Source organism: Mus caroli, unplaced genomic scaffold (genome assembly GCF_978045245.1).
Source record: "Mus caroli unplaced genomic scaffold, Mus_caroli_1 scaffold_2, whole genome shotgun sequence".
Classification (NCBI taxonomy): domain Eukaryota; kingdom Metazoa; phylum Chordata; class Mammalia; order Rodentia; family Muridae; genus Mus; species Mus caroli.
In genome coordinates, this window is record NW_028227257.1 from 154,294,153 (window position 1) to 154,356,820 (window position 62,668).

General features: G+C 48.1%; 3 protein-coding genes, 1 long non-coding RNA gene and 2 other non-coding genes across 9 annotated transcripts; 4 read left to right on the forward strand and 2 right to left on the reverse strand.

The window, feature by feature from the left end:
* Nucleotides 1-4,982: 4,982 nt before the first annotated feature.
* LOC110290465 (vomeronasal secretory protein 2) lies at nucleotides 4,983-8,673 on the forward strand. Its single transcript, XM_021157013.2, has 7 exons — nucleotides 4,983-5,204; nucleotides 5,647-5,777; nucleotides 6,014-6,084; nucleotides 6,914-7,024; nucleotides 7,704-7,805; nucleotides 8,007-8,033; nucleotides 8,457-8,673. The coding sequence occupies exons 1-7, from the start codon at nucleotides 5,112-5,114 to the stop codon at nucleotides 8,477-8,479; spliced, it is 558 nt and encodes a 185-aa protein (XP_021012672.1). The 5' UTR covers nucleotides 4,983-5,111; the 3' UTR covers nucleotides 8,480-8,673.
* Nucleotides 8,674-23,240: 14,567 nt separating this feature from the next.
* Nucleotides 23,241-27,212, reverse strand: LOC147005960 (major allergen Can f 1-like). 3 transcript variants are annotated; one of them, XM_085830966.1, is made up of 6 exons: nucleotides 26,968-27,212; nucleotides 25,877-26,010; nucleotides 25,489-25,559; nucleotides 25,301-25,408; nucleotides 23,537-23,638; nucleotides 23,241-23,430 (listed from the first exon to the last, which is right to left on the reverse strand). In XM_085830966.1, the coding sequence occupies exons 1-6, from the start codon at nucleotides 27,055-27,057 to the stop codon at nucleotides 23,372-23,374; spliced, it is 564 nt and encodes a 187-aa protein (XP_085687092.1). In that variant the 5' UTR covers nucleotides 27,058-27,212; the 3' UTR covers nucleotides 23,241-23,371. The 3 variants fall into 3 exon arrangements, with proteins under 3 accessions (XP_085687092.1, XP_085687102.1, XP_085687098.1); XM_085830976.1 differs by lacking the exon at nucleotides 26,968-27,212 and adding an exon at nucleotides 26,871-26,943; XM_085830972.1 differs by lacking the exon at nucleotides 25,301-25,408.
* Nucleotides 27,213-30,056: 2,844 nt separating this feature from the next.
* Nucleotides 30,057-32,950, forward strand: LOC110290087 (uncharacterized). The gene is made up of 4 exons (XR_002377397.3): nucleotides 30,057-30,255; nucleotides 30,672-30,725; nucleotides 32,030-32,091; nucleotides 32,493-32,950. It is a non-coding gene; the product is annotated as an uncharacterized LOC110290087 (long non-coding RNA).
* LOC115030493 (small nucleolar RNA SNORA17) lies at nucleotides 30,795-30,926 on the forward strand. Its single transcript, XR_003836087.1, has one exon. It is a non-coding gene; the product is annotated as a small nucleolar RNA SNORA17 (small nucleolar RNA).
* On the forward strand, nucleotides 32,140-32,278 carry LOC115030469 (small nucleolar RNA SNORA43). Its single transcript, XR_003836065.1, has one exon. It is a non-coding gene; the product is annotated as a small nucleolar RNA SNORA43 (small nucleolar RNA).
* An 833-nt stretch (nucleotides 32,951-33,783) lies between the features above and the next one.
* Nucleotides 33,784-41,561, reverse strand: Dipk1b (divergent protein kinase domain 1B). 2 transcript variants are annotated; one of them, XM_085835092.1, is made up of 5 exons: nucleotides 41,331-41,561; nucleotides 37,508-37,642; nucleotides 35,369-35,431; nucleotides 35,103-35,279; nucleotides 33,784-34,740 (listed from the first exon to the last, which is right to left on the reverse strand). In XM_085835092.1, exons 1-5 carry the CDS (start codon nucleotides 41,391-41,393, stop codon nucleotides 33,928-33,930), a joined length of 1,251 nt encoding a protein of 416 aa, XP_085691218.1. In that variant the 5' UTR covers nucleotides 41,394-41,561; the 3' UTR covers nucleotides 33,784-33,927. The 2 variants fall into 2 exon arrangements, with proteins under 2 accessions (XP_085691218.1, XP_021011210.1); XM_021155551.3 differs by having other exon boundaries at nucleotides 35,369-35,476; nucleotides 41,331-41,560.
* Nucleotides 41,562-62,668: the final 21,107 nt, after the last annotated feature.

Genomic DNA, 62,668 nt, shown 5'->3' on the forward strand with positions numbered 1-62,668 from the left:
TGTGATTGAGGTGTGATGGGCTGTAGCACAGGGTCTGCTACTGGGCACATATCTATCATCAATTTCTTATCTGCTTCTTTGTAACAAATTTCCAGTGGGCCCTTATGACTCTTTTATTGTATTGGGTCAATTGGGTGTGCAGTCTTTTTTTTTTTTTAAGATTTTTATTTATTTATTATATGTAAGTACACTGTAGCTGTCTTCAGACACACCAGAAGAGGGCATCAGATCTCATTTCGGATGGTTGTGAGTCACCATGTGGTTGCTGGGATTTGAACTCTAGACCTTCGGAAGAGTAGTCGGGTGCTCTTACCCACTGAGCCATCTCACCAGCCCAGGTGTGCAGTCTTGTGCTTCCTCAGAGTCTAGGAAAGGAAAGAGAGATGAAGAGCTGGGAAAGTATCACAAGAAGACCCTGAATACTCCAGGTTCTCCTGGTGCTGTTCCTGGATGAAGTCAGGAGGGTCTTGGAGGCAGAATGAGGAGTGGACTGAGTAATCACACAGAAGAAGAAGTTATGTTTGAAAGCATAGATTGCATTACTCTGCTATTGGGGATAAGACAACTAACCCATCTCTAGGACTCAGACTGAGGCATGAGCACCTATCAGCTTTTACTTGATAAAGTACTTCATTAGAGGCATGCAACAGTGAGCAAACATGCACAGCTCAGTCTTGGGGTACACCTTCTTTAAAACCCAAGGAGATGTGTGCTCCCATTTGGCGAACTCATGTGTCTGGAGTCTGGTGGTTATGATACAATCTGACATGTTTTAGTTTCATTGTTGATTGTCACACAGAAATCTCTTAACAGTTTGTGTCTCAGATCTGCTGGTAGATAAAGGATGTTAACTGTGCAAACAAGATTATTTCCTGTCATTTATTCATTATGGCTACATAATGGCTTAATGTAGGTCAAGTTAGTTACTATAAAATGGATTGATTCTTGTCTAGGCCAATTGTAAAAGTTAATGTTCCCTGCAACATGGAGGAACTTGGAGCTTTCCTGCCTGTTGTCCACAAATGAACCTTGAGCTGACTTGAACTTTCTACCAGACAACTCATTCTATAACTGTCCAGCTAATCCTCACTCAAACATCAACAGTACAAGCTACATTCTTTACCATGTTTCAGGACGAGAGGTACTGATTTCATCCTCACTGCACTCTGAAATTCCATGTGCTTGATCTTTCCCATCAGCATCCCCAAAGGAATAATCTTGATATCCTCATACAGCTCTTGTAGTACTTCTTTCATCTGCAGCTGAAATACCTTCCTAATATCCAACAAAACAGCTCTAAGGCCTGAGACCCATATGCTCTGGCTTCTTGCTGTAGTGACTCCACTCGTCAGAACCATTTTCTTCTGTCAGTTTCCTTATTAGAAGTGTGACACAATACAAATCATAAACAATACGTTGGAGGAATTATGGAATCTGGATCATATATCAGATGATATGGTTCTTTATATAAGCTGACATAGGTGAATCCGCTCTGACTGTGGGTACTGAAGATTGACACCATCAGACGGATCAGGATGTAGAGTTCTGTGGCAGACCTAGACGTGTATTCCTCTGGTATTCATCATCTTTCACTGTGGCCACTGGCAAATGTTCTAGTATTCTCAACACAGTGACTTCAGCTTAGGTCCTAGAAGACACAAGAGCAAACTTGATCTCCTGCTTGCAATGAGAACCACTCATTTCCCAAGACTTGATTTTCCTTCTGCATTTGTAATGGAGGATTGCTATTCCATAGTATCACTCTTAGTGTCCTATAGGTCATTCTCTGGTTGGAGACTCACAATCTGTGAGGTTGCATTAAATATTTGTGGTGAATATAGAGCTGAACAGAGCAGACATCATTAGCCTGCTTTGTGATGGTAGAGATTGAATTGTTCCTCGTTTCCGCTAACTTTCATGTCAGGATGTCCATGTAAGATATGACCACAGAGGTACTCTTTAGAGATCTCTGTCTCTTTCTTGTGCAAATAGAGTCCTGCATGTGATCTGAGAGCCCCAGTGTATAGAGCAAACTCTGCAGTGCAGATTCAGAAACCAGGACCTGCTACCTTCCACACTTGGATGCAGAACTTCTTTTGCCAAGAGTGGTCCGATCCCAGTGTCCAGACTCCCCCCATGACTTCTTTCAATAAAGCTGGTTCCTATTCTGAGCACATGTGTGACAATCTAATGGGTCCCAGTTTTGTGTTAATTAGTTGAAGGCAGATGATCCAAGCTGAGCACGATCTTAGAAAAGGAAAGAGGTATTTTGTAACTCACAGGTCTCCATAGAGAAGCATCTCAGGACATCAAATGTCACAGCACACTCCAAGCTGAGCATATGTAGTGTGCAACGTGTCACTGTACCTTCACAAGTTTGCCTTAGTCTTTCAACTGTGTTCATTTCAGCAAAACATGTTTGCTCCAGTAAAACACCATCCAACACAAGTGACTTTCCAAAGAATCCTTAAGTTTCCACTTCAGAGTCCCGATTCAGTTGACACTCTCTATTCTATAGCATGTTATGGGCCCAGAAGTCTGTAGGCAGCCTAGGCAGAAGTTCATATAATATTTGTGGAAGGATGGTAGTACCTGCCTCCTGTCTCAGCTTCAGATTTAATGACATCTCCACCTCTTCCTGGGTAGGGGAATGGGCACATGGTAGAATATTGTGAGAAAAGTACAAATTAGAACCAAACAATTCACATATATATAAGTGAATATACCATGGCTACACTCATTGCCCTGTGTGCTAACTTTAAAATTTGGGAAAATAAGTACAAAATAATACAGTTAAAGTCACATCCTCACTGTGTTAATACATCCACCTCTCATTTCATTCACAGTAAGCATAAAGTCCTTAGATTGGCCCACAGCTTATTGCTGTTTCTTCTATCCTTTCTCTACCTGGTAAATGACATCTTCCTCTCCCTTCCCTCCCCTCCAGTCTGTTTTTGGCTCAGCCAGGATCATTTTGGCTCTTCCAGTCTCTACTGAATGTTCGTCCCTTCTAAAGTCCTCTGCTTCTTCATCTCTTTTGGTTCATTTCCTTCACTTCCTTCAATTATATTTCAATGTCCCCTTTGTGTAGCTGTCTTGGGCAATAACATTGAACCTCCCAATTCTTTGTTCACTTAGTTGTTCCCCAAATGGTTCCGTTTGGGCTTCCTAAGACTTGTGCCACACTTGTAATAATATATAATTAAGAAATCATGAATGGAACACACAGTAGACTGAGGAGGGTGATAGGAATACAGAGGCTTCTCATCAGACTGTACATGAGAGTCATGATTTGTCAATAACCTATGGCTATTCTGTCCCACTGATTTTTTTTGGAGAGGGTGGGGAGACGAAGTTAGGATGGAATTACATAGAGCACTGGTGTAAATGCTTTCATCAGTGATCCACACACTGGTATATATGTTATTTAATTTCAATCAACAAAGCAACAAACAGAAAAGTCTTTGTCATTCCAGACATGGAGACTCCACCTTCTCATTATTCTTTGCTTCTAAAGAGCACAGGCTCCGCCCTTTCTCCTTTTGAGATGGCAGGCTTCTTGCTCAGTAGCACCTTGCATCCTGGTGTCAAAACCTAGGTCATATGAGCTTGTCAGCAAGAGCCAAGACTTATCAGAGATTGCTCATTAATATTGTTTATTATGTGGAGCTGTTGGTCCTGGGTCCACAAAGGCACAAAGACACGATTGTAGGTCCAGCACCTGTCTCCAGAGCCTGGACCAGTTGTGTCTGAGATCAAGACATTGAGGCACAAGAAATGCAGATTGAGGAGGAAGGAGGCAGAGTTCCTGTTGGGGAGGGAGCTGGCCTGAGTCAGTAGAGAGGGCAGACAAGGCAGCTCATCCATGAAGTCTGGATACAGGAGGGCTCTGGCCTCCTTGTGTCCATCTTGCTCTTTTTATTAAAAAGAATGAGACTTGTGATCACCTTGTTGGGCTGTCAGTTTTCAGACATATGTGAGGGTAAACCTAGGTCATTCAGTATAGAAGAGAGCTCAATTATGCATAATATGCTGGGACTCTATCAGTTCCTAAAGGAGGTCCTCAGAAGCCCAACAGAGCAAAGGCTCCAATATCCTTTGACAAATTGATATCCCAGAGTTCACAGAGGTGTAACACTCTTTTTTTTTTTTTTTTTTTTTTTTTGGTTTTTCTAAACAGGGTTTCTCTGTATAGCCCTGGCTGTCCTGGAACTCACTTTGTAGACCAGGCTGGCCTCGAACTCAGAAATCCACCTGCCTCTGCCTCCCGAGTGCTGGGATTAAAGGCATGCGCCACCAAGCCTGGCCGAGGTGTAACACTCTTACATGTCTCTTAGTGAACACACAATCATTATTCCCTGAATCGTGGCAAGAGCTTTTCCAATATCGGGATAAAACTGTGACACATAGGCATCATGGCCCTTCTCCTCAAGAACCTAAAATGTAGCAGAGGAGGTACCTTTTGGGTAGAGCTAAAGAAGTGAGACACCTGAGAATAACAAGTGCTCTAAGAGACCACTGGCAGCCCTGGCTGCATAATGCAGCAGTTCAGGTGATCGTTGGCCTGAGTGTGGCTTGGAGCTTTTAGAGGTGCTACTTCAGTTGACCCCAAGCCATTTCACAATGACCATGTACATGTCTATTTTGGGCCTTCCAGACATGAGAAATAGTGATTTGGGATCCCAAAACAGAGTGTGGGCTGTGGAAATCAGCAGGACTATGCATGGTGAAGAAGCCAAATTCCTTCTTGAGTGGCAGAGAAGGTAGCTGGGGAAGCTAAGACTGTGTTAAGGACTGATGATGGTGAATGGATAAAGGCAGCCCTCCTTTTCTGGCCCACAATGCAGACTGTGTTCCCATCCCAAACCTGAATCGTTCAATCTCTCTGGACTCCTTCACGAGATGGTGATGACATTGAAGATCTTTTGTCTTGAGGTGGCAATGAATGGCCAAGAAGTCCTAAAAACAACAATATTCACCCCTATGACAAATGGCCAAGAGGGGTGTGGCCAGTGTCATTTTTGTCCATAAAGGGCATCCTCTGAGGAGCCAACACAGTGTCATTGTGTCATGCTTGCTGCCTGCTTTGTCTGAGAGCATACAACCTGACCATGAAGAGCCTGCTCCTGACTGTCACACTGTCTAGTCTGGTGGCAACTCTACAGGCCTATGATGATCTTCCCTTCATCTCAGAAGAAGATAAAGTGAGGCACGGAGGGGTGGCAAACAGGTGCACGTGGAAGGTTTGACTGTTGGACAAGGCCTGAGTACCAGAGCTAGTAATCCTGAGGGTTTCAGTCCTCTGAGTCTGAGCAGAGAATGCTGTTCTCCAGCATACAGGGCCTCCTGGTCCTCAGACTTGGACCAGGGAAAAGTTCATGAACAGTGACATCCAGAACCATAAAGTGTCACTTGAAAAGACCTCTGTGTGTTTGTTCCTGGAATCCTAACTGTTTTCAGCCTTTGGAGACAGTCAGATTCCATTTAAACTGGACAACCATATGTAATTCTAATCTAATTGTATGAAGCATGGTGTTGGACCTCAACAACTCAGGGGAACATTTTATGCTTAGGGATATATGTACAGGCAAAGTAATTAAGACTTGGGTATGAGAAAGTGTGGGCTTAGGACTCTGTCTACTCCAGCTCTCAGGTGTCTGGTTCATAAAGGCCATAGTGAGTCAAAGAAGAGAAGCGGAGGGGGAAACACTGGTTGCATTTCCTATTAAATTTACATGCCCAGAAGAAGGAACCTTGGAGCTCAGGCACACTCTCGCGTGAGTATCCCACACGAATCTTTTCATCCTTCTTGCCTCTCCTCTGTATTTTGAATATTGATGACAGAAAAGCCCATTCCTTTGAGGGGCTATAGTCTTCACGTGCTGAAGCTTAGGAGGGGGTAATATGGGATTTCAGAGGGCATTGTGCTAAGGTTGAGGAACCAGGTGTACAACCAGAATGGAGCACAGATGTATTCAGAAAGAGACTGCACATCACTTTTCCTGTTTTCCAGATCTAAGGGAGAGTGCATTAATTTAGGAATTCGTATGCAGAGAACAGAGGAGCCTGGTCAATACAGTGCCTGTGAGTCCATGTTTCATTTTCTCCTCCTTTTCTTGTCATAAACCACTCTAATCAATACTGCTTAGGGCGGAGTGGGTTTTATTTAGCTCCCAGTTCAAAGCACAGTCCACAGTGGTGGAATATTCCAGGCAGCTGGAGCAGGAAGTATCTATTCATATTACACAGTCAGAAGCGATTAGTGAATCTATTCCTGCTAGTGCTCAGATTGTTTTCAGAATTTTACAAAGTCCAGGATCTGCTGCCCACACAATGCCCACAATTAAGATGAATCTTACACAATAAATTAACATAATCAATATCATACACACTATTATAGTCAACTGAATAATTCCAATGTGATTCTAGATGATGTGGATTTATTAGTCAACATGGTACCCCTGGATGCAGGTGACTATAGGTTGCAAGGCAAGATGCTTGGTTGTAGTGCTCCTGGCCCGCCTGCTTCTCAGGAAGGTCTACCCTGTAACTCCCAGGTGTTTTCAGAAATCAGTTAAGCTCAGAGAAGAGACCATGCTTCCCTCTAGATATTACTGTCCACTGCCCAATATGGATTCTGAAGCTTAGAATTTAGGAAACACGTCAGGGTAGCTGCTAAAGGGCTAGTCAGCCACAGCCTTCATCTTCCCTGGCACCTACTGTCATGTCTTCATAGCTGGGGATAACAGCTTTCCATGAGGAACCTCTGTATTGTGATGATGTCATGGAAAGTCTTGGAGCTGGCTATGGTTGCTCATGGGTTATCGTTGAAACCTTCTAGATTGTTCCTCCGTGTGGGATGAATGTTCTCTTTTAAAAAGACACTACAGATCTATTTCTCTTTAATCTACAGTTTGGGGTCATACTCTCTTCTATATATATGATCTTCCAGTGAAGGACCACTACATCTTATACAGTGAAAGCCATCCGTTTCAGAAAATATCCCAATTTGGATATCTCATAGGTGAGGAACATCAGAGATCAAACTTGCCCATGTGCTCTATGATCATTAGCTATTTGAACGCTCAGCAACTGCATCCAGGCACTGGGAAGTCTAAATCCTCTGCCGTGTCCTTTCGCAATTGTGGATAAGGTGCCATGTGATCACTATAAATGCTTTGAAATGGTAAGCCATGGTCTGTGAAGAATTTCCAGTGCCATGATCAGATGTGACCTTGAGCACTGAGAAATAGGACAGAATTTTTATTGATTTACTCAATATCTTGTCTTGAAGGTCTCAGGTTTTGTGGCAGGAAGTTCTCATTGAAAGGCTGTGTCCTAACAGAAACCTTTTATGGGCAATGCTGCCCTCATTGCAGGGACAGGAAACAGACTAATTACCTTGAAACGCCGTTTCCTGTTGGTTAGACTGTAACGTTTCTTGGGTGCTTACGATATCACCTATAGGTTTGGTCATAACTGTGTGGCCCTATATGTTAGTTATACCCACTTCCTGTTGACAAGCTCCCCAACCACCATCCATTTTGTACCTCCACATTCACTCTAAAGTCTCCTTCCCCTTGTTCCCATAATGCTTCAGGTTGAAAACTCTGGTTCTATGAAGTCTTCTTGTCTTTATGTCAGTGGACTCTAATAGGGCTCTGTAGTCATACTCTTTCTGCTTATCTGGCCTCTGTTCACAGGAAAGTATCCAGAAGAAAACCAGGATACCTTGGAAGTATTTAAGGAATTCATACAGCATAAAGGATTTCTCCAAGAAAACATCCATGTGCCTGAGCAGAGGGGTAAGAGGATGCTCTGTTCAACTTGTCCTCATGGCCCCTTATTTCCCCCATGGTACAGGGAATCTTGTGTAACCATGTGTCTTCCTTTACAAGCAGGATATTTTTTGTGATCTTAATCATTGAGCCATTCAAGCTGTAGGTGCAGTCTGGATCTTCAACCTGGACACTCTTCTATTTGATTTTTTTTTCTTGTTTTTACAGAACGGTGTATTCCCAAACATAACAGTGGTAAGTGACCCTCTGAAGAAACCCTGAGAGAACTCAGATTCCTCTGTTCCATGGTGAATGTTTTTATCTGTTGTTGACCCATCTCTCAACATCCCACTCAGGAAGAAATGTGCTTAGCCAGGAAGCAGTGACCACTCCAGGAGGAGCCCTCAAGTGGAATTCTTAGATACTTGGGAATTCCATCATTTATTTTCCTTGAGTTCTGCCTATACAGTGGTCTATTTTCATGCCTTAGGTACCCACAAAACTGATTAGAGATCTAAAATGTCAAGGAAGTTAGGATACTTCTGTGACCCATGTATTCTCAGGATGAAATTCCCAAAGGCTCAATGAATGGAAAATGTTTGATAGGCATGCATCTCCAACAGCTATTGCCGTGATAGGGGGAGGGATCTCTCAACTGTGTACCTCTCTCTGTCACAGCCCACCAGGACCACAAATGCTGAGGCCGACTTGCCAGTAGGACCTGGCCATGACCTTAGTGGACTGCTCTTCTTCCTGGACATTTCTCTGAGCTGCATTTCCCCAACCTGTGTTCTACTCCTTAAATTGCACCACCCTCTGGACTTCCTAACCTCCTGATTTACCTTTTAACCCTTGCTCTGAGACCCATCTGAATCCAATAAAAAAATTAGCAGTTTTTTCTGAGTTCAGCTTGTATGTGGCAGGCATTCTTAGTTCAAAAGGTTAAGGAGATATTAGGATTAGCAGATATGAGACACCCATTAGCTTGGTACCCAATATTCCTCGAAAGCTATGTGAGCTCTAAAATTGGTGGCTCACGTGATGTTTGGCCAATACCAACTAGCTCCAGAAAATGTCTGACACTGGATGAGGATAATTTGGGTAACCAATCAGTTGAGTAAGACTGGATGATGGTGTCAGGATTGCAGATATATTCAGGTCCTAACAGAGATATTGCTGCATTCGGGAACTTCATGGAAACATGGGAGTGACCTAGCTCTGAATCACCTAGGAGCAATGACAAGCACAGAGGGGGAAAGATTGCTAGACCTTCCTCATCATGCTCCATCAAGGCAAACCTACATGCAGCACTCAGGGCATTTTTACTCACCTTGGCTTTTCTGTAATTGGTCAGTATCTGAGGTCTGTGTTGAAACTGCCCCTGGTACATACTGGGAGCACAATGATTCAGGGCTGGGCCAGTACTTTGAATGATCAAGATAGACCCGGAAAATGGCTATTTCGGTGGAACATGGATTCCTGGAGGCTAAGTTGCGACCCCAGTTTTTTCCTGAGAAGCTGCAATGTTTCTTATATATCCATTGGCAATACACATTCAGCCCGACTCCCGCCCTTACCTTTTGCTTTTTCTACGCCTCTGACCACTGGACCTGGTCACCTGGAAGTGGAATCAACCCCTCGGGTATCTGCGGGAGCCTGATGCAGCAGAGCAATTTGTAGAGAAACCATAGCCAGAAAACAAGAAAACTGATGGACACTGTGTGTGTCTCTAGTATAGAAGACCCAAGTGTATTACAGAATGGCCAAAGACCTCCATGGAAGAATATAAGAAAGAAGTGAATGTATTTTACTGAACTTGGGATAAAAAGTGAATTTCATAGTATCAAAGCATAGGGTGAAGACTTTTACATACAAAGTACATATGACTACACTGCAGTAGATACCACACTTTTAAAGTTAGTGTTTGTGCCCGGTAGAGTAATCCACACATTTAATCTAAGCATTTGGGAAACGAGTCAGGAAGATCTCTGCGATTTTGAGACTAGTCTGGTCTACCAGGGGAGTTCCCGGAAAGCCAGGACTATCTATGGAGACTGTATCTCAAAACAAACAACCCAAAATATAACACTTGTCGAATACAGGAGATTTTTCATTGGGTAATTGTTTCCATGAATTTCACTGCATGTTTTCATCCCACATATTTTGTACTTTAGTCTGTTTTACATGCATAGTTTTGTCACCCAGGTCTTTCTCTGACGCATAAGCATATCATCCCCTCAATTTGGCCTACAGTGGTGCCTCCAGATTATCCTCTGGAACTTGTGCTATGTTGTATGACTTTCCTGGAGATAATGCCAGTGTGTATTCATTCTAGACTGTGTAAAGACAATAAACACAGAATCCGTTTCACCCATGTTTAGCCAGCTGGTTCCTAGAATTTACTAGGACGGTGTGAGAAGATCATTTGAGAGTGTGCGTGACTCAAGAGGCTGTATTATCAAAAGCACCTTGGACACTGGTGATGCCTCATTCAAGCTGAGTAGTTTGGTCTCCCTCTACCAATTCTGTGCAGCTCCACCAAAGAGTCTGCTCTTTCCTTGCATCTTTAACTGTTTATATAATCTTGGTGATAGCGAAGGGTTGTGAATCATTTAAATTTGTGCATATTGAGGACCTCCTGCAATTCTCTCCATAATGGAATATTTCAACCCAAAAGAAACAGATACACAGCACTCAGCCAAATCTATTAGCTCCTACATTGTTTTTCTGCTGTCTTCTCTGAAATTCACAAGGCCTTGGTAGGAGGTGGAATAGAAGACACATTCTCTTTTATAGTAACAGTTACATATTCGAAATAATTTGGTCATCTATCAGTAACCAGTACCAACGCAAGGGGGAAAAAAAATCACTTAATGACTGAAGCTGAGCATAGCAGTAATCTATTTGCATAAACACAAATGATTAGAAAATCTTTTTACAGAAAAAAATAATTATTTTTGACAAAATAAGAGCAATAATCACACCCCTGAGATTTTGATCTTTGGAGCCAGAAGTGTTCTCCCTTGCTCACTGAACTGAACAAGAGCTCCCTTCTGTAAAGTAATTTCTTTCAATTTGCCAGTCACAGCACGGCCACTACAGTACCACCAGAGAAATCTTGCCTGACCTATTAGTAATGAAGCACAAGTTGTATATAGTAACGCAGGGCAGCAGGTGACAATTCTCCTCTGTCTGCATACACAGCACCTGTGTGGTACATAAGGGGACTCTCTGCAATGTCCCTCCAGCCTGATTTCTCCAGGCTTGCAGCCCCAGCATTCAAGGTCTTCGGCAATAGAGTCTTACTCTCTACTGCTAATATGTGACCATCTCCAGTGGATAGAGCCTTTATGGTCGGTGAGGCATCTGTGATCTCTCCACAGACTTGTAGCAAGCAGAACTGGAATTCTTGGATAACTTTTTTTAAATTTTTTTTATTGGTTACTTTATTTATTTACATTTCAAATGTTATACGTTTCCCCTCTGCAAGCCCCCTATCCCCTCCCCCTCCCCCTGATTCTATGGGGGTGCTCCAACACCCACCCACTCCTTCCTCACGGCCCTAGGATTTTTCCTACACTGGGGTATCTAGCCTTCACAGGACCAAGAGCCTCCCCTCCTATTTTTTAGCTCCTAAGATTCTGTTTTTCTGACCAATTCTTATTTCAGTAAAGGCCCAGCGGGAGACAGACTTCTCCCATGGCTGTGTTGCCCACAGGGTGGAGGCATGTCATCTACATCCATTTCCTGCCTGGGAAGGAGTCTGCCATTGCCTACTTCAGGGGCAACATGAACTATCAGTACTACCAGATGGTGATGCTCATGGGTGAGCTCCACTCTTTGTCTTTTAGCATGGACTCCTGGGGACAGACATGGACCAGGCCCATGTTTTTCTCTCTGGTTTGTTTCATTCTGCTCCTGGGGAGCCTCTCCTGCACTTCCTGAAGTCACCAGGAGGGGGATGTGTAAGCACTTGGCCTCTTTTACCTTCAGTTCTCACATGACCAATCCTAGTGTCAGAAATTCCCACATACTCCTGACCCACCCAGCCCCTGGCTACTCTGTCCCCCATGAGCCAGCCTTTTGTATGGTCCTGCTCTGAACAGGTTCCCATTGTGGCCCATTTATCACTGTGGACATTGGGCAGCACGAGCAGTCGTCATGGTAGGAGGGGTTGCAGCATTCAGAGGGTGGATGGAGACGGGAAGATGACCCAGCACACTGCTGGGCATAGGATGTCCCCCAAGGAAAGTCCTCTTTTCCAAGGTCAGCAGGGTCAGGTGGAGACATCATGAGGAGACCTCTCCCTGCCACCACTGTCAACACACTGAGGACAAGGTGTCCTTCCCTCAGCCCTCACACACTTCTCTGTCACTTCTCTGTCAGCCGTGGCTGCAGCAGCCACAGATCTAAAACCCCCATGTCTATGGTAGAGAGCAGGCTGCGCAGGGATGGAGGAGCAGACTGACAAGGAGAGAGCGTCCCTCTGTGGCCTCTGCTTCTGTCCTGACTCGGCCTCCCTCACCTGACTGTGACCTGGAATCACGGGAGGCCGAGAAACTGTTCTCAGTGTTGTTTTATCGCAGCCACACAACACAAACAGTGACAGAAAGCAGACTGAGACCTTCTGTCAGGCTCTGTGTGACTCCTGTCATGCTGCATGCTCTGTGCCCACACCGTGTGTGTGTGTGTGTGTGTGTGTGTGTGTGTGTGTCCCAGCAATTCATGCCTGTGAGGCAGATACTCAACCACTGCTCTCCCCCTGTCCCCGAGCAGGTCAATCCTGTCATATTTGGTTTGTCTATCTCTGCAGACACCTTGTGTGTGGGGTCAATCTGATTGGCCATCGTGTATTTGATCAGAACATATGATGGACGGCAAGCAGGCCTGATAAAGCTCTCTATAGACACAGTCAAGTCTCCATCATTCTGGTCCATGACCAGAAACGTGCGCTCACGAAGATTCCCCCACCCCCACCCCGCCTCTGCCCGGAGTTAGACGTCTGTGTCACGGCACCGGGGACCCCTCAGTGAGAAAGAGAGACCTTGGCGTGTTTTAAAATCGTCTCACTGGGAATTGTCTATCTCACAGATTCACTCTGCACCCTTGAGGTTTCGCCTGCACGGATGTAAACGTGCACTGCACACACACAGGGCTCCGAGAGGCCAGAGGAGGGCATCTGACAGCCTGGGGACCGGAGTCACCCACAGTCGTGAGCTGACGCCACATGGGGCCTGGGCATCAGACCAATGTGCAAGCAGCCGAGTGCTCGCTGTGAGCCATGACCTCCCCAGTCCTCCTCCTCGTGTGCAGAGCACGCGTGTTCCCTTCAGGACGGGTCCTCGTGCGTCTCAGATGTGGTTTTTTTATGAGATTTATTCTTCTATCTCGTGTCTGTGTGAGCTCACTATAGCTGCACAGACGAGTGTGAGCCTGCTTGGTGGCTGGGGATTGAGTGACAGGACCTCTGTGTGCTCCGGCCCCACCTCAGACATTTAGAGTTTTGGGGGGTGTCAGGGTGTACTGGCTGGTTTGGAGTGTCAACTTGACACAGGCTGGAGTTATCACAGAAAAAGGAGCTTCAGTTGGGGAAATGCCTCCACGAGATCCAGCTGTAAGACATTTTCTCAATTAATGATCAAGGGGGAAAGGCCCCTTGTGGGTGGGACCATCTCTGGGCTGGTAGTCTTGGTTCTATAAGAGAGCAGGCTGAGCAAGCCAGGGAAAGCAAGCCAGTAAACAGCATCCCTCCATGGCCTCTGCATCAGCTCCTGCTCCCTGACCTGCTTGAGTTCCAGTCCTGACTTCCTTTGGTGATGAACAACAGTATGGAAGTGTAAGCTGAATAAACTCTTTCCTCCCCAACTTGCTTTCCCCCACCCACGGAAATAGCACACAGGGCGGTCAGGCGGCTCACTGCCCTCTGTGAAGGGAGCCAAGGGCGCCCTCTGCTGGCCTGTGGGTGTCATGGCGGCGGCAGGAGGCGCACTGCCGTTTCCCAGGGACCACCACTGGCGGTCTAGGCTTCGGCTGAGACCTGGAAGACGGAGTGGGGGTCTCACCTAAGTGAGCGTGAGGCAGGGGCATGCCCACGATGGGCAGAGGGAGAGGCAGAGAGGGGCGGACATTTAATATTTTTATTGTTTTATTTTATGACTATTTATATAGATTATAAGACGTCACGCGGGGAAACTGAGGCAGAGGCGTGACCGCGAGTCAGGGATCTGAGGCGGGGACTGAGCGTGCAGGGGGGGGGGGGCGGGGGGGAAAGCTGGGGGAAGCCCACGAGCGGCTGGATACCGTGAGGCAAGGGGATGACAGGGGCAGGGGGATGCCCAGGATCTAAGGGAGGCTACGAGACGGCGGGGGGGGGGGGGGGGGGGGGCAGCGCGGACCTGAAGCCTCTGCCTTTTTTATTAAGGGAAAAAAAGAAAGGAAAAAAAAAAAAACCGGAAAAAAAGCTTCAGACGCTGTCTCTGTGAGTCACGGGCCGGGGGACGGGAAATCCAGTCTCCCATTGGAAGCTTGCCATCAACATAGTTTATATTATTTGAAGGTATTGTGAAAGGTATTGTTTTCCTGACTTTTCTTGTTTAAATCCATTTGTCATTTGTATATAGGAAGGCTATCAGTGTTTTTGCATGAATTTTGTATTGAGCTATTTTGTTGGGAAATTTTTTTCAGTTGTGTAAGTTCCCTGGTGGAATTTTTCAGGATATGTATATGTATATAGAGTCATATCCTTTGCAAAGAAGAGCTTGACTTCTTCCTTGGTAATCTAAGGTTTACCCTTTTGATCTCCTTGAGCTGTTTTACTGTTCTTGGTAAGAACTCAAGTACTGCCCTTGAAATCGACATGGAGAGATTGAACAGCCTGGTTGCCTTAATTATATTTAGGATTGTCTCTTGTATACTTTATCTCTACGGGAATTTTATGGTGAAATGGTGTTGGATTTTGTTAAAGACCTTTGTGCAAATAATAAAATGATCATTTTTTTTCCAGTTTGTTTTCTGTGGTAGATTTTATTTCCTGGGTTTTGTATGTTCAGGTGTCCCTTCATCTCTGAGACAAATCCTGCTTGATTATGACTGGTGATGTCCTGATGTGTTCTTGAATTGTCTTTGCAAGTACTTTGATGAGTGTTTCTGCAAGCATGTTCATAGGGAACGTGGTACATAATTCTCCTTTTTAGTTGCATCTTTATGTGGTTTGGGTATCAGGATAACTGTGGCCTCATAAAATAAATTGTTCCTTCTCTTTCTTTTGGAAAATTTTATGGAGTACTGATTTTAACTGTTCTTTAAAAGTCATCGAAAAAGACTCCATCTGGATGGGAGATTTTTTTTTTTAAAGAATAAGTTACTCTGTCAGAAATTTAAGGTATTTCATTACAGTGAAGAAAGTGCAGCTGGAATTGAAATTTTAACTTCAACAGAATTCTCCTTTTCCTTTCCCTTTCCCTTTCCCTTTCCCTTTTCCTTTTCCTTTCCTTTCCTTTTTTCCCCCATTTATTTATTTATTTATTTATTTATTTATTTATTTATTTATTTTTGGTTTTTTGAGACAGGGTTTCTCTGTGTATCCCTGGCTGTCCTGGAATTCACTCTGTAGAAAATCATGCTATTTGCATGGAAGATTTTATTTTAAATAATCATTTTCTTTGACTGAATCTTTCCACTCTCTTACCTTGTTTTCAAACCTGATACTCTGTTTCTTTCCATATCTCTTTGTATTTTTTATATCTTGTTTCATCTCAGTTTGAATTTTTTCTTCAGTGCTTTTACCTACTTACGTCCAGTCAGTTTTCTTACCCTGCATCGTCCCTACTTCCTTCAGCTGTGTGCTCATGGTTTTGTGCCCATCAGTCATTTTGCTTGTAATTATGTTCTTCATGACTCTGAGGCCTGAATTTTTTTAAAGATTTCTTTATTATTATATCTAAGTACATTGTAGCTGTCTTCAGACACCCAGATCTCATTATGAATGGTTGTGAGCCACCATGTGGTTGCTGGGATTTGAACTCAGGACCTTTGGAAGAGCAGTCGGTGCTCTTAACCGCTGAGCCATCTCTCCAGCCCGAGGTCTGAATTTTTAATGTCACTTAAGTTGTCCTTTTTAGGGGATACTGCCATTGTTATGATTTGATTACAGTACATTTTGTCTTATTTTTAGTATTTTGGGTTGGGAATGGAAACAAAAGAAATCAGAATTTAGAAATTTGGTTGTCTTTTGTTGTGTGGCTTGTATTCCAAGCTTAGAATTTCAGCTGCCTATCTTTTATCTGAGGGGTTCAGAACTCACAATGAGGCTCAGCTCTCAGGTGCAGCAGCGTCCTACTCCATTCGTTTCAGGTGTAGGCTGGGAGCAAGTGTGAGGAAATGCTGTGTAGAGTGGCCAGAAAGCTGGAGCTGTATGGCAGGAAGCCTGATAATGAGTGGGAAGGACTTTTTTCTCTGTGGGGCAGGGTTAATCTCAGGTACCAGGAGACTGATAGGGAAAAGAAAAAAGCTGGGTGGACTCTACAAAAGTAATTGAGAAAGAGAAAGCGCCTGGCTTCAACGTGTTTAGAGGATCCACGTGACTATAACCACTTGTTGGGTCAAGGAGAAGTGCTAGATCCAGGCCTGAGTGACAAGAAAATCCACCATTCCAACCTGGTCCCTAATCAGGTACTGGCTACCTGGACCTGATATTCTTCTTGTGTTATTAGTATAAGATTTGTCTAAAGAAATGGAGAAAGCTAGGCAGTGGTAGCACACTTGGGAGGCAGAAGCAAGCAGATTTTCTACAGAGTGAATTCCAGGACAGCCAGGGATACACAGAGAAACCCTGTCTCAAAAAACCAAAAATAAATAAATAAATAAATAAATAAATAAATAAATAAATGGGGGAAAAAGGAAAGGAAAGGAAAAGGAAAAGGGAAAGGGAAAGGGAAAGGGAAAGGAAAAGGAAAAGGAGAATTCTGTGCTGACTCCGTCTATTCCTCAGACACTGTTAGATCAAATGTCACCATGACTAATGCCTTTTCTACGTTTATAACTTAAAGGTCGAATTGTTTAGTTGTTTCTAAGAGCTTGTCTTGTTTGTTTGTTTGGTTTGTTTTTCAAGACAGGGTTTCTCTGTGTATCCCTGGCTGTCCTGGAACTCACTCTGTAGACCAGGTTGGCCTCGAACTCAGAAATCAGCCTGCCTCTGCCTCCCAAGTGCTGGGATTAAAGGCGTGCGCCACCACTGCCTGGCTAAGACCTTGTCTTTTTCTCCAGTTCTCTTTCTCTTTCTCTCTCTCTTTCTCTTTCTCTCTCTCTCTCTCTCTCTCTCTCTCTCTCTCTCTCTCTCTCTCTCTCTCTCTCCCCGTGTGTGTGTGTGTGTGTGTGTGTGTGTGTGTGTGTGTGTGTGTGTGTGACTTTCCACCACTCTATAAGGTATTACTGATGTCATTGGCATATATTACAATGTTCCCTATTCAGCTCTAGTTCTCTTAATTGGGGATTCACTTTTTTAGTCTGGAGTAGGGGGAAAATTCTTCCTCAGATATTTTGTCTCTTCACAGAACCAAATCTGTGACCTTGACTCATTGGAATGTCTTTGAGTCTCTACTTCATGAACTTCTACACAAACGTACTAATACCTTTCTATATTCTGTTTCCCATTGACTGACTTTCTCTTATGCTAGAAGCCCTCAGCCACATTATTATGGACGTGTGTCTATTAGAACCAGTGCTTGTTATTGTCAATTTTTTTGTGTCACTGTGTCTTTTATGAGCTGGTACTCAGGGTCATACTTTAAGAAAGTAATCTATGAATTCTCTCACTGTTCATTGAGTAAAGTTTCCACAGTAGCTAATTAAGGAACAATAAACCAAGAGCCATAGAGTTGATCCAACATTTAAGACTACTTGTTGTTCTTGCAGTGTCCAGGATGAGTTCACATTCATGTGACTTAACAGTCTTCCGTAACTCAGATTCTAGAAGATGTAGTGGCCTCTTATGGCCACTGAGGGTCCTGCATGTAAAAAACTCACTCTTACCTGAGTCACATGGTAAAGTGGGTATGTTCATATAACACCAACAGGTGGCCTGGGAAAGTCACCATTGAATGAGGTGGGGCTCAGTGGCAGAGCAGGCATGGAGGCAACTCTGAAACTTCGAAGGGCAGTGGAGCTGGAGTGATGGGGAAGAAGGCAGTAACAGGGCCAAGGGTATAATTAGTTCTTTGGTACACCTCATCAGAACTCAGTCTAAAATTCTGCTGTGGCTATCTTAAGTCTGTCAGAAGTTTTATGATCGTGTGAACTGGGTTTATCCTGATGTTTTCATGCCTGTTATGATTTTGAGGATAGTCACAGGAGCATCGTGTGCTAGAGGATTTGTCTGAAAACATGGTTCTCTTGGGCATTGTGACAACTGCAAAGATCCTGGACTTTAACTCCACCCATTGTTTCTAACTCTGCTCTTTGGATTTGCCTGCTCAAGGGAGTGGCCACTCCCCCTGATGATGTGGCATCCCCAGAGAGCTTTTTAGATAATCGTCACATAAGTAGCCACTGTAGACTTGATTGAATAGGGAAGCTTTAAAGGTATGGCTGTGAACATTAACCTTTACTAAGGAAATGTTATCTGCAGTTAATTTTCTGGGATTTATATGCATTCTAGGATGCAAATACCACATCAGAATATTGAGAAATGTTGTTTCTTATGGTTAGTTCTTTATATTGCACCTAGAGACTGGAATAGTGAGTGCATATGCACGCTCTGAGATGATATCAGGTCACACTAGGTTTTACTTTTATTAGATATACTATAGGTTGGGGCAAAATTCTCACCTGTTAATCAACTAAGAGCCCTGGATGGTAAAGAGAGAGGAGACTGTAGCAAGGGATCCAGATATGCTGGGAGGATTGAAACAAGGGGTGAGATGGGCCTCAAGTGATAATAGAAAGAGAACATGAATTTCATTTTGTCAGGATGTGGCTCACAACACAGTGTCCTTAGCTATGAGACATAAAATAAAGACATTTAAAAATCCCAAGATGCAAAAAAAAAAAAAGATGCTTTGCTGGCTGCTGCTGTAAGCAGCAAAGGCCTTTCATCCCAGCCCTTGGGAGGCAGAGGCAGGAGTCAGGCTGTGCTCGCAGTAGAAAACAGGCTTCCTTTTTTCTTTCTTTCTTTCTTTCTTTCTTCTTTCTTTCTTTCTTTCTTTCTTCCTTCCTTCCTTCCTTCCTTCCTTCTTCCTTCCTTCCTTCCTTCCTTTCCTCTTTTCTTTCTTTCTTCCTTTCTTTCTTTCTTTCTTTCTTTCTTTCTTTCTTTCTTTCTTTCTTTTTTTTGGGATGAAGCCTGGCCCTGGTCCTGCCTGCCTGTGTGCTCACGCTGAGCACAACAGGGAAGGTAGATCTGTGTGTGTGTGTGTGTGTGTGTGTGTGTGTGTGTGTGTGTGACTCCTGTCATGCTGCATGCTATGGGCCCATGCCATGTTGTGTGTGTGTGTGTGTGTGTGTGTGTGTGTGTGTGCATTTGGAGACCAGAGGTCAACATCAGGAGTTTTCCTCAATTACCCACACACACACCTTATTTTTTTTTTAAGATTTATTTTATGTATGTGAGTATACCATTGCTCTCTTCAGACACACCAAAAGAGGGCATCAGATCCCATTACAGATGGTTGTGAGCCACCATGTTGCTGCTGGGAGTTGAACTCAGGACCTCCAGAAGAGCAGTCAATGTTCTTAACCACTGAGCCATCTCCCCAGTCCCCCACTTTATTTTTCTTAAGACAAGAACCTGGAACTCACCAACTGGTCTAGACTGGCTATCCAGAAAGCCCCAGGCATCCATCTATTTCCACCTCTTCAGTACTGTGATTATATGCCTGAGCCACTAAGTTCTGATTTGTGTTTAGAGGAAGAGCTGGAGAGTAAAGGAGAGGTAGAGGTGGTAGTGGTGGTGGTAGTAGTGGTAGAACAGGCAGTGGTGATGGTGGTGGTGGTGGTGGTGGACCCATCGCACACATTTTATTTAACTGTCCAGTGGGCTCTTACAACCTCTTCCACCCCCCAGTGATGGGAGAATGGATGCATGCTGGGGTCCAGCTCCAGCAGAGTTCAGGTCCCAAAGAGGAAGTGTGGAGACAGCATGGGAAGGAGACAGCATGGGAAGGGAAGCATGCTCTGAGGGTGAAATGGAATAGCTGTGTTTGTTGAAAATTACTCTATGATTGCATAATAGCTTAGCCACAGGTAATACTGAAAGCAGATTTAATGATTCCAAGAAATATATGATCTTTTCATAAATTGTCTTTAATATATTTTAACCCTATTTCTCAATATCCAGAATGAAAGATGTAATCAACTTTATTATAGCATTTTTCTTTGAAGCAAAAACAATAGGTTCAGCAAGCATCTAAGTTCCTATTGTTTTCCAGAGTTCATCAATCCCACAAGGTCCCCCTTTACATTTCCTCCTGCATGATTTCAGTCTTTGTGGTCAGGAGGTGCCAGACATTGAATACTGAGAAACGAACCATTAGGAGCAAATTTCATTCTTCAAGGGGCATGATGCAGCATTTGTACCATGTAATACAATAAACACCAGGCTGTTTCCTACTTGTGTTCCTGTGTGGCTTAGTCTGACAGTATGGACCTGTTCTGCTTATATTATCCCCAAAGGGAGGGTCCTGATCACTATCTTCTTCCATTATACCTTATCCTAATTCCTTCAATGCCTGCTCCTGCATATGGCAGAAAGAGACCGAGTCAGTCTAACTTCTTAACAGAATCTGCTTCTCATAGGACATACCAGATCTTGCTGTTCATCCCCTACATCATGTACCCAGGCAATCAAACCATGGGCATTACTCTAAACTTGCCAATTGAATGTTAGCCCTCACTGCCCAGGCCTCAGACTCTGGGTCTGGGCCTGTTGTTTCTCTCAATTGTGTGCTTTCATCCTTGGGACAGGGTGTACTTGAAGACTTCCTGGCACCATCTTTCAGTTGGTAAATCTTTAACTTCTCTATTGTTGGTGCAAACAGGAGGAGGGCATTCTTGTGTAGGTGTAGGCAGAGTTGTCACACTGTACAGTTCCATGTTGGTGGGGACATTTTACAAAGAATTACTTTGTTTAGAGAGACTGCCATTGTACACTTTCATATCCTCTGCCAAATCCCATACAAAATTTCCCAAAGGGAAAAGGCACAAGGAAACTCACATAACACATCATGAGAATCATCACAGATGGAAGGGAAAGGAAGCTGGAGGATTGTGATCTGTGATGTCAACCTGCTGGAACTTGTCAAGCAGCAGTGGTCGCCGTGTGGTCCACACCAAATGCACACCACCATGTTCAGGTCTCTAAGTAGGTTTGGGGAATCCAAATTCAGGTCCTCACACTGTGTATCCATGAGCCCATCTCCCCAACCCCAAAACATTGCTTTCAATGAGCAACATGTCTATGAAAATATGACCCAAAGGTTAAGGCAACAGATCTGAAAAAAAAAAAAAAAAACCAGTCCAAAGATTTTTTTGATCTTATGTTAGTTTCCATCAAGCACCTGCAGGCCCTAGCACAAACAACCTTTGAGTATCTGCAAACTGAACTGTCCTCAGAACCCACAAGTCAAAAGTGTTATCTTACAGCAAGGCTAGTGAGACACTAAAAGACACAGCCCCGCTGTGTGGCCTCCAGGATAAGTGATGTTGAAGTCTGCTAAAAGCACATGCTATATGGTCCTGCTGACAGAGTGACATCTGCATTGATCTGAGGTCTTAGTGAGGGCATATTATGGAATGTGCTTTTTTGGTTTTTTTTTTTTTTTTAAGTAATGATTTCCACCTTTGAATTTGTTTATTCTTTGACCTTGAATAGATCAAAGTAGAAGTTACAGGCCAATTGTGGTGGCACATGCCTTCAATCAATCTCAGCTCTCGGAATGTACAGGCAAGAGAATCAAGAGTTCAATGTCTTCCTGGGCTACAGAGACCATGTGTGTGGCCACTCCAAGCCCCACAAGTTTTAGCTGGTTTAATTACAAGGAACATCTTGTTTTTATGTCATAACTGTTAAGAGAAATTAAGGAAAGGAAAGGAGACAAAAAGAGAGAAACTAACCTCTGAGGAGGCCAGAAGGAGCTGAGTGCACACTGAAGCAAACAGCTTCAGGAATGCTCATGGAAAAGACTTCAGGATACACAGCAATTAGACACCATTCATGGGGACTTCTCTATGGGAAAATGGGCTTCATTTCTCTTCTCCAGAATCTGGTTCAGCCACAGATTGTCTTATGCTTTTTTATCTTGTTTTGTATTGTCATTTGCTTCTTTGTTTGCTTGCTTTTGGCTTATATTTCCTATTTTCTCTACATTTAGAGTTATGTATATCATTTATATGGGTTTGTGTTTACTTATTGTTTACATTCTGGTAGTTCTGGCCTTTTTGGTAACATGTCCCCAGATGGCCCATCCTCCAAAGTTCACTAATTCCCAGAGAACTACCTCATCTGAAAGCCCTGCCTTCCATGTGCACAGAGCACACAACTACCCTCCTCAGTGGCCTCACATCTGGGCCGCCATCCATCAGGCCACGAGGGACATCTCAAAGCCCAAGCTCTGCAGTGATCCACACTAGCCACTCCAACTACCTCCCTGTGACCCTGATCACCCTTTGCTTCCCTCACTAACCACCACGTAGGCTCTAACCCTGCTTCCCAGGTTGCCCACTGCTGGGCCATGAGGCCTTGTGTGCCTTGTGTGCTGTTGCATGGCACCCATATGAAGATATGAGAAAGTGAACAAAAGTCTTTCCTTCCTGATTAGCATGTTCACACTTGAGTGTTGGTCTGTACTTTCGAAAGTGAAGCCTAAGAGGCTGAAGAAATGCCCCAGTCAGTGAAGTGCTTGCTTACAAGCATGGGGACCTGTATTCCATTCCCAGAACCCACATAAACAGCCAGGCATGGCAGCAGGCCTACCTAGTCCAAATGCCAAGTGGCAGAGATAGAGAATCCCTGAGGCTTGCTACTCAGAAAGCTAAGGAGAATATGTGAGCTCCAAGCCAATGAGAGACCATGTCTCCAAAAATAAAATGGGCGTGGAGGAGATAGCTTGACTCAGCTCTGTTCTTCCAGAGAACCCCAGGTTGGTCCTCAGAACACATATCAGGCAGCTCACAACCACCTAGAATTCCAGCTCTGGGGGATCTGATGCTCTCTTCTGGCCTCTGTGAACACCCGTATACATGTATCATGCATTCATACAGACACATAACATATAAATAAATAAGTCATAATAAATTATAAAGTGGACAAAATCTAACAAAACAGCACCAGTGTTGACCTCTGACCTCTACATCGCGCACGCACACACAAGCTACACGTGGATCCACATACATGCCTGTGCATGCAAATAAATTTTAAAATTAAAAGATTAAAGCCTGGGCCCATAAACTGTTATGTGACACATGTGGCCTGGGGACATTGACCATATTTATTAAGGCAGAGACCTGTTTGGAAGAGATGTGGGCACTTGGCCCCACCTTTTCCTTTCTCGACACTAAGTGTTCTGGCCAAGATGGAGGTGCATGGAGGATCCCCACTCCTGCTGCTACCCAGTCTCTGAGGCGCTGCTCCTGTGTGAGGAATCTCTGGACAATTCACAGGCTTCTGTAGACCGGGAAGGAGATGAGGGAATAGATAGGCATTGTGCAGTCAGTCTGACAGAACTGGAGTAACAGGAAGGAAATAAGGGGGGAAAAACCCTTCTCATTACCAGCGTGGGGAGGCTTCTTTGTCTTGGCTTTTTCCCCCATTTTACTCATCATAAACGTCGTGAAGGCCCTCAGAGCATCTAGGTTGGTTTTCAGGGTGCGGCCTGCAGAACAGATGGGCTGAAGCTGAGTGCTTGCAGGGCAAAGCCTCCAAGACACATGCAGAAGAGAAGAGCCCTGCTCCAGGCTGGAAACAGGCAGCTCCTCCCCAGGGCCCCAGGCATTCACTAGAACTGCTGACCCACGAGTGCCCAGACCTAGAGGAAGCTCTCAGGCTTACTTGGAACACCAGGTGTGAATGAGTATGCTGTGGGACTTAAAACCCCCAAGATGTCTCCCTTTGAGACTCCCTAGGACAGGCCTGCCACCCGCCCAGTCCTGGTGAGCAGGAGACACATGTAGAAATCTCTGCACAGACACTCCTCCTGGGTTCAGGGATGCCCTGCCCCACCCTGTCCCAGCCCTTCAAGGACAGAAGCCCTAAGATCCACAAAGATCTCTTTTTTGAGAAGCATCATTTGAGAAGACAGAGTCTAGCCATCCATAACTCATTTCAAAAAATCACACCAGGCAGTGGTGGCTCACACCTTTAATCCCAGCACTTGGGAGGCAGAGGCAGGTGGATTTCTGAGTTCGAGGCCAGCCTGGTCTACAGAGTGAGTTCCAGGACAGCCAGGGCTATACAGAGAAACCCTGTCTCGAAAAACAAAACAAACAAACAAAATCAGAGCCCAGCTCCTCCTAGTAGAACCCCATCTTCTGGGCCATAAAAGCCCATTCCCCCATCCAAGAAAGGCTCATCATGCAGAGTGATATCCCCAGCTCCCCCAGGGCCCCCTGGCAGATCCTTGGCCCAGGCCTCTCCCCTATAATACTGGGTCTCAAGAGGCTGCACCGTGGACTCCTCCCACCTCCTAACCAGTTATGTGCTTCACCCCCAAATCTAACCCACAGTCTTTTTCATAATCTGCAGGCAGGGCCTATGGGCAGCTGCTCTTGTCCTGTAGATCCCTGGTCCATAAAGAGACCCAGAACAGGTCATTGTTGGGACTTGTGGGCCCAAAGCCTTCATGAGGTTAAAGCCAAAGGCAGTAAAACAAGAAGTGGCATGGGGAGATGAGCAAAGAATGTTAACCAGAGCCAGGGAGGTAGCCGTGAGGCTGCACATCAGGAAGGGCCAGGGAGGCAGCCCTGTGAGGCTACAGATCAGGAAGGCTCTAGGGTACACCACTGAGGAACACTGTGGCAAGAGCCTTGGGGCTCAAGGTGGACATGTGGCTCTCTCAGATTCTCACTGCTCACCTTTGAAAAGTGTTCTTTCCCTGGGAGCATCCTGTGCCAAGCAGGGTTTTGGACAATGTGCCAAGATCTACCCTCAGGATGCCATAACTCCACACTTACCACCGTAACACATGCCACAGAATAAATAACTCATGGCACATGGCACAGATGTCCAAAGATTCCTGGGGCCAAATAAACCCAAACTAGATCTACACAAGACTATGACAAAGACTGACTAGGTCAGGGGTGCAGGAGACATTTACATGCTGGAAATAGCCAAGTCCACCCAAGACTCAGGCACAATGGTTAATAAGGTAAGATCAGAAAAAGAGAGGACAAAAGGCTTAGAGCCCAACCCACCAAACCCGGACATACAGAGGGGCTCTCTGAGCTATGGAAAATGAAACAGGCCTGAAAAGAAAACATAAGCCAGGTCAGTGCCTATGCCCAGGAGTCCATGCTAAAAGACAAAGAGTGGAGCTCACCCATGAGCATCACCATCTGGTAGTACTGATAGTTCATTTTGCCCCTGAAGTAGGCAATGGCAGACTCCTTCCCAGGCAGGAAATGGATGTAGATGACATGCCTCCACCCTGTGGACAACACAGCCATGGGAGAAGTCCGTCTCCCGCTGGGCCTTTACTGAAATAAGAATTGGAACCCAGATACTCACATGTGAGGAACATGCCAGGGTCCTCTCCCTCATACAGAGGCAGCTTGTACTGAATACAGCCAATGGGTTTCCTAGAACACAGCATCCAAGTATGGCTCTCCCCAGGGCACACAGTCCTTCCCCATTCTTATCTCTGGGGCCCATGCTGGCCTCTCCAGAAGCAAGTAATCCTGTACAAGAAATCCTCTCACCCTATTCAGCATGGGCATAGACCACAGCAAGTTAGCTCTCTGACCTCATGAAGAGGTCACCTGGTGTGTTGCCCAGGCAACACAGAAGATGCCACATTCCTCAATGACTACTAGAGGTGAGGCAGTCTGTGCTTAGTCACACTTAGAACTGTTTGGCAGCAGCAGCAGCAGAGATTACCTCCACAGAGACCACTCACGTCAGGTTCATCCTGAACTCCAACTCATCAAGACTGTTTCTCTCAAAGGTGAAGGGAGGCAGCGGGTCTTTCCAACTCGACTCAGGAATAGGCATGTCTCCTGCCCAGCAACTTATGTACCACTTTCCCAAGATCTGCAGTTGGAGGCCACAAGTACACACAGTTGCAGGGAGAAGGGAATCAGGAAGAGGGTGGGTGAGAGGTAGGAGGAGAATGTGGTCAGGTCTCAGTGCAAGATGGAAGGGTCCGAGATGCCAGGATGTCAGGAGGAGTCCCGACCATAGCTGTCTCTCACCAACAGCAGCAGTAGGTAGAACCAGGCAGACAGGGCAGAGGCCTCCTAGGAGAAACACTTCCTGGGAAGAGCCCTGACCACAGACCCTGCACAGGCATCCAGAGGGAACTGAGAACGGTGATCTAGAGGACAGGTTGACCTTTCACTTCAGGGAGCTGGGCGGGCGACAGGGTAGAATGGACACGGCTGAGGGGGTGACCTGAGATAAACATGACTGTACCAACTGACCACGGTCTGCTTCACTGTCTACAGTCAACGTGCTAAGGTGTGACAAGGAACGGACTTCTCAGTTTCTCCTGAAATCTTTAGGAAGTTGGCTCTGTCCCCCAGATGCACAACAGTCACAGGGGCCTTAACCTGGATGAAATCTGAAATCAGCTTATTGGAAGAATATGAGAAGTGCCTCTGAAGCGCACACTCGCACACACACACACACACACACACACACACACACTCACACACGCACACACACACTGAGAGAAAGGAAGGAAGGAAGCCTATCCTTGGGAGTCCAGCTAGAGCCAGGACAGGGTCCACCTAGCAAGCCTCCCCTGTCCCCCAGCAGCCTCTTAGTCTCTAAGTGCACACAGTGAGAAGAAGGACAGGACCATGGCCTGGAACACCTGCTCAAGCCCCACTCCCACCTGAGAAGATCCCACCAAGCACAGGAGAGAGGTGTTTTTTTTTTTTCAACATCACCTGTGGCTTCCATCAGCAGGCCTGAGACACACCCAGTCCAAGGTCTGAGCTTGGAAGCCAGTTGCTACCCTCAGTCCTCCCTCCCCAGAGCCATCACCTCCTCAGCACTGGCAGGAGTCAGAGGAGGCATCATGGCTCGAACCACAGAGAGCAGGCCCAGCCCTGCAGTGAGTGTGAGCAGCTGCATGGCCTCAGCTCAGCTCTGTGCTTCTAGTCTCTCAGCTCCTTGTGCTGCCACCGCTACTGCTGCCGCTGCTGCTGCTGCCGCTGCTCCTACTCCCTGACATGCAGAATTGCTCTGGAAGCAGAATCCTGCCTTCCACAATCCACACCAAAGTCTTTGTCCACACCCCTCTGTCCAGGAGATTGCAGTTTTGTTTGGATCGATGTGAAGAGATGTTAATTTGTTCAATTAACCTCAGGACTGCCTCTGGCACTTCTCAGGACCCTGGCCCAGTGAGAATATTCTCAGAGCAGGAAGTGCCCTACTTAGGAATCTGAAGCCAAGAGCATGACACAAGAGCCCCACAGGAGAGCTCACACCCTTCTCAGGATCCAGGATCAGACAAGGAGTGCTTGAGATCACCCAAGAGCTGCTTGTCTGTGCTCAGGCCTCAGTCCCCTCCCTGAGGGAAGTCTCCTTGCCTCCTGCTTCCTCCTGAGGTGGGACAAAAACACCAGGAGAATAAAGAAGCCACAGGAAGAGAAAGCAGCCACTCTGCCGGTACTTGCACAAGAGTCAGCACCGGGCAGAACCTCACAGACAAGGTTATGAACCGTGCTTACAACCAAAATACACCCTCACCTCCTGTGGCTATGGTAGGAATTCTTTTGGCCTTTTTTGACTGATGCTTTTTTCATGTTGCCTTGTAAACCTGTAAGTGCACTTGATGTTGCCTATACACTGAGAACTAAAGTGAATTATTTGGATTTGAAAAAATTTTAAAAAAGCATGCCGAAACAGTTTTTGCTTCACTTTTTTTTAAAGATTTGTTTTTATTTATATGTGTGTGTGTGTGGGGGGGGGTTACATGTGTGTGGGTATCCAGGAAGTCCAAAAGAGGGCATCATATCACCATGTGGGTGCTGGGAACTGAACTCAAGTCCTCTGAAGAGCTACAAGTGCTCTTAAGCGCTGAACTATGATGGTTAGTCCTGATTGTCAGCTTGGTGAAATGTAGAATCACCACGAAAGCAAACTTTGGGGGAATCCTAGATTATGCTTCCTGAGGAGGGAAGACCTACCCTGAGTCTGGGTAGCATCACCCCATGGCCTGAGGTCCAAGATTAAAAAAGACAGAGCCGGGCGTGGTGGCACACGCCTTTAATCCCAGCACTCGGGAGGCAGAGGCAGGCGGATTTCTGAGTTCGAGGCCAGCCTGGTCTACAGAGTGAGTTCCAGGACAGCCAAGGCTACACAGAGAAACCCTGCCTCGAAAAACCAAAAAAAAAAAAAAAAAAAAAAAAAAAGACAAAGCATGCTGAGTAGCAGTGCCTCTCCCTCCCTTCCTCCCTCCCTCCCTCCCTCCTGCCTCTCTCCCTCCTCTCTCTCTCTCTCTCTCTCTCTCTCTCTTTCTCTCTCTCTCTCTCTCTCTCTCTCTCTCTCGCTCTCACTCTCGCTCTTGCTCTCTGCTTCTGTAGGGTCTGTGTGGTCAGCTGCCTCCTAGCCCTACTACCATGCCTGCTGCATCAATGACTGTACTGTATCCCCTTGAACTATAAGCCAAATATTTCTTCCTTCTTTAAATTGCTTTAGTCAGGGATTGGGACGGTTCATCTCAATTTGCAATTTGATGAGATCTAAAATCACCCAGGAGACGAACCTCTGGGTGTACCCGAGGGCTTATCTTGATTAGGTTAATTGAGATGGAAAGACTAACTCCTTCTGGGTGGCACCGTTCTCTGGCCTAGCTAGGATCCTGGAGTGTAGAAGGGGTTATCTGAGGACCAGCATTCATCACTCTCTGCTTGCTCCTTGACCTGCCATGTGGGCCAGCTGCTTCAAGCATACTGCTGTTCCTTCCCTGCCATGCTAAACTGCAACCTCAAACTGCAGCCCAAACACTTTCTGCTTAATCGGCTTCTGTCTTGGTATTTTATTACAGCAACAGAAAAGGAAATTGAGATAACTAAGAGCAAAGGTGACTGGCAACAAGTCGTGAGGCTAAGATAAGAGCCTGCTCCTTAGTGAACCAGGTTTGATTTCTAGCATCCAGCTCAAAACCATCTGTAACTCCAGTTCCAAGGCTTTGGGCCATGCATAACAGTTCACCCCTCAAAATCTAGTTGTTAGAAGTTAGGGGCAGAAGGATCAGAAGTTCAACTTATCTTCAACTACATAGCAAGTTTGAAGCCTAGGCTATATGAGACACTGTATCAAAAAACAGGAAGGAGGAAGGGAGGGAGGGAGGTGGGAAGGCAGACAGGCAGGCAAAATAAGGGCTCAAGAACTTGAGACTATTAGCAAGTGTGGCTGGGCTGGCCCACCAGTAAAAGAAGAGTGCTCACTGGTGTGTCCCCAGGCCCACAATTTACCCCATCACCTGGGAGCCCTCATCAGTTTCAGGACTTATTAGACAAGTGATCTGTACTTGTGCGGGATACAACACAGCAAGCAGTCAGAGTGTATTATGTGACTTCCAGCACTGTCCTAAAGCCGAGGACAGCCAACCTTCTAAAAGCTGCTGTGTGCCTCAGATCCACAGACAACCCCACAGGTGGGGCTAGTTAGAAACATCTGGAATCCATGAGCTCCCTGGAGCTCCCTCCTGACTCATCCCCAAAGCGTCCTTGTAAAAGAGGAAACAACTGGTCGCCTCCTTGCCTCCTAAATTCTGGTTCGTCAGAGCTGGCCCTTCCTCTTTGCATGGAAGCTTTAGTATCACTAAGAACAGGGGGAGCAAGGCTGCTCCCACCAAAAACAGGGAGTTTTGTAAGAAGGCGCAGGACTTCATGGGTCGTTTGAAAAGTCCTGTGAGCTTGGCAACACTGGAAATACGTCTCTGAGTTTTGCTTGGAAAGGCAGGATCTAGGATCAAGCAGTACAGAGCCCATGAGCCTCTAAGCGACTGGGCTATGAGAAGCGCCGGCGAGGAGAGAAGGAGCCACTAGAGGGCGCTGCACTCGGAGGACAGTGAAAGTCCCTCGCGGGCTGCCGTAGTCACTACTATAAAGGACGTGGCGTGGAGCTGCTCGGCCTCTCGGCAGCCATGGCGGCTGTATGTTTGTATCGCCATTGTTACCGTTGGGACGCCGCGGATGACCCTACATACCCTCGGCCAGCTACCGGGAAGACTGCGTCTCCTGACGATCGTTAACAAAGATGTACCGTGCTTTCCTTCTGAGAGTTTAGTCGCCCTAATATGTGCAGCAGGCTAACCGCGCGGTAAGGGGAAGGGCGTTCACGATGTGCCCGAGGGTCGGGTGGACTGCCCCCAGAAGTCCCAAGAAGGAAAGCCGAGGCTCCTGTCTGGACTAGTACAACGCAGAAGCCCCTGGTTGGGGCTCCAGACCGGTCTCCCCTTCGTAGGGCTAAGGAGCACCAGGGAAAGAGTCTGTCTATATTTGCTGCATGCTGAATACCAACTTGAGATAACCCAGATGTGAGACGGTACTCTTGACTGTCTAGTGTAATGCCGCTGAGTTGGAGAGAAAGGAAAGGGGGTTTTATTTGTAAAAAGCCTTAGCAAGGTCAAGCCATGTGGACCCATTGGAATAGGAATAAAATACAAGCCTGGTGCAGTCCCCCAAAGTGATCCTGCCAGAGTGTGTGCAGAATGCTTTCTTCCTTTCCTTCCCTAGGAAGTTTGTCTGAAAGAGAAAGTAAGCGCCTGTGAGGACATGTTGGGCTATTAGGTGAGTTGACTCAAAAGCTACTAAGATTCACATTAACAGTGTGGCACCCAGCACTTGCTACATCGACATCCTGCTCCTAGAGGCGTTGCAGGTGTGGCTGCTGTGTCACATGTGCGTCAGTAGGTGGCAGAGAGAAAAGAGGCTATGTCTACGCTCAGTGTTCTGCCCTGTGAACGTCTGAATGATTTGTAGCCCGACAACACTCCTGAAAGCTGGAGGTGGGATTGTCCCTCCTAGTTGTTGACTGGCTTAGGTCATTTGATGGCTCTGCATAAACCAAATAGAGGGGCTGGTCTGTAAAGAGGAGGTTTACAGAGAAATTGATTTGTTGGAAATCATGAAACCAGGTCCTGGGACACAGCGTTGTGGCACATGTTTCTCTTCTCCACCAGCTTGGGTCAAGAGACTGTCTCAAAAACAACAGTAGGTGGAAGCAATGACGCATCTGTCTTAGTCAGGGGTTTTATTGCTATGAAACACCATTACCAAAGAGTGAGTTGGGGAGGAAAGGGGTTATTCCTCACACACTTACACTGCTGCTTGTTGCCAAAGGAAGTCAAGGCGGAGACCATGAAAGGGTGCTGCTCATGTATGAGTGTTCCACCTGTACCTGCATGCCAGAGGAGGCCATCAGAGCCTGTTATAGATGTTATAGGTGGTGGTGAGCCGGGAATTGAACTCAGCAGTCAGTGCTCTTAACCACTGAGCCATCACTCCAACCCCAACCAAGAGCTTGGGTTTCTCTATGGCCTGGGATTAAAGGCGTGCTCTACCACCAGCACCAGATGGCACCATTCACAATGGGCTAGGCCTTCCCCCCACATCACTAATTGAGAAAATGCCTTACAGTTGGATCTCATGGGGGCATTTCCTAATGACTAACTTGTGTCAAGTTGGCACAAAACTAGCCAGTACAACCTCAAAGCTTCTCCTTGGGGAGATGAGTGGAGTTTACTACCTAATGATCCGGCTATCTTGATGTGAGATGGCTTTTCAAACTGGGTATCTACTGGTTGCTGGCTGGTACGGGCTGGAGTGTAGCTCAGTGGTGCTCACTTGGCTGCACACAGGCCTGCGTCTCCCAATCCCTGGCACCCTGGACAAGTGAACCTGATAATGGGAAAAGACGTGGTGCCTGGTGGCAGGTCCATGCAGCACCATGATTTCAGAATAAGGAAGTGTGGTGGAGCATACAGCTAACAGTGACAGGGATAAAGGGACTACTGCTTCAGGCCTCCAGAGGTCTGGGGGTGCGACACTTGTGGAGGGCTTGTGGTCTACATTGATTGTTTTCTTTGGTACAGGAAAGTTGGTGACTAAAGTCTGCTTATGCCGAATGCCCAGCAATGTCCAGTTGAGCTAAGAGGTAGGCTGGAGCATGCTCAGATGGGATGTGAGTGGCTGCCCTGAAGGTGCTGTCCTAGATCAGCACCACAGGCATGGCCCAGCTGCTCAGCTGAGCCTGTGACATTGGGGCAAAGAGCAAGTGGCTGTTTCTACGCTCAGTGCTCAGAAGCCCGTGAGCACTAAGAATGGTTTGTAGCCTAACATTTTGCAGAGCTGTGGTGGGAAGGTACTGGGTTTTGCTTTGATGCTGTTGGCCAGACCCCAATGTCAAACCTCTAAGGCTCACCAAAGGGTTGCATGGTCAGCATTTTAGGGAGATAAAACTTTGGAAATGGGGGGGGTATAGAAACTAAGTTTTCTAGGAGACATTCTGAGGGACTGGAAAAATATAAGAAACTATCCATTCTTTTCATCTTCCAGATCCAGGAGCCAGGAAGAAGGGGGCCTACTTGGCCAACGTGGCTGATCACGTGCCTGAGGTATGCCCTCTGACCTCACCAGGGTAACACAGAACCACATACAGGCCTTGGGCAACTCGAAATTTACGCTGGTAGCTCTCCCATGTCCTAAGTTAGGAACTGAATTTGGATTGGCTTGGGTTTGACTCTATTTCCAAGACTGAAGTGAGGTAGTAACACTGGGTGGAGGACCCTCTAAGGCTCAACCTCTACCTAATTGTATGTGGCCTTAAGAGAGAGAGATAATTAATGAGTTGGGTGGTGATAAATGGCTTGAGTTCAAGGCCAGCCTGGTCTACAAAGCAAGTTCCAGGATAGCCAGGACTGTTACACAAAGAAACCCTGTCTTAAAAAACTAAAAAAAGGAGAGGGGAAAAAAAGGCTGGATGCTGTGACACAAATAAACTTGTCAGTTCTTGAGGCTGGAATCTTTCTTTGCTGTCGGCACTCTCCCACCTTAGGCTAAATAGCCTACTGAGTTTCTTCTCATCTCCCCTGGAAAATAAAACATGCCAGACTAAGGTTTACTTTGGGCTGGAACTGTGGCTTTTAAAGGGAGCTAAGCTTAGGAGGCTGGTCTGTGGGGGCACAAAGACAACACTATAGAAATGCTGGTCTGGGAGCCGGGCGTGGTGGCGCACGCCTTTAATCCCAGCACTCGGGAGGCAGAGGCAGGCGGATTTCTGAGTTCGAGGCCAGCCTGGTCTACAAAGTGAGTGCCAGGACAGCCAGGGCTACACAGAGAAACCCTGTCTCGAAAAACCAAAAAAAAAAAAAAAAAAAAAAAAAAGAAATGCTGGTCTGCTAAAGTGTCTGGAGCCCAGGCTGGGGCTGCCACTGTGTGCCATCGAGGATATTGCTCAGTGGTCGAGCATGATGCTGAGAGATGCACAAGAGTCTGTCCACAGGTTTAATTCCTGGGACAGTGGAGAACTTATTTAAAGATTTATATATTATATGTAAGTACACTGTAGCTGTCTTCAGGCACTCCAGAAGAGGGAGTCAGATCTCATTACTGATGGTTGTGAGCCACCATGTGGTTGCTGGGATTTGAACTCAGGACCTTCTGAAGAGCAGTCAGTGCTCTTAACATGGCCCCCGACAGTGCAGAATCTCTAAGAAACAAAGGTTGGCATTTAAGCTCATGACTTACCTTACAGTTTTTTGTGTGCTCCGTTGGTGCCCAGACAAGAGCTCTAAAATCACACCCTTCCTGGCAGCTGTTTCATACCAAAGATCCACATACCCAGGTGTCACATAAAAGCCATTTATTTACATATTCAGAGGATTGGGCCCAGTGGGCCAGCCTCTGATAGGGGCTCCTGGCTCCTCTGCTGAGTTGTTGGAGTGAGTGAGGAGGGGCAACCTGTGAGCTGTAGTGGCTGGAGCCTGCAGGCCTAGGAGTAGTTGGTGTTGGAGATCTCCCTCCAGAGTAAGGTCTTAAGGTGGCTAAGCACCAGTGAATGGTGAGCCTCAATCTGGCTGGCCAGTCCACTCAGCGTGGTGCAGGTACGCAGCTGTTTGCCCAGCTCCTCGTAGAGGCCTGCAGGAGCTCCAGGCAGCAGATAGTCCCTTAGCAGCTCGCACACCTTGGCCAGGTTGGGCTGGATGAGGTCACCCTTGCACTGCCTCATGAGCCTGTCACATGGGGCCCTGCAATCTCGCCCATAGATGCAGTCAGAGCTCTGCTCACAGTGGCGACCCTGAAGGAAGCGACGCACAGTAGCCTCTGGTGCCACCTGCTGCAGGTCAGCCATCTTGAAGTCATAGGTAGCTGTGTACCCCACGTTGGCAAGTGTAGTCTCACACATGTAGAAGGTACCATAGGAACCATGGAAGAGCTCCTCCACAAATTCCAGCAGACCAATGGCGATCTTTGCACGCCAGGGCCATGCAGGTCCAAACCACTGCTGGAGAGCCCTGTGCAGCACAGATGGCAGAAGTGGGCGCAAGGCAGGCAGCAACACTGCCCCATGCCAGGAACCATGAGGGATGCCCTCAGTAAGATAGAGGTCCCCGCAGTAGCCCAGCAGCCGGGACGCATGCTCCTTCTCCTGAAGGGACAGCAACAGCAGGAACTCATTGCGCTGCAGCAGGGCCCACACGGACTTGGCTTCTGCCAGGGACACCCTGCTATCCTTGTTGAAGTCCGCCATGAGAAGTATCTGGTCAACCAGCGCTGGCAGGGAAGGCAGGTCTCCTAAGTTAGCCTGGCATTTGAGACCAAAAGGAAAGCAGAGCTGCTTAGCTGGTGCTGCATACCTCTCAGCTGGAAGAGCGCTCCGTCTAGCCTGGTCTCCAGACCACAGAATGCCCATAAGTCGTGCTGCCTGCACCATATACTCCCAACTCTTCTCCCAGCTGTGCCCACGGACCCCAGGCTATAGCACTAGCTTTGAGCCCTGTTCCCATCTCCTTTCAGTCCCTACTTTAGCCACACTGGGTGTGGAGTCCTCACCGTACTGCCAGTTTGTTCCCACAAGCCCTGGTATGATGCTGCCCTGCCTGTCTCCTGCTGAGGTCTTTGTAGACCTCCCCAGCTGAGGGCTACAGTAAAGGTCTGAGCACTAACCTTGAGGAAGCTGAGGGTCATCTCCCGGAATTCCTTGATGGAAGTTCCCCTGGTGGGCTTGTCAAACAGCACCAGCTCCCGCCTCGGGGCTGCATCTGGCCAAGCCTTGGAGTTCAGCGCCTCCTCAATGCCACATTTGATGGTCACCTCTCTGTCTTGCCAGAGCCCACTGTACACCTAGAAGGAGTCACAGATATATATTCCCTTTATATGCCCAGTTTACTGGCAGCAGCAATCCACACCAGCCCACCAACCATGTTGCATACCTGCTGGCCTGGGGCCGAGGACAGACAGGTCCTCCACTCCACCTTTTGCAGCTCACACAGGTCCTGGCAGACAGAGCCGGAGATGATGCCCTTCCGGTACTGGTCGCACTGAGGAGACAGGCGCCAGGGTATGGCCGAGAGCATGGGACTTGGTCACAGCCCTCCCCACTTCCTGCAGCTCCACAGCCAGCCTAGCCACACTCCTTCAGAAACCCCCAGGAAGGAAAGCAAAGCAAGGGATGAGGGGAAAAAAGAGCAGCAGCACTGACATGAGGATGGGTATCCGTGTCCTGAAGCATACAGAGGCTGCTGGAGATGACATGTCTCCAGGAGCAACCTTCTATCCCCTGGTATCACTGAGAGAAGGGTACCTACCACCAGTTTACTGCCAGATGCTACTACTAAACAGGTGGCCAGGACCACAGACAGGGCCCCTCACAGGCTTCCCACTGCAGCCCCAACTGGACCCTCAGCAGCAGAGCTGTGGTCAGGGTCAGATGAAAGCAGTAAGTTCTATGAGGGGCCTTGATCATGGCCAGTAACTAAGCCTCAGGCTTTGGGCACCTAGGCCACCCATCCCTGGTCACCCGTATAGTGAGGCTGTCCAAGCTCTGGACCCTGTATGGCTGGGAACTCTTGAGGCAGCTCAGGGCACTCTCTGAGCAGGTTTCCACACTGCCCATCCAGCATTCCTCCATCCACTCTGACCTCTGTCCCGGATAAGCCTGCCCTGTTGGCTAAGGCAGAAGTAGCCCAATGGTAGGGCCAGGCGTCGATGACAACCTCAGGATCCATCTGGACTCAGCCACCAACCATAACAGGTGCTGTTTAGGAGACCCAATACCTCAAGTGGTCCAATCCTCCAGTTGCTAGTCACTGTCGGGCTTATTTGTCACCATCCCTAAAGAAATGGCATCCAGAGTCCCCACATCTGCTGGGGGCCTTACTTCCTGCTGGGCTTGCCCTAGGTTATCTCATTAGCCAATGGCTCAAGGAGAGCTTCTCATCAGATTAAATTGGCACTACCCAGCCCCTAGTCTCAGGGTAAGGAGCCTGGTGGCTCTCACTTGGGTAAATTCCTGGATATACATCACCGGTTGTCATGGAGCGTGGCTTGGAGGAAAAGGTAAAGAAAGTACCCAATACCGTCCCCCGTCCAAGAAGCTGAGCCAGTCTGAAGCACTGACTCAGCCATGTGACCCACAAAGACCTGTGTGTCCTATGGCCACATGAGACAGACTCATCAGATAGATAGAAACGTCATGCCTGTCATCCCACCACCTGTGGGCAAGCCCTTCAGCACAGGACTCTGTACTGAAGCCCAACAACAGCAGCCACAGGACTTTGGGGGATGAGAAGGCTCTGGTGCCCTTGCCTCACAGCAGATGGAGAGGCAGGAGCCTACGGACCCTGCTCAGCATTCCAAAATGGCAGAAAAATCAGGGTAGATGGCCCAGGAGGAAAAAAAAACCAAAAACCTTGCCACCAAGTCTAATGGCCTCAGTTCTAACCCCAGAATCTATGCCCATGTATGTATGCGTACACGCACACACACACACACACACATACACAAGGAACCTGAGGTAGGAAGTATGTTCAGCCATCCTCAGGACTCCTGCTGTCCCCAGGTCTCTAAGCCTCAGTTTCCCCATCTGCAGAGTGAGCCAGAGTGGGGATCCACTGAGCAGTTCCCACCTGCTGAGAGCCTGGCTAGCACCTGAGACTACAACCAAGGGGTGGAGAAAGATCTCTGGAAAAGAGGCAATGTCCTCTATCTGGTTCCCATCACCAGTCACAAGGAACAGAGGTACCAGCTTCATGAGTCTCATGGGCAGGCTCACACAGGCACTGATGTGCAAGCATGTACCCCCACGCATGCACTCACAGGACATCCATCCACACTCAGCAGCAGACTCTACCTCACAGCCTGCTTTCAGGGCTGGCCAGGCAGCCCTCTCCAGGCCATTCTAGTCTCCCTACAAAACAAGTGCTTCAGCATTTACGTCCACCCCTAGGACATGCAGCGGCCAATTTCACCCATTTCCTTCCCTTGACCTCCCAGCCTTCTTCTCCCCCACCTCCCGTCAAATCTCTAAGGACCCCCACAAGGGTCAGGTCCCGGGGCCCAGGCAGACTTACGATCACCACCTGGCAGACGTGCCCACGGCAGAGCTCTGAATAGGACGAATAGTGCACGTAGACCATCCAGCTGCCTACGAAGATGCCCAGCCAGACCAGCAAGACATACTTGACCCTGAGGCCTGGGAGCCGGCCCTGCAAAGGAGGGACTAGGTGAGGAAGTGCCCAGCTAGCACCCACCACCTCCAGGACTGAGAAGCGTCTCAACACCCCACCATGTCGGGCACATGCCAGGGTCTGCAGCCAGGGGCTCCCCATCAGGGACAGGGAGACGATTCAAAGTGAGGAGAAGCCTAAGCTGAATGAAGATATGGAGCCTGCTTCCTTGAAATGCCCTCATTTCCTAACACCCCTGCCTCCAGGTACGTCCAGCTGAGCAGCCGGGCCATCAGCCTTTCCAGGGATTGACCCTTCGACCCTTCTTCCCACAGCTTCCCTCGAGCCAGGTCCAGCAAGAAAAGGAGTGTGAAGGGCCAGGGCCTAACAACCCACCTCTGTTGCACCCTGGGAAGCAGTGAAAAGACATGGGGTCACACATTCACAGCAGCAGCATCAACAACAGCAACGGTGAATGCCAGAGTCCATCAACGAGATAGAGACACCACTCAGCCTCGGCAGGAAGTAATCTGGCACCTGCCACCGCCGGCATGGATGTCACAGAAGGACACCTCCTGTGAGACTCAATCAGACAAAGTCCCCAAAGCCCTCACACGCATAGAGCCAAACAGAAGTTAAGTGTCGGGGGCAGCGTAGGCTGTGGGAACAGAGTCAGTGTGGGAAGGTGAGCTTTCTGTGGCTGGGTCATGCCAGTGGCTCCACAGCACTGTCAATGCCCAATTCACCAAATGCACAAGTAGAGATGGACAGGACAGGATATTTCAGGCTGTGCATTTGGCCACAACTGTGCGTGCCAGGTGGTGGTGTCCCACACCTTTAGATTCCAGTACTTGGGAGGCAAAGACAGGAGGATCTCTGTAAGTTCAAGGCTGGCCTGGTCTACAGATTGAGTTCCAGGACAGGCAGGGCTACACAGAGAAACCCTGCCTCAACAAAACAAAACAAACAACCAAAAGCCAGCAGTGGTGGCCCACACCTTTAATCCCAGCACTCAGGAGGCAGAAGGTGCAACTCTTTTTTGAGTTTGAGGCCAGCCTGGTCTACAGAGTGAGTTCCAGGACAACCAAGGCTACACAGAAAAACCCTGTCTCAAACAAACAAGCTGTGTGTGGTGGACACCTTTCTGTAATCTTACCACTTGGGTCACCCTGTCTTCCTCACCCCCCTGCCTCAATTTTCCCAGCTGACAGCTAAGAAGAGCGCTGGCAGTAGGAAGAGATCTGGTGTAGGTGCTAAGGACACTGGCCTCCACTAAGTACTCCAAGCAGTGTCCAAAGTTGACAGTCAGAGACAGCTAGATGCCACCTCCCTCCCCACTGCCCAGCCTGGAAAATGGCAGTCCCTGCAGGGAACAGACTGGACTTCCAAATAGCCCGTCCCACATGGGGCTAGATGCCCCAAGCCCAAGGTAAAAGCAAGGAGGGATCAGCCATAGAGAACAGGCAGCAGGGACGGGGGAAGGCCAGGCTTGTACGGCAGCATGCTAGCCTTTCTGCTCAGGTGGGAAGGTGTTCTGGGACTCGGAAGCCCAGGAAGCCTCCTCAGCAGAGGCACTGCAGCTCCCAAGGGAGCGGATCCCCAGCGCCTCAGCCCCGCTCCTTCTCTTCCTTTCCTCTCTTTATTGCTTCTTGTCGTCTTCCAATGAGAGAGCCCACACCAGGCAGTAAATCTTATAAAAGAAAAGATTTATTGGGGAGCCCAGGGAGAAGAGGGACAAGTCCAGGAGTGGCTGTTATGCTCCCGGGAGAGAGCAGATAGCAGGGAATTGGACAGAGCGTAATGCTTATCTAATATAGGGGTTCTTGGAGGGGGCAGGAAGCTTTCTAGAATGAAGATTTCCAGGGTGAGGATTGGTGGGATTTCAGGGCCTGAGCTTGGGAGCTCAGGGATTAATTGGTGAGCTTTCCTGTTCTGGCATTGCAAGTTTTTGTTCACACTTTTCACCTAAAATTACCATAATATAGGGAGGGTCCTGTTGAGAGGATGAACATGACCTTTGAGACAGAGGCTGGAATCAGTTATGACAGGGAGGACTCCTTAGGCAGGCACCTGGCCACTTTCCTACCTTGAGGGTTTACAAAGTTTACAAAGGAAGTCCATCACAGGAAAAGCTTTCCCGGCCTCTTAAGTGGCCTGAATAACTAACCCGGCAACCCTTCAGGGAGGACTCTACTGATGTCAAGAATTTCCTGTGGCCTCCTGTCTACCCGCGGCCAGAAAGTCTGAGAATGGAACCAGCTAGCACCCCACTTTTGGATTTGGGGGTCCGGAGCCAGAACATAAGGAACCTCTACCACAGGAACGATGCTCAGCCCTTCTTCTAGAACATTCTTCCAGAAAGTTCTAGGAGATGGTCCCTATTCCGGGGCATGGCTCTGGGGACTTCTCCTGGGACACTCTTGGCTCTGGCACTCAGCTGTTTCAGATTTGTCCAAAATTAAAACAGGAAGACTGAGAAATTGCTGGGACACTGTGGCTGTGAGGCCAGATCAAAGGACTCAGCCACACCTAGAGCAAAGGGCCAGGGCCAGGACAGCGGCTGGCCCAGGCTGGACCAAGTGATGTAGAACTAGAAGCCGCTAGAAACCTGCAGGTCAGAGACCACTCCAGGCAGGCCCTCCCAAGTCACCTTGGCACAGGTGGCTCCCCTAGACTACCTTGGCTAAGCTTTGATGGTTTACCTGTCCTCTGTCTGATGCAGCTCTTCTCCAGGATCCCTGAGCCTTTGCTCACCCCGGGGCAGGACTCACCACAGTGGTACTCAAAAGCTCGCACAGATTTCTGCCACTCAGTGGGGAACACGTTGGCAAGCCCTGGGCCCATAATTTTCGAGGCTGAACAGTCCAGCTCCAGGAAAGTCACATGGAAGGTGGGAAGGTCATTACAGGGATAGTAACTGCACAGCAAACTCCCTGCCCAGGAAACCCGGACCAGGTGCCCTGGGCCAGGTGCCAGGTGCCCTAGTGTTTCCCACGCAGGAAACTGAGGCTCGGGGCAGGAAGGGCTCAGCCAGTGGCTCTCTCTGAACCAGCCCCACTGGGAACTGGCCCAAACCCCTCTCCTGCTACTCCTGGGTCCACACATTGCTGAGTCAGGGCCTAGCTTCAGGGCTAGGGGTATGGGTACACCCCATCTCCTGGCATAAGAAGGGTCCCCCATACACCTCAGGTCACGAACCCAACCTAGGCCTGAGCATGGATCACAGCACAAGCTACGGCCTCTGGAAGAGGGCAGACAAGGGCATCTGGACCTGGAAGAGCTCTGCATCCAACAGGCTTCAGTCCTCATCCTTTATGTAAAACAGTCTAAGGGAGGCCAGGCCCCAGGACAAAGGCATCCTCCAGCATCCTCAGGACGGCCCTGCAGAGAGACCTTGGCTAGACTGGCGAGGGCTGGCTCCTTCCTGTAGGCTCTAAGGACCGTGGCAACCAGCAGCTGGCCTGACCCCATCACCTCAAAGCATGAGGGGAGGGGCCTCTTCTGTAGACAGGAGCTGGCCCTCCACTGGCCCAAGGTCACCACAGCCTGTTTCCAGCTGTCTCAAGGACTGGTCAGGGGCTGGCCAAGTTTGCTATTCCAGGATTTTTTTTTTTTTAAGTTGCGAAGGTTAGAAAGGACTCCGGTGCATCCTCGTGCACCCATCGACCCTCGCCATCCCACGCCCTGCCCCTCCCCGTGTGGCAGCACCTGGCCGGCTGCCGCTTACCTGCAGGCCCTTGGAGAAGGGGCAGAGGAGCACTAGGTGCAGCAAACGCCGCAGCCGCCGCATGATGGGCTCCGGCCCGGGCTGCGGAACCCCGCGGCTGGCTCGGCCTCAGCCTCAGCCCGGCCAGGCCCGCAGCGGCCGCCGCTCGCTCTCCATGCGGGCCGCTCGTCCTCGGCTCGCGTTAAAGGCAAGGCGCGTGCCTTTCTGAGCAAGGACCGCGACGCACGCGCGGGGAGACGGCCTGGAGGAGGGGCGTGCACGCGCGGGAAGATGGACAGGAGGGGCGTGCGCGCGCGTGCGGAGACAAACGGAAGGGGCATGCACGCGCGTGGCGCGCGGCCCCGCGGTTAGTCTAGCCCTCCCGCTGGGGACCTGCCCGCCGCCCCCGAGCTCCGCGACCCGCTACGGCAACCCTGTGTGAGCATGGAACACAGGGGCAGGCTGGCGCTGAGGACCTGTAGGGTCCCCGCCTGCGCTTGCGCATTTCTTCCACCTTTTCAAGGGTAAAAGACGTTGATGGATCTGCCCCCATCTCTCCCCAGTATGCAGGTGCAGCTAGTCAGTCCTGCGGCCACCACCTCTGGCACTGAGAGTCTTCAGCCCTTGTTGCACCGTGGCATAGGGAAGGACCCACAGCCCACGCGGTCAGCAACTACTCCTGAGAACCAGTTTCTTCTGATTTCTGCCCATGGATAGACACGCCCCTCTCCTGTGACTCCCATTTAGGGTGATTAGGAAAGCAGCAGCTGACCTTAGTTAGGGGCTTGTTGAACTTAGCAGACAATGGCCAGAATGCACCGTCCACCATGCACATCAGCTGCCCTCAATCCTCACCCACACCTTTCTTAGAGGTTCTATGGTGATGTCATTTGCATTCCCAGGGAATACGGAGGCTGACCGCCTTCCCCTGTGCCCCAGTGCTGTCCATATATATATGCCTTGCAAAATGATAAAAGACAGCTTTAGTTTAAGGATGTTAATTGCTTCGCAATTAGTGAACCAGGCCAACCTTCTCTTCATAAAAGTGGAGCGAGAGTCCCATGAGCCCAGCTGAAGGGTTTGGATTTATAAGCTAGAAAGGCTGAAGAGAACTGGAGCCAGGAGTAGGTCACAAAACAAATGGAAAATAACATCAAGTCTGTGTCCTAGAAACCAAGAAGCAGAAGCAGAAAGACCAGCCTGGCCTATGTTTCAAATTCCAGACTACCCAGAAGCCCAAAGGGAGACCCTGCCTCAAGGAAGGAAAGAAGGAAGGAAGGGAGAGAGGATAGAAGAGAGGGATAGAAGGAGGGAAGAAGAGAGGAAAGAAGAAAGAAAAGAAAGGAGAGAGGGAGGGAAGGAGGAAAGGAGGGAGGGAGAAAAGAAGGAAGGAGAAAAAGGAAGAAGGGAAACATGGGATTGTTTCATTATCGCACCAATTATAAACGAGTTGCTTAAGCAGTATGACTATTTTATTATGTCTTCAATCTTGATTTTGCAGGTCAGATAAACAATGTAGTTTAAGTTTGGTGACGGGAAGGCTGAAGAAATGACTCCACAGCTGAAAGCACGTATTGTGAAAACATAAAGATTGAAAATCAAATTTCAGCATCCATGTAGCAGATCGAGTATCCTGCGCACACCTGTAACCCAGGTTACAGGTTGAGTGGAGCCATTCTAGGATGGTTGCTAAGACTCGCTGGTTCACAGCCTAGCTGAGAAAACAGCCTGAGGTTCAAGGAGAGACCCTGTCCCAAACGAAAAGGTGGACAGTGATAGAAGAAAGCACCCAACACCCACTTCTGGCTTCCATGTGCACACAAGATGCACCTCCATTCCCCACGCATGACTCCCCTCCCCGACACACACACACACATAAATAATCAAATCTTTTCATAAAAGAAAACATGAAGCTTGGTGTCACGGACTTGTGGAATGAGTAATTATTTTTATTTTTCAGTCTGGTCTTCTGGGAGTACAATGGCCATCTGTAATGTCTATAACACATGTGTGTATCTATGTTTGTGTGTGTATGCATATATATGTGTGTGTGTGGAAGCCAAAGGTCTGCCTGATGTTTTACTCTCTCCACTTTACTTTTTATAAGATTTTGTTTTATTTTTGTTTTTAAGGTTTTTTTTAAAGATTTATTTATTTTTATGCACATCATCAATGTGTATATGTGTGTGTGTGTGTGTGTATGTGTGTGTGTGTGTGTGTGTGTATGCCACACTCAGGAACTGGAGTTACAGACAGTTGTGAGCTACCATGTGGGTGCTAGAAATTGACCCTGGGTCCTCTGGACAGGACAAGTGTGTGTGCCACATGTGTGCCTGGTGCCCTAGTGGTCAGAAGAGAGCATGGGGTCTCCTGGAACTGGAGTTGCCACATGAGTACTAAGAACTGAACCTAGAACCTCTACAAGAACAAGTGCTCTTAACTGCTGAGCCACCTCTCCAGGCTCTTTTGCTCTCCAGTGTCTTAGGTTACTAGTCCTTGGGTAAACTCTCTCCTGCTCACAAACTCTTGACTCCTAAGAGTTGGTTTTTAAGTGGCGATCAAGTAGATTTGGATGCAATATCAAGTTCGCCTTTTTTTCTATGTTGTCTTTGAGACATAATCTTACATAGCTCAGACTGGTCTTAAACTCCCTATGAGGCCAGAGATGAACTTGAACCCCTAATCATTCTGCCTCCACTTTCCCAACTGCTGGGGTTCCAGACCTGTCTACTACACCAGGCCACAAGTGTATGTGTCTGGCAAAAAAGTTCAGAGGATAGGTCATGGGCCCTCAAGAGCTGAGGGGTCGTTCAGTAGGTAGAGTGCTAGCCTAGCATAAAGCCTAAATTCCACCCCCAGCAGCATAGAAAATGAACATTGGAATACACACCTATAATCTCAGTATTCCAGACATAGAGGCCATAGGATCAAGAGTTCAAGGGCATCCTCAACTACAAGGGGATTTCAAAGGTAGTCTGGGCTACATGAGATCGGGGGTGGGTGGGGAGTACTCACTATACAGAGAGTGGGGCCATTGGGTGAAGCCTATCAGCTCTCCCAACCATAAAACCACTGTGCTTCCTTCCCTCTGTAACTGCCAAAGATCTGAGAAGCAACACTGTGGCCATGGGACTGCCTTGTTCCTCACCCTGTGTTCACACTGTCACCTGTCACCCGCAGCAGGATTGGTGCTTGAGACTGCTGATCACAGAGGATAGCCTTTGAATACCATCAGTCCAGTCTGTTCTCCTCTACGTCTTCTTTTGTGGTAAGTGAACTCAGCAGACATTATCCACATTCCTGTGCTTAGCTACCGACACCACATTCTTATCTCACACTGAAACCATTGCCTTGCCCCCCCATGCCCCTGACAGACACCCCTCCAGTTTCTCTCTGCTGCTAATACCTCTAAGGACCCCAGAAACAGAGTTCACAACACTGGTTCTTTTACTGAGCATCTTAACCCATGCCAGGGTTTATGTTGCTACATGTGTCAGAACTTTTTAAAAATGATTGGATTTATGCATTTTATGTGTATTTTGCACACATGCATGCATGACTGGCTTCCATGGTTGTCAAAAGAAGGCAACAGATCCCCTGAAACTGGAGTTTCAGATGGTTGTGAGGTACTATGAGGGTGCTGGGAATCGAACCCAGGTCCTTCTGAAGTCCAATAAGCAGCCATTTATTTATTTATTATTTATTTAGGTGTAGACTAGGGGGCAGTGGTCCAAGCCAGGCTTTCTCTGAATAGGCCTGGCTGCCCTGGAATTCACTCTGCAGATCAGTTAGTTGGCCTCCAATTGGAGATCTGCCTGCCTCTGTGTCCAAGTGCTGAGATAAAAGTGTGCACTTTCATGGCCTGATATGTTCTTTTCATTCTTTCCCCAGAATTATAGCTTGTAAATTGCTTCGTAATTCTGTTTGATTTTTGAGGAATGGCCCCTCCGACTGACTGTTACACCGGAACAGGACTTTGAGGTAGCTTAAGCTAAGTCCAGAGAGGCACGTTTGGAAACATCCATTTGTATAGATTTTATCTTTTACTGATATTGGATAGAAACACAGCATTTAGACAGCATGGTGTTATGTAATCTGTAATCGTAGGAGTCTACAAGTTCAAGTTCACCTGAGCTAAAAATGAGACCTCAGGGCTGAAGACATGGGTTAGCGTTTAAAAGCACCTGCTGTTCCTCCAAAGAACCTGGGTTTGTTTCCCAGCACCCACACGGTGGCATGGTGGCTCACAGCCAGCTATCTGTCACTCCAGCACCAAGGGATTCAACACGCTCTCCTGACTACTGATGGCACTGCACCGGGTACATGTACATTACAAGACAACAAAACACCTATTTATGTTTTAAAAACAAATCTGGCCGGGCGTGGTGGCGCACGCCTTTAATCCCAGCACTCGGGAGGCAGAGGCAGGCGGATTTCTGAGTTCGAGGCCAGCCTGGTCTACAAAGTAAGTGCCAGGACAGCCAGGGCTACACAGAGAAACCCTGTCTCGAAAAACCAAAAAAAAAAAAAAAAAAAAAAAAAACAAATCTGGTTTAAAAAAAAAAAAAATGAGACCTGAGCTGGAGAGATGGCTCAGCGGTTATGAGCACCGACTGCTCTTCCAGAGGTCATGAGTTCCGTTCCCAGCAGCCACATGGTGGCTCCCAACCATCTGTAATAGAATCTGATGCCCTCTTCTGGTGTGTCTGAAGACAGTGACAGTGTACTCACATACATAAAGTAAATAAAATAAATATTTTTTTTAAAAAATGAGACCTTATCTTAAAAACAAAGAAAAAGCCGGGCGTGGTGGCGCACGCCTTTAGTCCCAGCACTCGGGAGGCAGAGGCAGGCGGATTTCTGAGTTCGAGGCCAGCCTGGTCTACAAAGTGAGTTCCAGGACAGCCAGAGCTATACAGAGAAACCCTGTCTTGAAAAACCAAAAAAAAAAAAAACAAAAAAACAAAAAAAAAAAACAAAGAAAAAAGCCAGGCGTGGTGGCGCATGCCTTTAATCCCAGCACTTAGGAGGCAGAGGCAGGCAGATTTCTGAGCTCAAGGCCAGCCTGGTCTATAAAGTGAGTTCCAGGACAGCCACAGCTACACAGAGAAACCCTCTCTTGAAAAAAACAAAAAAACAAAACAAAACAAAACAAAAAAAAACAAAGAAAGTATGTGTCCTTTGCATTTCTCTCTTCCTGAGTTCATCATGATATGGGAATAACCTTCGGTGTGTTTTTCAGAAACAAGTTTTCACATAGCCCAAATCTAGACACAAATTCAGTATGTAGCCAAGGCTGGCCTTGACTTCTAATCCACCTGCCTCTACTTCCCAAGTGCTACTAGTATTTCTGGTGTGAACTGCTGCACCCTGAATTCCAGGCCTGCCTCTGGAATGACCTTTTGTGGGTTTCCTAATTAGTGAGCCTCCACAAAGTCAGAGGACGTCCTCCTCAACTAGGAAATGACTTCTCTCTCTAAGAGCCTCCAGTCAGTGAAATAACAGACTGACTGAGAACCAGGCTTCTCCCTTTCTCAGCCAACTTCCTGTGCTGCTGCAGAGCCACTGCCCAAAGTCCACAGCCCTTTGAAGACTGGAGCACCGTGGGCAAGGGATCCTGAAGGTACGCCATGCCTCCAGGGCGTACACCAGTGCTGTTGTATTGAAGTTGTAGTTGCTATAGCAACTGCATGCTTCAACTAAATGCTGTGGACAATTGATAATATCTCCATATATATTGGGAAGAAATTTACTTGAAACCAATTTGAATCCTGTGAACCCTACCCTACTCCAAGAACTGGGGGCCAAGACAGTTAATGACAGGAAGAAACTCCAGGAAAAAATCCCTCAGACTCACAGGACTTGTGATCTCAAGCCAAAAGCCCCCTTCAGTAGAATGGTGAGTGATACCTCAACATCATGATTGACATGTGGACTGCGGTACTAGGTGGCATGCCCAGGACAAAAGGGTCTTTACACAGGTACCCACTTCATCACGTCAAGTGCCTGTGAGTGCTGTGTACCCATGCATTGTTCACTGTCTGCACTTAGCCTTCATCAATATCTGGTTCATCTCAGTACTGCCACTTTGAGCTATGTGATATGTGTGTGTACATGTGTGTATGCATGCCCGTGTGTGTGTGTGTGTGTGTGTGTGTGTGTGTGTGTGTGTGTGTGTTTACATATGTGCATGTGTGGTGCTAACGATGGGATACAGAATCCTGTGCATACTAGACGAGTGCTTTGCCCCCAACCCTTGGGCAGATGGCGTGATCCAAAGGCTGCCTTCCAAAGTCTCTCCCACGTCCTACTCCCTAGAACCTGAGTTGTGACTTCATTTGAAAAAAAGTCTTTGCCAGAAGTTGGAAGTCAGTGTGTCAGAAGTCAGTGAGACAGAAGAGACCCTACCTCAGGGCCTTTGGCTTCTAAGTGCTCCCTGGCTTGTGGCCACTGCTCTCTCCTCAAGGACATTGTAGTTAGGGTGAAACTCACCTGAGCTGATCTCATCTCAAGATCCTCACCTTCACCCAGGAGATGACTCAGTTGCTTGGTTGATACTTACCACACAGACATGAGTTTGATCCTGAGAATCTGTGTTGAAAAGCTAAGCATGGAGGTGGAGGTGGAGGCAGGAGGAATTGCTCCTCCCTTCCCACCCCCACCCCCCCCACCCCTACCCCCACTCCCACCCGTGCACGTGCATGCGCGCATGCGCCTGCGCACACACACCCACCCCTCCTGCTCAGTCACTCCTCTGTTTGTTTTGTGGGTCTCACTGTGTAGCTCTGGCCATACTGGAACTTACGATGGAGATCACGCTGCTCTCAAACCCACAGAGATCGCCTTGCCTCTGCCTCCAGAGTGCTGGGATTAAGTGTGTCACCATGCCCAGCTCCACCCCTCATTGTTATAAGCCGCTGTAGCTGGAACTCTCCTGGAGCCTTGAGCAGGCTAAGCTCAAGAACTATCTCCTTGTGATCAGGGGAGAGTGACACCTGACTCCCTGAGGCTGTCTTCCTGCATAAGGGGAGTAAGAGCTTTTTATTAAATAATCCAGTGAAAGGGCTGGCTGGGAGCTTCTGTTATATCACTATAATCTTTTTTTTAAATATTTATTTATTATATGTAAGTATACTGTAGTGTGTCTTCAGACACTCCTGAAGAGAGCATCAGATTTTGTTATGGATGGTTGTGAGCCACCATGTGGTTGCTGGGATTTGAACTCAGGACCTTTGGAAGAGCAGTCGGTGCTCTTAACCACTGAGCCAGCTCACCAGCCCATATCACTATAATCTTGATCTCCCAGGTGAGATAAACCACTAAGGCACTTCCTTGCTGGCCAGGGACTTTGGTATAGATGATTCCATTTTGGCTTTTATCCTGGCCTGCAGGGCTAAGTACAGGAGCCTAGGTCCAAACAATGGCCTCAATTTAATTTAGCGGGAGGAATGACTTTAAGCCAGGGCCTGAGTCACCACAAATGGGGCCACCTCACACTCCCCTCACTTAACCATCCATGGTCCTTTCAGTGAGTTGAGATGGGACCCTCCTTCCCCCTCCCCCTTTGAGGCAGGTTTGTATGTAGATCAGGCTGGCCTGAATTGAACTCAGAGATCCACTTGTCTTCCTCCCACATGCTGGAATTAAAGGTGTATACTACTATGCCTGGAGGACTTTTGATCTTTCTGCTTCATCTACCTTCATCTACCAAGTGCTGATGTCAAAAGTGTTTGCCTGTCAGTGGGTCTCATGATCACTTTAAAATCTAAGGAAAAGACAACATTTTTGAACAAATGGTAAATATGTAAAACCATTTTTAAACTTTACATCTTTAAGCTTGGACATAGAGGAGAATATCCCACTAGACAGAATTATCATCAGGCTTGCTCCATAAAAACTTATTAGCCATGTGGTTATCTTCTGAAAAATCCCTGTGAGAGGCTAATGCTCAGGCAGATGGGTCTAGAGAACCAACGACAGGTAGCACCCACCCTCACGCCCACCCCACCACCATTTTATCAGGGTGGTAGCCTATAAGTGTGCTGTGCTGTGGTATGGTGGGGCCCTTAGACCTTCTGGGAATAGGCCAAGCATAACAAGAGGCTGCAGAGATGGGTGGGGAGTAAACCCAGGACCTTGGGTGTTCTAGGCAGACATGTGACCACACACATATTCCCAGTTCCTAAGGATACTTTTTCAAGTGTGAAAATAATCTGGGCCACTGAGGAGCTCAACCGTACAGGTTGGAGTTGGTGGTGCCTTTGAAGAGGCAGGAGTAGCTGGTCTCTATGAAACACTGAAGCAGAGCCCCTGCCTCCCCAAGATCACCGCTAAATGACAACTCTCAATGACAGCTGCTTTCCCAGGCCACATTCACATCAGCGTCTATGCCAATATATGCAATTTCAACAACAGAAAAATGGTACCATACTAAGCATTTGGCTTTGTAACTTGATTTTGACACTGCAGTGTGTCAAAGGCTTTACTTAGAGCCTGTGAATGAGATCTTATTTGGAAAGAGGGTTATTTTTGGTATAATTAAGGCAAGGGTGTGTGTGTGTGTGTGTGTGCTCGCGCGCATGTGTGAGATGTACTCATGATCATGCATGTGCCCATGTGTGACAGCCAGAGGCAATCTTGAGTGTTCTCAGGAGATGTCTGTCTTGTTTTCTGAGACAGGGTCTCTCACTGAGACCTGGAGCTCATTGGTTAGACTGGGCTGGATGGGGGGAGGGGGGCTTAATCACAACGTGACTAGGAGTGCTTGCTGTACTTGCAGAGGACCTGGGTTCGGTTCCAAGCACCGTATCAGGAGCTTACAACCATTCATAATTCCAGTTCCAGGGATCTGTTGCATATGTATAGTACATATGTATCGCATATGTGTGAGAGAGAAAGAGAGGGAGGCAGAGAAGGAGAGGCACTCATACTTACAGTAAAATAAATGAGTCTTTTTTTTTTTAAAGAAATCACCTGCTATAGCTGATCTCCTCTTTGTTTCTGTTCTGCCCTTCCCTCCTCTCCTTCTCTGTCTATAAAGTGCTTTCTCTCTCTCTCTCTCTCTCTCTCTCTCTCTCTCTCTCTCTCTCTCTCTCTCCTCAGAAACTAAGACAGAACTCCTGAGAGTGGGAACGTCTCCAGGAGAGGGCACCCACTTATTCTAGAATCACAGATGAAGCCAACTGAGCTTTGCTTTTGTCATGGTGAACACATCACCAGGGCACCATCCAGAGCACAGTTTCAACCTTCGACTTTCTTCTTGTAAATTCTGACGCCTTTGGTGGATGATGCTGATAAAAGGTGGGTGGTTGATGGGAGCCGGAGCTGAAGGTGGGGAAGCAGGGGTAGGGCCCTGCCCCTTCAACCTTCCTCAACCTCCTGCCACTGGGAAAGCAGGTTTATGTCCACCAAGCCGTATGTTATAAACAAGGTGAGCTCCCTCTGTGCCAAGAGTGCAATGTGATTCAGCCGTGAAAACTGTTGGGATAGCGGCACGTGTCCATCACACACCAGTGAGCTCACAAACCCCACTTTGAGGGAAAGAAGCTGTCTATGAAAGGTCACACGTTGTAGGAACCCATTGCTATGACTGGCATTCAGTCGTCAGGCCACCAGGGCAGTAACAGGGAGCGGGACATGGCCAGCCACCTAGTGGGTACAGGCTGTGGTGTTGCACGAACTCTTCCTGGGGGAGACATGAGCCAACAGCACCATGACAAACCAAGGTAACGCCCAAATCGAGTTTGGTGAACCGGTGAGTTTCTTTTTTTTTTTTTTTTTTTTTAGATTTATTTATTTATTATATGTAAGTACACTGTAGCTGTCTTCAGACACTCCAGAAGAGGGCGCCAGATCTCGTTACGGATGGTTGTGAGCCACCATGTGGTTGCTGGGATTTGAACTCTGGACCTTCGGAAGAGCAGTCGGGTGCTCTTACCCACTGAGCCATCTCACCAGCCCGAACCGGTGAGTTTCTTAGGCTTATTCTCAGGATCTCAGGTGAGCCCCACCCCCAAGTAGTCAGATGACCAGAAAGATGCCATCTCCATAGCTGCATAGATGGAGGGTCACCTCTTCCTTCAGTCCCCGGGCTCTAGCACCACCACATGCAGCAGGCAGGGAGGTGCTGCAGGAGTGTCAGGACCCTCTACTTCCTCCTCCAACAAGGGAAAGTCAGCAAGCCTGATGTCAGGCCTCTTGCAGTGATGAGGATGGGAGCCGTCAGCAGCAAACTCTACCAGTTACACTTAAACCTGTGACTTTTCTGAAAACTGGGGGGAGGGGGGGAGATGAGCAAAGGCGCTGAATGAAGCCTGACAAAGCAACTCCATCCCCAGAACCAAGAGCGGCAAACTGTTAGAGTCAGGCTTCTCCCTTCCTCAGCCAACTTTCTGTGCTGCTACAGAGCCACAGTACTGCTGCACCATGGGTGCACACACACACACACACACACACACTCACTCACACATTCACAAGCAAGGAAATAAATGCTACGAAAGACAAATCCTCACTTTTGTTTTGTGAATTACACCTCAACTTCTTTTTAAGTAAGCAGATCAAGTCACCTGTAACCCCATGATCTGACAAGTGGTGCCGCGGGGGCACCAGGCACAGCGCATTCCAGACAGTTTCTTAGAGATATGCTGCTACACACTATCCAGTGTAGCAAGATCACAGCCAACTTTGGGGCACAGCTCAGGAGCTGCTTTCTTTGCTTGCATCCATCCTCTAAGCACTGGCTCACAACAAGCCACTCCTCCCCAGCCTCACAGGCCTCAGATACTTACTGCCAATAGATACTGTTGGAGACACCCTCCCCTCACCCATGAGTATCGCTGCTATACACACACACACACACACAGAGAAGCTGGCTTTGTTGAAAAAGGTAAAATCCTTGCCACACAAGCAAGAAGACCTGAGCCTGGATCTCCAGCACCTGTGGAAATAGCCAGGCACAGGGCATATGCCTTTAATGCCAGCACTGGGAAGCAGACAAGAGGATCCCTGGGGTTCTCTAGTCAGCTGAGTTTGCCAAATTGCTGTCCTCCAAGTCCAGCGATAGACCCTGCCCAAAAAGGGAAAAACAAAAAACAAACAAACAAAAAAACCAGTGCCTTGAAGAACCACATTGAGGTCCATGGTCCTGCTGCAGTGCTGCAGTTGGGGCCCATGTTACCACCAAAGGCCACATGGATGTCCATGATCTGTACTGCCATGAGAGACCATGCAAAGTTATACAAGCACTACTGCCAGAGGTCATGTAGATGTCCGTGCTCCATGCTGTCACCATGAACCATGTTCCCATTGACTGTAAAGGGCAAAGGACGGTTCTTTTGCAATGGTTTAGTAACTGCAGCCTCACGGTTGAGAACGAGAAACACACAGGGCTTCTGCAACAACCTCTTCTCCCTACCTCCATCCACCCAACCCCTAAGAAAGAAAGAAACAGCCTCAACAGGAAGCCATTGAAGAGAACTCTTAAAGACTCTGATAAGGTCCTGAAGTGTAGCTTTTCACAACTGACGGTTCCTGGCATGGGGAGCAGGGAGGCAGGGAGTGAAGGGTCTGTACACTGGGAGTGGGATTGTGTTCCAATGAGTATAACAGCAACACAAACTGCACTTGGTTTGGGTTTTTTTTGGGGGGGGGCGTTGAAAAGGCATCACAAGGGAGAGACCTGAGAAGACTGAGAAATGAGTGTGATCAGAGTGCATGATTTGAAATTCCCAAATAATTAATACAAATATTATGTTAAAAAAATAAAAAGGTAGAGGGAGAATCTAGAGCCCCTCCCCTCCATAGGACTTATATGCAGACATGAAGGCAAAAAAGGGTTTACTGGGGGGAGAGGGGCACCAGATGTGGGGGTGGGAGCAGAGAGTAATGGGGAGTGAGTATAATCAAAACTCATTATGCACAATTTTGGTTTTCTATTGTATGATAAAACTCTATAACCAAAAGCAACTTGGAGAGAAAGGGGTTTATTATTTCAGGCTTACAGTCATCACAAAGGAAAATCAGGGCAGGAACTCAAGGCAAGATCCTGGAGGAGTAGCTGAAGCAGGGGCCATGGAGGGATGCTGCTTGCTGGCTTGCTCTCTATGGCCTGCACAGCCTGGGTTGGTCTGTCTGTCTGTCTGTTTTTAATATAACCCAGGACTTCCTGTCTTGGGGTGTCACTGCCCACAGTAGGGCTGGGCCCTCTTCCATCAATCATTAATTTAAAAAATGCTATACAAACATACCCGATAGAGGCATTTTCTCAGTAGAGAATCCCTCTTCCCAGATGATTCCAGCTTGTGTCCAGTTGACAAAAACCAGCACAGAAATGTCATACTGAATCCATTATGCTATATAATTTGTATGTGTTGACATCTTTCTTTGGCCTCCCTGTGCACACACACAGGTGTACTCATACAAGAGGAGGAGGAGGAGTCACAACTGTGTTGAAGTTCACGATTGTGGAGAGTTGGAATGTTGCAGATTGAGAAGCAAAATTACCTTGTGCTATCTTCAGCCCCCCTTATAATAGTCACTTGTTGCTCTCCTGTGTCTGAATTAACATCCCTGTGACTACCACACCAAACGTTTTGAAATGTGTTAACTTAATAGACCACTAGGTTCCACCAACCCCAAAGCTAAGAATGTGATCAGGGGCTGGTGAGATGGCTCAGTGGGTAAGAGCACCCAACTGCTCTTCCAAAGGTCCAGAGTTCAAATCCCAGCAACCACATGGTGGCTAACAACCATCCGTAACGAGATCTGGTGCCCTCTTCTGGAGTGTCTGAAGACAGCTACAGTGTACTTACATATAATAAATAAATAAATCTTTAAAAAAAAAAAAAAGAATGTGATCAGACACAAAAGCCAGGAATGCCCAAGACCTCTGAGAGACTCCTCTTCTTTGCTGTAACCCACCTACTCTTCTTTTAACCTATGGTTATAAAAAGTGACATGGCTGCTCCCATGGCTGCTTCCATTCCATGGAATAGAATTCAGGGCAGCATGAATCCATGTTGAGGGTAACAGTCATTCATATCTGGCCCAGAGTAAGTGACCTCTGAGTCCCTTTGGAGCAGAGCTAAGTATTGCATGGACAGTGACATGTGCTGGTCCTGAAATGTGTATTCAATCAGTGCATTCTGAGTCCTGGGCAATACATGGTATCTGCCCTGGCAGGGAAACAGGTGGGTAGCAACATGCACCCAGTGAGACCTTGGCAGACCCTCTGACCCCCCCCCCAGACCCTGGAGGCATCAACACCATTCCTGAGTTTCCCTGTCTGCTCATACATTCATTCTATGCTTAGCATTTTCCTATGTCTTAGCAGCTGGGCTGGGAAGATGAGTAGGCAGAACCTCACAGGGGAGCAGGAAGACAGGCTCACTGCAGCACCGTGGCTCACTGTAATACAGAGGAGGGACAAGAACTCTATGGTGGAGACTCAAGTGGGAAAGATCTGTACAGAAGCTGTCAACACACTAGGTGTACCTGCCTGACCAGAGTAAGTGAGATTCTCACAGCCAGAAAGAAGGCACCTAAGGTCCAGTTCATGACCAGTCACCCCAGACTAGAATTACAAGGTGTGGTAGGAGCAGGGATGGACTTGTGATAAGGGGCTGGCAGGTGATCAGAGCCCTGAGCCCCAGAGTCTAGAAACTAAGGGACCTGGATTTTGATTTTGGGGTAGAAGCCACTGAAGATAAGGGTGCAGAGGGTGAGAGAGAAAAGGGAAAGAGGAGGTGGGGAGGGAAGGAAAGGAGAAGCAGAAGAAAATGAGGCAGGCAAGAGAGGTAGGATCAGATAAGCCAGCTTTCTGAAGGCCCTCAGGCACCTCTAAATGGCCTGGGTTCCTAGTCATGGTTGTTCAGCAGTTGCCAGTTGGCTTGTCTCCATCCCTTGAGACAAACTGCGCCAGGTCCCTTCGTCCCAGCATCCATCAATCCAGTAGCCAAGGGCACCTTCTGCAGAAATGCACTGGTATCTCTGCCCTGGCAGGAGCTGGAAATCTGGGGTCTATCTTTTCCCAACAGGCAGTGGGAGTGTCTAGGAAGGCCAGGAATGGCTGAGGACAAGCAGGTGGAAGGGCAGTAAGGTGGGCAGCTCTAGTCTGAATGTTCTTAAGTCCCCAAGCTACATGCAGCAGCAAACAGGAATATCTTGTTGTTCTCAGAATTCTAATCAGTAAGTTATGACACCACTGGAGACAGACAATAGGCACGCATGGATGGGGGGGTGGCTGGAGGTGAAAGAAAAGCAAGTTGAGGTCTCAGCAGAGAGAAGTATCCACTCCTAGGGCCATTTCAGTCCTAGGAGTGGGCAGCAAGAGACACAGAAGGGTCTCACTGTCTCTCTTTCCAACCTTTCCTTCTGTCTTACTGCCTCTTTCTGAACCCAAATGATGTCCCGGGACAAGGTGGAGGAATATCAGAAGGGTACCTTGGGGGCTAGCCCAGGACGCCACATCAGATACAATCCTTAGACACTGTGAAGGACCATCCTCTGCTAAATGCCCATATTTTTTAAAAGGCAGTCATAGCTCTAGTAGATCTATAACACAGCCTGGCTCAAGGACCACAGAGGAAGTTGGGAAGTACTAACAGGCCACCCAGTAGTCAGGACTCCTGTGTTCACACAGGGAACAGACATGCCAGAACAGGTCCCAGAACTGACGTTCCCAAGTCAGAGATGAGTGCTTCATTTCATGACCATGCTATTTCAGTCATGAATGCCCAACACCCGTAGAGTAGAGGGCAAAAACCATAACTAATGACATTAAAAAGATGCACTTTGAGACAGGGTCTCACGTATCCCAGGCTGGTCTCAAACTTGCTGTGTAGCCAAGAATGATTTTCCTGCTACCACATCCTGAATGTGAGATGTGCACCATCACACCTTTTTCAAGCAATTCTGGGGATCAAACCCAGGGCTTCATGCCCTAACTGGTGGAGCCATAGCCCTAGTCCCAGAACAGGTTCTTTCTGTTTATGAGACAGGGTCTCACTGTGTATCCCTGGCTAAACTGGAGCTTACCATGCAGTCCAGGCTGACCTTGAACCCACAGAAATTCACCTGCATCTGCTTCCCAAAGGCTGGGATTAAAGGTGTGTACCACCATGCCTAGCTGAACAACTTTTTAATACAGTTTAGGGGAACACATGAGGCCTTCACCTTTGAGTCAAGAAGCAGGCAAGGAAGCCTTGGACTGCTTGGTGTTGGTGGCACATGCCTTAAATCCCAATGGAGGTAGACAGAGGCAGAGACAGGTGAATCTGAGTTCAAGGCCAGCCTGGTCTATATAGAGATTTCCAGGACAGCTAAGGCAACACAGTGATACACACACACACACACACAAACACACACACACACAAGGGAAGGAAGGAAGGAAGGAAGGAAGGAAGGAAGGAAGGAAGGAAGGAAGGAAGGAAGGAAGGAAGGAAGGAAGGAAGGCAGTCCCTGGAGGATAAGCCCAGTTAATCCTGTGGGGAATTTGCCATTGAGTGTAGCTAAGAAACTGCCTTCCTGAGACTGTGACCTTCTGTTGGCCTGTGATACTGCCAACTAGGAGACAAAGACTCATAGGCAGTAGGTCTGAATTGTCTGGAGCCATACATAGGCTCCTGGATCTAAACAACCACGAGACTGACTCTTGAGCCCCACCTTTCTCACTGAGCTAGGGCTGGCTACCAGGGAGCCAGTGCCATTGAGAGCTAAGGACTGGAGAGCTGGACCGGGCAAATTTCATTGAGGTTGTTGTCACCAGACCTGGACAGCAGATTGGTACTGTGAGATGCCACCCTCAGCAGGAGCAGGGGCAGGTGTAGGGACCACTCAATCTTCCTACCCCAGGTGCTCAGGGCTAGGACAGAGAATGGAAGACCTACTGGAGTTCCGGGCAATCCCCACAGGGTTGTCGAGAGGCCTCTGAGGGGGACAGAGAGTGAAGAGCTGTTCTTATCCACCCAGGAAGGAGACTGAAGCCAGAGCTCCAGACTGGGTGGGGTTCCAGATCCCCAGACACAGGAGTGCCGTACAGCATGTCAGAGGCGCCTTGCAGGGAGGAAACTGGATTGACTCCAGGGATGTTAGCAAATTGAAGCTGTCAAACCCAGAATGGATGATGGGAAAAAAAAATCTTAAACTCAAAGGGTGATGGGCACATGCCCTTGGGAGGTAGGAGCAGATGGCTCAGAAGGTCAAGGTCTGCCCAGTGCTGATCCCAGTACTTGGGAGGCAGAGGCAGGCTGATCTCTGTGAGTTCTGGGCCTGCCTGGTCTATAGAGTGTGTTCTAAGACAGCCAGGACTATATAGACTCTGACTCAAAGAAAAAGACAAAGGAAGAGAGACAGACAGAAAGACAGAGAGGGAGGAAGAGGAAGAGGAGGATGAGGAGAAAGAATGATCACCTAGAGTTGAAGACTTCGCCCACTTTGGCACCTCTGTGGTCAGGGAGGCGCTCTCGCTGCTGTGTGGAGGGAGGATCATGAGCAAACATGGAGGTGAACACTCACGACACTCCGAAGTCACACCAGACCTCTGGTTTTCCTTAGGTCTGGCTATTAGGCAGCCAAAAATTTGGGGCACTGGGAGCACTGGCCATGCTGGATAAAGACAAGGAAGGAGGAAAGAGAAAGGGGAGGAGGAAAGGTGACTCCTAGGAGCTGTAAGAACTAGGACAGAGGTCATGTCCGGTGTCTCAGAGAGCTGACTAAGGGAGGGCAGGGGTGCAGGGTGCCACCCTGGTCAGCAGAGTTTCAACCTCCTGTATGGACACAGGAATAAGCTCTTTGTCCACAGACAGAAGGTTTGATCTGCTCACAAGCAGCGAAGAACCTTGTGTGTGGGGGTGAGGAGCCCAAAAGGGGAATGAAGCACACACAAGGATTAGAGCAAAGGCCCTCTGCAACCCAGTGCACCCTAAACAACTGGAGCTACCCCTATAGCTTTATTAGACAGTTGCCAGATCTCTGTGAGTTCAAAGTCAGCCTGGTCTATATAGTGACCTCTAGCCACTGTCTCAGCAGCTCCAGGGTAGACACCAAGAATCCAGGCCCCACTGGCTTCAAGGCAATGTTGAACTCAAGGCAATGTTGAACTCTGAAGGTGCCTCTGTTTCTGAGAGATGGAGACAGTTTGTTGAGTTCTGAAAGATGGTGGACTCTGTGCCTGTTGCCCTATACCTGTCCAATAGAGGGCAGTGTGTTGGGTTGTGACCTGTGTTGTCTTGACTCTGGCTCCAACCAAGGGGTTGCCAGAAAAGTACAAAGTGTGTCTGCTGGATTTGAATTTCAGATAAATGCAGTGAGGTATGCTCACCTGAAACCAAAGCCATACCAGGTCTGCCTTTTTTTTTTTTTTTAAACTCCAGTGAGCTTCTTAGGTATAGCGCAGGCAACTCCAAATATTAAAGGTGGTCCTCAGGAATTAGGGAAAGGACAGCAGGAGACAGGAAGTTGGAGCTGGGTTAGGAGGCCACACCTGTCCTAGCTAGGACTCTGGTGCATGCTCAGGAGGGGTGGGGCAAGGTGGTGTGACCTTGCCTGGCTCACTGGCTTCCACCAAAGACTCCAAGGTTGAGGCCTTTGTGCTCTGAAGGGTGTGGTACTGGTCTCAAAGACCAGAAGGGTGAGTGTGCTGGCTCTAGGTTGGCTGCACTCATACACTCATGCTTACAGTTGTCAACATCCCCTAGTCTTGAATAGCACATAGCTTGCACAGCTGATCTCTGCCGGCCTGGGCTCCTAAAACCAACATGGGGCATGTGTGTCAGTGTGTGTGTGTGTGTGTGTGTGTGTCTGTGTGTGTGTGTGTGTGTCTGTGTGTATATATATCTGTTTGTCTGTGTGTCTGTGTGTGTTATCTGTGTATCTGTGTGTCTGTGTGTATCTGTGTATCTGTATGTGTGTATGTATCTCTGTGTGTGTATCTGTGTGTGTGTATCTGTGTATGTGTGTGTCTGTTTGTCTGTGTATCTGTGTGTATCTGTATATCTGTATATCTGTGTGTGTGTATCTGTCTGTCTGTGTATATCTGTGTATCTATATGTGTGTGTGTATCTGTTTGTCTGTGTGTATCTATATATCTCTGTGTGTGTGTGTGTGTGTGTTCTGTCCTCTGGATGGAGTCTCCCTGGTCTTTTATGTCATGAATCCATCTGGAATTTACTAGATTTCTGATGTTAGTTGAGAGCTGTGAGTCACCTTTACGGGATTTGCTACTTGCTTTAGAACAACCAGCCCTCTCACAAAGGGGAAAAAGATGAGTTCGGAGACCCTTGGATAGTAAGAAGGGATCTCTACAGAACAAAGAAGAAAAATGAATGAAGTGGAAGATCAGACAAGAACAACAGACCCTGAGGTCCTGTGTGACTTCTGTGCCCGAGCCCCTTTAGAGAACACTGGATTAGCATTGTCTGGATACTTGTCTGATCCCAGAGCCACAGCAGCCATCTTAAAGCTTCTTGTGCATGGCCTCAAACCCCTCAGCCATCCTTCTGTGTGGACCCTGGGCTTAGCTCAGCAATCTGGATTCTCACATTCCCAGGTTCACCCAGGCTCACAATCTTCCTGTCTACAGTATATGGGAGCAGGAGTGCTTCATTCAGTCCTTCTCCAACAGGCTTCTTAGGAGAGGCATGAAGCAGCTATTAGAACTAGATGAAGAGAGAGAGATATGATGGGATAAACCAGGGCTGGGATGGAGTATATAAGAAAACACCTGCCCCTAACAACAGGGCCTGGCAGGATCCTAGGATGCTACCTCTCCCCTACCTACACAGACCTCATGGGTCCCATAGCCTAAAGCCTGACCTAGCTCACCAGAGAAACAAAGACAGCAGGCCAACTCCGCCCTCTCTGGACTCCATGGAAGGCCTGTATGGGCCTCTTGGGGACACAACAAAGTGGGCTCTGGGAAAAGACCACAGTAACAGCTCACAAGAGGATAGTCTCAGCACTGTCATTCTGACTTGAAAAGGGAGGGGACGGTGACCTGAGGGAAGGGCCTACCTGGGCTTCTAGTCAGAAGAGGCATGCAGGATCCAAGCCAGGTTTCAGACTACACAGCTGAAAGTCTCATGCCACTTTGCACCTTATCTTGGAGGATGGTGGTTGCCACAGAGCTCATGAGTCCTTTGACAAGGCTCCTGGGCAGAGCTGTTGAAGGCACCAGTTATAGCTAGAGGTTGGGAAACAGCCTGCTGTCTGTCCCAGACAGGCTGCTGGAAGTTGGAGGAGATTGGAGGGTAACAGCCACATGCTTACATGCCTACCAGACAGGGCCCTCCAACCACTCTGTCATTTCCACCTGAGTCACAGAATAGGACCAGACCTTGGGTAGCTTCCACTGTGGCCTCTGGAATCCAGGCAATAGGATGGCAAGAGAGCAGAGGCCACAAACCAGGGTGGTGGCTTCATAGAGGAGAGAAAATGGGACTCCTTTGCCCTATCAGGTGACAACAACCCAAGGCAGGCACCCCAAGACTATCCAGAGACAGTCCCTCCCTAACAGGCAGCATGGGGTGACTCCATTCCTGTCCTTCTCCAGCTGGCCCGAGGAGCAGCCAGTACAGCTGACTACATTGTGAATGCCATCTGGGCTAGAGGTCAGGTGGTCTGAGGACTTTAACACACTCTACCAAAGCCTTGGCACATTTGCAGTGGCCTCCTCCTCATATGCTGGAAACCTCATATCTCACATCTTATCCCATGCGATGTTGCAAAACATCTATGCCCCTGTCCCCTTTACACAGACTGAATCCCAAGGCCAAAAAGGTGCAGCTGGCTGGAGGGGGAACTAGGGAAAAGATGGCAGTGCTGGGTTGCCTGGCTTTGGGTTTGTTACTCTACAACAGGCCCCCCTAATTTGTTGGGGTCCCTGGGGATATGTACTCACCTTTCTAGGCCTCTTTTACCTGTCCAAGTATGGGGCTGGGGGAGTAAACCACCAGGCTGCTGGTTCAAGGAGCAGCAAGGCCTGTTTACTGGCCAGGGGCCCCTCTTACCCCAGTTCCTGTCAGCTCCCTGAGGGTATCATTAGATTCGAGTTGGAAGCAGTAGGGAGACTCCAAGTCTTCTGGGCCCTGCATCCCCTCCTCCCAGGCCAGCTCTTGCTCCTCTTTGGGTCCAGTCCCTCTCCCCAACCCCTCAGCATCACTCTACCCTACCCCCATGGTTAGTACTGATTGTCCACTTGACAGGTTCTCAGTGACCTAGGAGAGAAGCCTGGAAGCCTATCTGTGAGGGATTATAGAGATTAAGATTATAAGAGGCAGGAAGACCCACCCCTCAGGCGTGATTCTAAACTGAATAAAAGGGAGAAAGGCCGCTGAGCAACAACACTCACTGTCTTTGTGCTTCCTGCCTGCAGAAGCAATGTGTCTGCCTGCCTGACCCTCCAGATGTCATCATGATCGACTGGATCTTCTCCGATTAATAAATTGAAATGATCTCTTTCCTGCTTAAATTTGAAAAGTAACCCACTCCCAGCCTGGAGACGCAGAGCTTGAAACAGTACTCACCCAGGTATGATCTTCCAGATGTGAACATATCCCCTGGCCTGACCCTCCCTTACCCTCAGTTCCCCAGGGGATTTGTGGATACCCACTTCCTGCCAAGTCAGGAACCCCTGTACCTCCTCACTTCATTTATTTTTAAGCACAAGCCCATGAAACATTCACAGGCTGCTTTATTTACAGGTGGCAAGGATGGCATCAGTGTTCTTGTGACACATCCACCGAGACGCTGGAACTCTGAGAGGACCCATCCGGGACAGGCCAGAGGCAGTTCCTCTGCAGTGTGCTCTGCCCTCCCACCTCCTCTCTCCCTCTCTCCTTTGCCCATGCTCCTTTCTGTGAGTCTCTCTTTCCTTCTTCTCCTTTTTCTTCTCTGCCTCATGTCCTTCCCACTTCTTCTCCCCACTCTGCTCCTCTTTCCTTTCTTCTTTATCCTCCTCCTTCTCCTCTTCCTCCTCCTTTTCTTTATCTTCCAGCTGCCTCTACTCTGAGTTCCCCTTAAGGAGTCAAAACCCTTGGAGTGTCCCACCAGTGAGAATAAGACTCACAGAGGGCACTCCTACTCTGTCTCAGGTTCCACCCCAGGCTTCAGTCTTGCCTCTTCTCTCTCCAAGGTGGGGTCACAGCACCCCTACATGTACCCCTACCCCCACCCGATGGTTCAGGAGCACAGCAAAGCTTGAATTCTTCCAACCCCCTAGTTGAGGCTAGCACCATCATTTTACATAGGAGGAAACTGCATGCCTGTGCACCAGGTAGCTTGGAGCTGGCAGCCAGGTCAACAAGACTTCAAAGTGGATGTCCTGCCCTGCCCTGCCCTGCCCTGCCCTTCCTGACTGCCTGGAT

What these genes read in the sequence shown, in the direction of transcription:
- LOC147005960 (XM_085830966.1), bottom strand. Translation starts at nt 27,057, where the DNA reads ATGCAGCTGCTCACACTCACTGCAGGGCTGGGCCTGCTCTCTGTGGTT. An exon ending in GAGTTCAGGATGAACCTGAC is followed by an intron (nt 25,560 to 25,876) that starts GTGAGTGGTCTC and finishes GCTGTGTTCTAG; the next exon opens with GAAACCCATTGGCTGTATTC. An exon ending in AAAGAAGCCTCCCCACGCTG is followed by an intron (nt 23,431 to 23,536) that starts GTAATGAGAAGG and finishes CCCGGTCTACAG; the next exon opens with AAGCCTGTGAATTGTCCAGA.
- Dipk1b (XM_021155551.3), bottom strand. Translation starts at nt 41,393, where the DNA reads ATGCGGCGGCTGCGGCGTTTGCTGCACCTAGTGCTCCTCTGCCCCTTC. An exon ending in CCTTCTCCAAGGGCCTGCAG is followed by an intron (nt 37,643 to 41,330) that starts GTAAGCGGCAGC and finishes CCTCCTTTGCAG; the next exon opens with GGCCGGCTCCCAGGCCTCAG. An exon ending in ACGTCTGCCAGGTGGTGATC is followed by an intron (nt 35,477 to 37,507) that starts GTAAGTCTGCCT and finishes CTGTCTCCTCAG; the next exon opens with TGCGACCAGTACCGGAAGGG.
- LOC110290465 (XM_021157013.2), top strand. Translation starts at nt 5,112, where the DNA reads ATGAAGAGCCTGCTCCTGACTGTCACACTGTCTAGTCTGGTGGCAACT. An exon ending in GCCTGGTCAATACAGTGCCT is followed by an intron (nt 6,085 to 6,913) that starts GTGAGTCCATGT and finishes TTTAATCTACAG; the next exon opens with TTTGGGGTCATACTCTCTTC. An exon ending in TATTCCCAAACATAACAGTG is followed by an intron (nt 8,034 to 8,456) that starts GTAAGTGACCCT and finishes TCTCTGTCACAG; the next exon opens with CCCACCAGGACCACAAATGC.